Genomic DNA, 56505 nt, shown 5'->3' with positions numbered 1-56505 from the left:
CACGATAATCACTTCCATGAAAGACCTCTTCGTGTCAGCAGGATTCGAGCAGTATATATATATATAATACTCATTTTTTTATCATCAACCTTATACAATATGTCCACTAACATGTTTTTATTATCATTTAAAAAACTCCAAACAGTTTATTTTTAGGTGGACTCCTTTTACGTGAAATGTTCCATTTCAGTCCTCTCCGGGTCCCTCAGTTCTTGACGCGCCGTTACTCACTCGCGTTAGATATAGAATACAATAGATTTACGATAAGAATTTTCAGGCGGTCGTAGCACCTAAAATGGTAAACTTTGGCCTGGAAAAAGGTCAACAAGCGTTTCTTCTCGGTTCAAAACCCTGGAAACATATCACTGATCTCAATGTTTCTTCTCGATTCGCTTCCCTTACCTTAACATGGTTGCACCCCACTGCTCTTCTTACCTAAGCGATAGCATCAAATTTCCTTAGCATTGCTAAATATTTCGCATACCTGCATCTTATATTTCATACGGCTTATACGGCTGCACTGAGAAAAAAGTTTAATTACAATTATCCAACCTGAATGATAATTACTAAATTGTTAGGTGACATAGTATTAATGAAATGTTCAGTTAATGAAAATGAATGTAACAAAGAAAAAGGTCACTGTTACGCCCGGTATTGACGATCCGGCACATGAACGTATCGATACTAGATGACTGTCGGCTATCGTTGTCTGTCTTCGTTTCTGGTTCTGTAAACAACAAATTTTCACGTTGGAGTTAAAGACCGTAATTTCACAAACTTGTTTATTTATTTCTCGAGCGTGTGAGTGCTTTCGTTGGGCGCGAGTGATCGAGTGTGAGAACTTACCTGTCCAGTCGTAACATTTTGGGGGCTTGTCCGACCGTTCTCAAATCACTGTCGAAAACGAATCAGCGAGCCATAAATTTGATAAATTCTCAGAGAACGGAAGTTTATACTCGAGCGTTAATTTAATACGATTGTGTTATTTGAACATTTTATTTGAAATTAATATTCAATACTTCTCAGTATTTAAATAACATAAATTATAAATGTATTAACAAAACATAAAAATAATGTAACTTTAAAACGTAAATGTCAAGATAAATAAAATGTATGTAATTTAACATAAATATGCCTCTATACCTTTATTTGTTTCCAAACTACATTATATACATCATACGTTACATTTTTTCTATTAATGTTTTACATAATATCTTTAAGCTACTTTATTTATCTTGCGTTGAATTAAAAATATCAACATTTAAAAATTTAAATTACATTTAATAAGAACTGCTGATGTGAAAACTGCTGATTTTTTCCGGTCATAACACAGCATGTCGAATAAGAATTAGTAATATCACGCAGCAACGTGATAGCATCAATTATTATATTAAATTAATTAATTAAATAAAAATCGTGATATTACTAATTCTTATTCGACATGCTGTGTTATGACCGGAAAAAATTCGGCGCACATTCTGGTTGAATTCGGAAAAGTATATAAAATCACACGAATAAATATAGGCACTTAAGATCTAGCTGCGACAGAAGAAGGCTTCCTTATTATCATTGTGTTGTTACATTATCGGTCCAAAACATATTTGTAATTTTATTTATTTAATTTATAAATAAGAATACAAAGTTATTTGAACTTTATTAATCTGATTTTAATAATATTATAATCACTACAAATTATCAAAAGTTAGATTATTTATTTAACCTTTTTTGCAATTGAGCTACAAAATGAGTCGAAAAATAGCAGCTATTTTTCTATAAATATTAATAAGAAAATTTCTATTGTTCTTAACATGTTAAATTCAATGAAAGATGAGTGGCTAGTTTGAAAATAAATCTTGCAAAATGATTATGAGAGTTTTTTGCTGAAAAAAATATCACAATTCAATTAAAACTTAGAGCGAAAGATTAAAGACTATCACTACATCTATTGCAGATTAAGGTTTAATCTTCTACTAAGATTCTACTGAGCTTTATTAATTCAAAATTAAGATAGTAAAGAGAAATATTTTGACCGTTGCTGTATCAATACAAATTAAACAAGAATGTCTTCTACGGTCACAGCTAGGTCTTCGTTCTTGTATTATTCGTGTGATTTTATATACCTTCCTCAAAATTTTATTCGTTATTCATTATCCTTTATTCAAAAAATTGTCCATCTCTCCCTATGGATGGTTTTGAAAACATCATGTCTTGGTTCTCAGGTAGGTGTAAGAAGAAGGTGACTACTTTCTATGGTCGATAGTGCGGCTTGTCTTATTGTATTGCGCCTTTACTTGGACCCACCATCCAAAAGATCTTAGAAATTCTGTGCAGAATCTGTTATATAATGACAAAATTTTTATTACACGACAGAATTAATTGATTTGCAGCATTTAACAAATTGGCAGCAGAATCAGAATAGCACTAGTTTCCGATACAAATTTTTTAAGTAGTAGAATAAAACAGACGCGCCCCACGCGCGCGTTACAAAGCTTTTAATATTTCATATATTATATTATTATTATATATTGGGTCATTAAGTATGAAACTTTACACATATACGAAGGAGGATTGCTATAAATAATTTTCAAAATATGTAGTAATAGCAAGTTTTAAACAATTTACAGCAATATACTCATGACAGATTGATTTCAATAATCTTTCTACATTTGCGACAATAATATTCAGCATATACTGAAGCATGATACTGAACTAAAACATTTTCGTCGCATTAAATAAAAGGCAACTTAATAGCAATTAATAAGCATTTTAATCTGTGCAATGATTTACTTTAGATTGAGTTATCACATTTTGCTATCTGGGTATTTATAAAATTATTTCACTTTATATTTTATACACATTTTTCTATGTTTTACCTGTTTTTTGTATAGATCCAATAATTTTTATTTTGTCATCTTTTTTAAGATCAAGATAATCGTAATTTTCATCATTAAAATTTAAAAAATGTATTTCTAATTTATACTTTCCGTCAGTAATAGACCCACAACCAATTTTTTTATTTAATTTATTATTATAGAACGATGCAAAATTTGTTTTGATGTAAGCTTTTAATGCTGTAATAGATATTTATTGTTAAAGAATTTTATTTTATATTAAATTTGTTTTATATTAATTTTTTAAAAATATATATTTATAAAAGATAAATAAAATAAAAGTAAATAAATAAAGAATATAGGATATTCATAAATAAGTTTCATATTTAATAACACTTCTCCCTCTAACAGAGAAGTTATAAAATAAATTGATACAAATAAAATAATAAACTATTTTAGCATTTTAAACAAAAATTTTTAAAATTTAAACGTTAATATTGAACATTTAAACAATGAAAACAATTTAAGAATTAAAAATTGTAAAATAAACAATTTTTTTAAAAATAAATAATTTATACGAAATAAAATACACAAGAGAAATTTTAAAGAAGAAGAGTGTAATATGATACCCATTTGTATTTTACAGAATAATTTTGTTTATAATTCATATTTTATATTTAATCTTGAACGATTATATTCATCAAAATATTATTTAAATGATTTTATATTCAAAATAATTAAATATTTATTTCTTAACTTGTTATTTATAAAAATGTGACGCATTGTATAAATTAGTTTTTATATAACAAAGAAGAAGAAAGTATTATGGCTATTGTCGACAATATAGCTACTCTTATTAGGTGACGTAATCCGATAATTGCTTATAGAGTTATTCACTTAGTATCCCGCCATTTTTTAGTGATGCTAATATACCAATACGTAATAAGTGACAATTGTTATAAGGCATTTTTACTCTTGAACACTTCTAAATTTTTTCAAGGTACACTTTTAACGTTTAATTACACATACTTTCTCATTATTCCTAAACTTAAGTGTATTATCATACAAAAGTACATACACTCAAATGTTTTTTTGTTATTTAACTGTTTATTTAGCTGTACACACTTCGAGCTGTACAAAGTTAAAACGAGAACATGGAATATTATTTTTAATATGGTTTTTTTAAGCAAAATTTTTATATTGAAATATTTCTTTAATAAATCGATAATCATTCTAGAGGACGTTGTTTAAATACATTAAAAACATCATTTTATGCTGGTTGTTTAATGTTAAACAGGAATAAAATAATATTTCTAATGAAACTTCTAGTAGTATTTCTAAACACAGAAAAAGTTTCTAAACACAGAAAAATTCTATATTAGGACAATTCTAAACAATGGAAAATTAAAAATATAAAATTCTATAACAAGGAACTGTTTTTTTAAACTAAACTAATTTTTAAAAATTATTTCTATATATAGCCATATTACAACCACTTTTTTTCTTCCACCCATTGTACAGTGTATTAGATTTTTATAAATTATGTCCTAATTAATAAATATTTCATTATTTTGATTCTAGAATCTGTCAAGCAACACTTTGACGAATGTAATCGTTCAAGTTTCAATAGAAAATATTAATTATAAACAAAGTTATTCAATAAAATGGCAATAAGTGCCATATTACTCTCTGCCACTTCTCCTCAATAAATTAATAATTCTGCGAAACTTACTGACTCTTGTTGTCGTATTTAAAACTTCTGAAAAATTTATTTTTTCTGATTCTGGCTGGTTTGTTATATTTTCAAATTTAAATTTTCCCAAACATGAAATTTTTGTATTTGATTGAATTTGTAATTTGTAAGGCATATTACCATTATTAAATTGCACTAATTTTGCTGGTTGTGCTAGTGCACCGTCTAAATGAATGAAAAATAATTTTAAAAAATTAGTTTAGTTCAAAAGAAATTTCTGTTTAACATTAAACAACAAGCATAAAATGATGTCTCTAATGTTTCTAAACACCGCTTTTTAGAATGACTATCGATTTATCGAAGAAATATTCTGTTATAAAAATTTTGCTTAAAAAATCGTATTAACGAAATTCTATATTATTATTTTAATTTTGTCAATTGTGAGACACATATAATATATGTAAGTCGTATTCGTATACATATGTATATAAAAATTATGTGAAATGTGTTATGGAAACACCTACACAATTGAATTTTATATGAGATTCTATTCTATCAATTTTATCGTTCCAAGTTATTACTTGGACTCGTTTTCCTGATCCATTGTTTAAAAACAATTTTAAGACTTTGTACTGACGTTTGTCTCCTACATATCGTGGAGCATCTATGCCATCAACATATCCGATTATTTCGCTATAAAAATAATGGAATTATTAAGACGATTTAATGATTAATTCTTTTAATACAAATTAGAGTTAAAACTTAAGTAGCTTTCCAATCAATAGACAATTTTTTTTTATTCTTTGCATTAATAAGAAATGTACATTGATTATTATTCGAAATTAATTCACAGATGTAGCATAAGTTAAGTAATATTTGATGCGGTTATAACTTGAAGAACTACTTTAAAATTTTATTTAAAAATTCTATATTAAAGAAAAAAAAATCTATTATATATTAAAAAATAAATTTTTTTATACTTTTTAAAGAAGGGTATGATTCTAATAATTTTAACGTTTTCAAAAAATTTTTAAAAATATTTTATATCATTTAAAAACATCTTTTTATCGTTAAAATAAGCATTTTTTTAATGGAAAAAAGGACATTTAACCCATTATTTTCAACGTTTTTTTTAAATGTTTTTAAAAATATTAACTATTGATTGGGTTGATGCATTAGACGTATTATTAAATAATATATTATTATTATTTTTGTAACAATAAATTTATGAATTAATGTAATTAAAAATGTAAAATTTTATGAAATATTAATTATTTTATTAATAATAATTTATTAAATATGTCAATCAAATGTTTATTTATTAGAGGAGAAGAGGGTATTATGGCTATTGTCGACAATATGGCTATTCCTATTATTTTCGTTGGTAGGTGACGTATTCTAACAATTGCCTATGGAGTTATTCGTTTAGTAGCCCGTCGTTTTTTGTGATGCTAATATACGTAATGACTGACAATTGTTATAAGACATTTCTACTTTTGAGCACTATTAAGCTTTTTCAAGGAACACATTTAACCTTTAATTACGTACACTTCCTCATTATTCTTAAACTTGAGTGTATTATCATACGAAGGTACATACACTCGAGTGTTTTTTTTGTTATTTAACTTTTTTTTGACCTTATACATTTCAAGTTATACAAAATTAAAGTAATAACATGAAATTTCGTTAATATGATTTTTTAAACGTAATTTTTATAACGAAATATTTCTTCGATAAATCGATAGTTATTCTAAAAAGCGGTGTTTAGAAACATTAGAGACATTATTTTATGTTTGTTGTTTAATGTTAAATAGAAATAACATGATATTTTTAATGAAACTTCTAATAGTATTTCTAGGAAAATTCTAAATCGGAAAAATTCTAAACAATGGAAAATTAAAAATATATAATTTTGTAACAAGATACTGTGAAAGTACTGTCAAATTTCTTTTGAACTAAACTAATTTTTTTAAATTAGTTTTTATGGATAGCCATATCACAACTACTTTTTTTCTTTCACCGATTGCAATGTATTTTATTTTTATAAATCACGTCCTAAATGAAAAATATTTCATTATTTTGAGTCTAGAATCTGTCAAACAAAACTCTGATGAATGTAATCGTTCAAGTTTCATTAGAAAATATTAATAATAAACAAAGTTATTCAATAAAACAGAAATAAATGCTTTATTTTGCCATACTACCTCTTCTCCTGTAATACATGATTGTAGATTGTTAAAACTGAAAAATGTTTTAAACCATACTTACACGGTTGAATCATAAGGTTCTATTCGATCCAAATCATCACTGGATGTTAATAAATCCATTCCGTCTAATTTTTTGAATTCAGACAATGGATTATTGTCATTATTATATTTATTTCTAAAAAATATATTACTTTTGAGAGTAGTTAAGATTATATTTTATAAGTAATAACAAAAGCTTACATGCAAGAAATCAAAAGAATAGAAAAAGTGAAAGAATAAAAAAAGGAGCATATGAAAAAATGAAAAAAGAGACAGGGAAGAAAACCAAAAAAAGAAAAAATAAACAAATAAAAAAGGGAAAGGTTTAAAATAAAAACAAAAATCAAAGATAAAGAAGGAAGGAAAAAAAGAAAGACGGTAGGAAGAAAATTAAATTAAAATGTAAAATGTGATGAAAAGGAAAGAGATCAAAGAGAGAATATTATAAAAATAAATTTTTTACAAAAATTGCAATCTTACATGGCGTGTAACGTGTAAAATCGTATAGAAATCCAGTTTACTGCATTTGAAAGCGTAAATCTTTAATTTGCGTACTTGTTAAGCGTTGTACAATTTTTATGCACCGAGTTATTTAACAATGAAGCAAAAAAGACCATGTTTGCTTCAGTGTTTAATAACTTGTCAAAAAAAAAAAAAAAAAAAATGCACAACGTTCAACAAGTACGCAAATTAAAGATAAAGATTCACGTTTTCAAATACTGTAAATCTTATTAGTACGAAAGTTTTATTTGCTTTACACGTAATGGAGCTTGGCAAAGTTTGTAAAAAATTTTGAGACCTCTTCATTTAAATCCGTGTAGCTTCGTAAATAATCAGTAAATTGTTTATTAAATTACCAATTTCAAAACTAAAAATTTTAAGCTGTATAATTTTTTTTTGAAAATTTTGTTGCGATCATTTTTTTATAAAATTATATTCTCTTGAATTTCGCCTATTTTTGAGAATCAGATTAGGTAATACTTTAATTTTGACGCCGAGTATATTTTTGTTGTTCCAAAATAAATTTAACTATATTTGATGAGCGATTAAATCCCGCTACAATAGATAGTAAGTCTATATTGTAAAAAATTGATCAATTATAGTCGAATATTCTTTTGACATTTGATTATGATTGGTTAAGTTCTTACAGTTTAAAGCTTACTATATCTATCGTTGACTGGAACAAATGATGGTATTATTATTAGAGCCATTATTATTTGGATTTCTTGGAGATTAAATATAGAGGGTTCTATACCAAAAGAGCATTAATAGAAATTTTTTTTAAACTGATAACAAGATTGAAACACCGTTTAAACTCATCAATCTCAGTTTCGAAGAAAGTTAAGAACAGATAATGAAACTACCATCTTTCAAAACAACTTTCCATTTTTTAATATCAGTATCATTTTTTTTATAAAAGATCAAATATAGCTTTCCTTGATCTGGCTTTATTAATTGAATTACTTTCAGATTGAATTTCGACATATTTGATTAATTATTAAATAAATGAGAAAAATAAGAAATAAACATAAATAAATATATATATATATATATATATATATATATATATATGTATATACAGGGTGTCCCATTTTAAGTGACCACCCCAAATATTTCCGTCCCCTTAATTTAACAATCAATAATATTAATTTTTCAATATCTACTACATCAAGTGCTTCAATGATTAAACTGGTTAAAACACTCGCACGGAATGATGGAGGATTTAGGTTAAAATCCTGGCCAATATTTCTCGCGATAAATTCTTTCATTTTTCCGGATAAGAGATAGTAAAATTGCTTGTAAGCATCAACATTATTAAATTAATTAGCAATTTAATTTCTATGATATTACATTTCTTAATTCTTCTTAAAAAGTTATATTTTAAATCCGGCAAGTATGCAGCGCATAATTTGGAGAATCTTATAAATGTTCGTAAATTCACTTAGAAAGTTATTGACCATGAAAGTCTGTTTTTAATAGGTGTAGCCGGTCTTGTCATTTTTTAAAATTATTTTTTAATACATTTTCATTAGAACACATTTCTACTTCTTTTTTAAATAATTTGGATAAAGCCGGAAAATTTGATATAAAAAAATCTGTAATTTTTTTATTACTTTAAAAATAAATGTAATACATTTTTAAATTAATTACAATAATTCTAAATTTGTATGAAAAACAAACAAAAAAAGATCTCTTAGCAGTAAAATTTTTAAGCAAAAAACTAAATACCATACATAAATGACTTTTTTACATACATGAATTTACAGTTGTTGAATATAGTTTGTTTTTCATACAACTGTAGACTTTTTGTAATTAATTTAAGAATGTATTATACATTTGTTTTTAAAATAATAAAAAAGTTAAAAGTTTTTCTGTATTGAATTTAAGAATACAAAAATTTTGCGACAATTTTCTGCTTCTATCAAAACAATGTAGTACAAGTGTTATTTTTAAGGGAAAAACTAAGCAAAAACAAATTAATAAGACATTTTTTACACACTTGGATTTGCAGCATACCTTTATGTTACCAAGATTTGCATTTATATTGTCAAACAATTAAAATTTATTTAAAACAAAAATTTATATGGTTTTTATGTCGGCAATTCAAGAAAACAAGATTCTGATTTTCGCAAAATATTAACATAACATTAATAAACGATAGGAGAAAGATGTAAAGCACGAGGGAAAAAACTGAAGTCAATAATCTATGACATGGCCATTTGACTCTAAATATTCTTGACGATTGCTACCTCTGCCCCCTACGTAGATATTGTTTAACTTTCTTCTGAAACTAATTAGAAGAATTTAATTTTTGTCTTATTCTGAGAGAAAATAAGATTTTACAATATTGCGGAACATGCATACATTTTCTGAAACTGTCAAAGAAGGAATTATCTTTGCTTCAGTTCACAAGGGTCAGAGATAGCATGAAATATCACACACGGATAAGAGCGTAATTTACGTACGTTCAATTTCCATTTTTTTTTGTCATTCACATTTAGTACCAATTTAGATAGTTATAACTTCTGTTCCGTTCATTATAAATTCTGTCAAGAAATAAGGTCACGTTGTTAATATGGAAGCAAGATGGAGAGGAAATGAAAAATATCTTGATCTTAAAATTCTTCTAAAGTAATGCTTTAAATAACATACAGAATGATAATCACGTTTCATTGTGTTTAAAAAAGTTTTTTCAAGTAGAAACTTTAAAATTTCAAATTTTCAAATAGCTTCAATTTTTAGATCTTAAAAAATGTGTTCTATAATATTATGTCATCTATAAAATTAACAAAATGTTAAATATTTGATTGGAGATCAAATAAGCCGAGAGACAATTGCTTGTTGCAATTAAAAAAGCCAAAATCGATACAAGTAAAAATTAAAACAATCTTTTTTAGCATAAAAATGTCTATATTCAATAATTGATTAAATATTTGATAAAATTTATTAAAACATTGAGAATACCCTGTACAAAACTAATGTGGTTTTTTTCAAAACCGCATTTTCTAAATTGCTACTTAGACGCTACTGAAAAAGATTGCTTCACATTTCGTCATTTATACTATTATGTTTTGGATATTAATACTCGGGTATTAACAAAAAAATTTTAGAAAACGTTGCTCACAAAATAAACATAATAAATTATAAAGACAATCTTGTGTTCGTAAACACAACATGCAAACAGTATGCAAAAGTTGTTCATTTCTTACTGTTTCAAAATGAGAAAAATTCCCTTAATCTGCATATATCATATATAAGTCTATATTATACATGTTTGGAGGATTTTATCTTTCATTGTGAAGAGTTGTTTTTTATTCATAAATAAAAAAAATATTACACTGAAAGAAACAGTCCGTGACCGGGAAAGATAAAGTTGTTAACGTACGAGAGAATAAACTTAAGACCGTGAAAAGTTTTTAACATGTTACTAACGTAATTATTATATCATCTTTATTATCCAAATTTTCAATTGATTTACTAAGATTTATCTTTTCCATATTTATTTCGTTATTGGAAAGCAACAGATCTGCTTCAGAATTTTCACTTTTTCTTGCCATTTCTGATCTGTCCAATTTCTTGCCGTCCGATTACATACACGTTTTAAAACAATTTAATAAAAAAATAATTTCGACTTATTATTCATTCATTCATATGTTTATTTCTATCATAACAATCATGATGTAAGAAGGTATGAAGAATATGATCAACGAAAAAATAATTACAACATATTTTTTTTATGAATTTCAAAATACAGTCTGATCAATGAGCGATTAATTTTTACCTTCTTACTTGTGAATCTAATTCGTTATGCTTATCCACGTGGTAAGATTAAATTCTAAAACTCATCAAAATTAAAAGTGTAGCGGGAACTGTTATTATGAAAAGTGATAGGTAGATGGAGAGTTAGGAGGGAGGGGGAGGACAAGAAGAACGGTTACGACAGAGAGAGTTGATGTCGAGGGATAGGATAATCGAATAATCGTTGCATCGTAGCAGGGCCGGTTCCAATATATTCGGCGCCCTATGCAAGATTTTAAAAAGCGCCCCCCCTCTTTTCATATTCCTTTCCATTCATGTAATATATAACAACAAAATTTTAAATATAATTAATTCACATAAAATATAAATGTATATATTTATTTGCAAAGTATTTCGGCTGGTAAGATTAAAGGGATATGTAAACCGAGACGGAAGTCACCAATCTTCCTCGTGGAAAAGGCACATAAAGAAAATATGATATATTGTACACATCTTATACACACATATATAAATATAAATTGAATAATACAATTTTAAACAAAATAAATTACTTAAATACTAAAAAAAAATACATTTTTAAAAATAAACAGTATTGTATTTATAAATTACTTTACGAGCTTTTAAACTGGCAAATTCAGAAATGAGATCGTCTAGATTTAACTCCGTACATATATCATGTTCAATTGCTATCATTGCTAGGCCCACCAGTCTTTCTTGCGATATACTTGATCTTAAATAATTTTTAATTAGCTCTAATCTAGAAAAACTTCTTTCAACACACGCTACAGATATAGGCATTGTATTCAAAATTCGAAGAGATATGCAAATATTTGGAAAGGATGGTTCAAGATTATTGGAATACGTGTAAGTCAATATATCCAACGGATTTTTCAAATCTTTAATTTCTGAAAAGAAATTGTCTTTCAAAATTTTTAATTCATTAAATAAATCAACCGAATCGATATCTTTGTCGTCACCGTGTGTAAAAAAAAAACTTCAAGCTAACACTGCACGCTTTCAATGAATCTGTTTCCATATCTTTTAAATTATGTAAAATATATGAAGAGGTAAGAATTTTAACGTACACGTGTCGCCTGCGCCTCGCTGGTAAACAACTATTGAGAAACAGAGAAAGAAGAAAAACAATTTCATATCAGCGCGCAGCAGGAGTAGGTGCGCGCTATAAAAATTACAAGAAAAGTATAATAGTGAACTTGTAAACATTATTTCCTTTTATTTAGTATAATATTACCATTAAATGCATTTAAGGAATGGATAGATATGTGTAATCTTTTGACAAGGCGTGAAAATTTGTTTTGCATTAATTTATTATATAATAAAATCAACTTTTATGTAGTTACTATCTGCCATAAAAAATGCCATCGTCAAACATTATAATATTAAACATACACACAAGTGAGTATTCAAAATATATAGACAAGAAGAAATTCCATTTGATTGAGGAATTTTAAAATAAATTCATCAAAAAGATTTTAGTTTCTACAAATATAAGGTTCGAATTCTTATGCCGATAATGCTACATCTTCAGTAGAAGCTCTTACAGCGTCGTACGTAATTTTGAATTTAATTGTTAAAATTTTAAGCCGTTCACTAAAGGGAAATTTGTAAAGAAATGCCTTATCATAGCAATAGAATCGTTCAAAAATTTTTTAACTATTGAAAAAGTGAGCAACATTTCATTAAGTGACAAAATTGTAAAATCAAGAATCGATGAGAGTTTTTTCTTTAGAAAAAAAATTAAAATTTTTATTAGCATCGTATTCTTTTCCCGCGTTAAAGATGATGCATGTCCTAGAAACGACTTAGAAGATCAAATTAATTTTTTAAAAAATTAGTTAATTCTCCTGTTCTCGTGTTTAATTAAATGTTTTACATTAAAATATTTTATTCTTGAACCGTATATTTAATAATCTTCTTAGATATTTTTGTCAAATAGACATACGAGAAAAACGACTTTAAAAAACGCATCTGCAATAGTACTTCAAAGGTGATGCGAAAAACTTATCTTAATTCTAATTATCGTATATTATTGTCATTTATATTTTTGCAAAAATATATAACAGAAAATGTAAATAACAGATTTTTATAAATAAAATTTTCTCTAAATAACAGAAAATTTTATTTATAAAAATTATGTAAAAAGAAAAATTTTTTACGACAAATTTCTCGAATGGTACGCAACTAGCGTATTTTTCATTCAGAGACGCTCCTGATGCAGAGCGCCAGGGGCCGTATTCTGTAACTCTTAACGACAGCTAGGGATATCGTTACGTGTCGTCGCGCAGCTTTTCTACCATGTATAATTTACGTATAATTTATGCAGATTTACGTACCAAAAAAGTTTTTTCAATTTTTGTCTCTCTTCAAGACATGTGTTTGTGCAAGGCATCGTGTCTAAACAAGACAATTAGCGCTGGATACAGAAACAAGTTTGTAAAAAAACGCAATATGATAACACATGTTCAATTATTTTTTTATATTATTTTATAGTGGAATAGGCCTATGAGGAAAACCACTTTAAAAAAACGCATCTTCAATAGTACCTCATGGGTGATGTGGAAAACTATTGTATTGTAAATATATATATATATATATATATATATATATATATATTTTTTTTTTTTTACATTTATTTATATCCTTTTATACGTAAGATGTATTTTTCTATATTATTATGTGTTCTTGCATAAACAATTTTTTACCTAGTCTATTTTATTTTATTTATTTTATATCATAATATGTTTACTTATTAAACTTATATTTAATATTAAAAATGATATTTATTTAATATATTAGCTTTATTAATATATTTAATTAATTGATATGTTTAATATATTTGCTTCCTATATTTATTTTATTTTATGGATATTAAATTTGTTGTGTCGATAGGTGAGTGAGTAACCGCATTTTACTACATTAAAATATTTCTCATATGAAATATTTTAATGTAGTAAAATGCGGTTACCCGCCTATCGACAGCGAGACTCGCTGAGCGAGTCGATTAATCGAGACTAGCCGGAACGCCGAGCGCGAACGGCGTGAGCCATGGCTTTCATCCCCACCACCTGACTGCCGCCTGACTACCGTCTCGGACTTGGAAATTGAGACTATTGAAAGAAAGTTTATCCTCCAACATGGTTGTAGCTGGTTGTAGTAAAAATTTATTAATCTTGCATATAATTTTTATGCATTTATTCTGACTTCAAATCATCATTTGATACTTTCTCTCTCGTTTGATTTTTGGAGACACCACTCTTAGAGGAAGTCCGCAGCCACATGACTAAAGAAAACGAGGAATTTAATAAGCAAAGCGCTGTGACATAATAGAGAATAAAATGACAAATACGTGTGTTGTGTGCAAAAAACAATTTATTCCGTTTGATACATCTCGAAGTTTTCACAAGTAAGTTTAACAAATATTGATAAATTTATTCTCTGCTTAAAAAATACAAAAAAAAACGGATAAGAAATAATAGAAACGTATAAAAATTTAATAGAAATCTTATGTAATTTTATCTGAACCTATAAGTTTATATCAAATTTCTATATATTTTTATCATTTCTTATTCGACTTTTTAAGCAGGGTTGTTATTCGAAGTGTGTATTACCAAAATACCTTAACCTAAAATTCATATGAAAATGCCAAATATTGTTCTATATTTGATATTTATTCAAATTAGCTCCATCATCTTCGATTTTGACTATATTTAATTCTGAATTACAGATTTCCTGTTAATGTTGAAATGAAAAAGAAATGGATGGAAGCTATTGGTGTGACAACGGTTTGTAAGACAGCCAGCATATGTAGCGACCACTTCTATGAAGATTCATTTCATCAGACTGATGGATATACAATTTTGAGACGTTTAGTATCAACTGCTGTCCCTTTTAATCGAAACGGTCAATTATCTTCACCAATCAACAACGTACCTACTCAAATACTTGATGACATAACAAATCATCAAGATACGACAATAAGTGTCGAAAATACATTTTCAACAAATACGAATACTAGTGGCTTTGAGACACATAATCATTTAAGTTCCAGAAATAGTATTAAAAGGTACATTAGAATTTTTGTAAAATTTTTTTACTGCTGAATATTTTAAACTTAATATTTTATAAAATAACTATATTATTAATTGTATTATTGATATTTAGAAAATCATCTGTCGTCAACATTCACCCAACAAAATTTTGTTTTATGGTCGGAAGTCAGTCAGAGTTTTTTCCAAAAGAGCACTTTGCTTCAGATGAAGCTTGGGAGCGATTTGTAAGAGTTATGGCTGCTGAAAAATCTAAAAAATCTGCTATCCATATGAAGTTAACTAAAAAAGAAAAAATAAATACTAATATAAGAGAACTAATCAAAATCATGAAAGAGAAACAGTTTTCTAAAGCTGCTGAATGTTTACAGGTAAATTTGTAATTATATGTAGCAGTACAGTTTCAATATACATTTCAATCATATATTATGTAATGGAAAAATTCATATAATTTTTTCCTGTAATATTATTTAATATTAATAACTATAATTAATTTTAATTAAATAATTACAGTTAAATATAAGTATAAATATAATTAATATACATAAATAAATATAAATTGTAATTATATTTCAATCAATTGTATTTTTATGTTTAATTGTTTTTATATAAAATGTACTTTGTACTATAATTGAACCATAAAGTGTGTAATTATGAGAGAAATTTAAATATACAATCATTAGCATCATATATTACAGTCCATTGAATTATGTTAATATGCATTGTTTATTTTCACACAGGATGCAGAAATGACTGATAAACCAATTTTTATTTCACAGGGCTTATTTTGTTTGAAAATAGTCATTTTAATAATTGCCAATAGTCATTTAGTCAATAAATGTTATTTTTTAAACAGATTTAATAAATTAAATTGTTTGAAAACTTAAACTTTCCCCATTCAAATATATAATCTTAATGTCTTTATTTTTAAGTTTAATTTATTATTTTATAAGTAACGGTACAGTTATAAAAACTGTACATTTTATAAGAAATATTTTAAAAATTTTAATTTTAATCATTTTTTTATATTATGAAACGGTTGTGGTTAACTTAAAATATTCAAAAATTTTTATAACTACTTTTTTCTCTTAATTAGGAATTACCTGAACATTTACAAGAATTGATAATTCGAATAAAAGAAAAACAAACTACGACTGCGTTTCCTGCTCAATTAAAAAATTTGGCCAGATCCTTACATTTTTACTCTCCAGCTGCTTATGAGTTTGTGAGACAAAGCTATCTCAAGTGTTCCCGTCAAATCTCTTAGTAATTGGTTGTCTTCAAAAAATTATAAACCAGGTATTTCTGAAGAATTAATAAGACACGTGTCAAACATGGTGAAGCAAGGATTTTAGAAAGGCAAAAAGCTTATTTTTAATGTTACGAGTTGTTTTAGCTTATTTTTAATGTTACGATTTTTAATGTTTATTTGACGAGATGAACATCCATAAATGGAAACATTGAGATAAAAATGCTCACAAATGGAAAGGTGTCGTCGATTTAGGTGGACAGTTGGATGAAATTGATAATAATAATGAACTTAAGATAGCTACGAAAGCATTAGTTTTTATGCTAGTCTGCATTAATGGGTCGTTTAAAACACTCATTGCACATTACTTAATTAATTCTTTAACAGATAAAGAAAAAGCAATACTTTTAAAAGATTTATTGATAAAACTTAGCCAAAGTGACATTGAAGTAGTTAGCACTACTTTTGATGGTGATAAAACACATGTAAGAGCATGTGAAGTATTAGGCACTAATTTTAATTACAAAGATAAGAACAATTTTAAACCGTACTTTAAACACCCAAATACTTTAAAACCTGTCTACGTGTTTTTTGATCCGTGTCATATGCTCAAGTTAGTAAGAAATTATTTTGCATTAGAAGGACCTATAATATATGATAAAAAAGAAAGTATTAGTTGGGAATACATAAAAAGGTTACACAATAAGCAAATTAGTGAGGGCTTGCACAGTGCAAGCAAAATATAAGATAGACATGTTTATTTTCAAAACGAAAAAATGAAAGTTTCACTGGCGGCGCAAGTATTAAGTTCAAGCGTATCAAATGCATTACATTTCCTTGAATTTGAAATTAAAGATAAAAACTTTGAAAAAGCTTCATTTACAGCAAAATTTTGTAAAACAATAAATGATATTTTTGATGTTTTAAATGTAAAGAACAAATTTTGTAAGACGCCAGAACGAAAAGCTGTTACCAAAGATTTTTTTTATCCCAATTCAAAACAAAAATTGATGGATTCATTGATTAAATTGAAAAATTAAAAATTGATGTACCTGTTGCGAGAAAAAACAATAACATAACGACAACAGACAAAGAAAATTCTATAATTAATAATAATCAAGTAATACAAAAAATTGTAATTCAGTCCTTGAAAGCAAATCTGTTAAAACGGGGTTTCTTCGCTTTATTATTTGTCTAAAACACTTATTTAGTCTTTGTACAGATTTGATACAAAATAATATTGTTCAATTTGTTTTAAGTTATAAACTATCTCAGGATCACGTTGAAATGTTTTTTGGTTTAATAAGAAGAATGAATAGTTATAATAATAATCCAACAACAGTACAATATCAATCTGCTTACACTAAATTATTAGTTAATAATATGAATGTTTTAGTATCTACTTCAGCGAGCTGTACTCCGCAAGACAATACATTATTAATTTCAGACGTAACTAACATTACTGAAATAAAACAAACAATAGCAGATAATGGAAAATACATCAATTTCAAAAACTAATACGGAAATTCATAATAAAAAAGAAAGAAAAAAAGTCCCACAACAAAAGCAAATTAGTAATTTTCCAGTTTATAATTATTTGAAAAGTAATCATAGTATACTATTTGATTACAATTATTGCGGAAACGCAGGTTGGTATGTTTCTGATTATTTTGAGGAAATCGTGAAGCATATAGCTGGTTCAATAGTACATTCACTGAAAAAAAAATTAATTTGTGAAATTTGTAAAGATATGTTAGAAGGTGATAGTGATAAATCAAAATTAACAATTTTTAAAAATTGTGGTGGCTTGCATTTTCCTTCGAAAGATGTCATTTTGATTTGTATGAGTGCTGAGAAAATAATACGTCAACATACTTATTTATTGTTAAAAGATATAAATAACAAGCTTATAACAAAAACACTACAACTACTTCCTAATGCAATTTTAGATAACAATAATCATATTTTAGATCAAGAGCCTTTGTATGATCATCGACACCAATTGATTATTCTTATTATACAAAAATATATCGATATTCGTTTGACACACAAAAGTAAATGCTCCAAAAATGATTCTAAAAGAATTAGAATGCATTATAATAAGCTAACGATTTTCAGTGGCCAATAATAATATATTAACTGATAAAAACATAGATAAAAGTTGTATACTTTCTATATGTTTGATGTTAAGTTTATAATAAATAAGAGTTCAAGTTTGAATATATATTAAAAATACGTAAAATGTTTTATTAGAATATTTTATTATTATAACATTACAAATTTTTGTTATGTATAAGCGTTTATGTAAATAAAAAACTTCATGTGGAATGTATTGTTATTATTAATATAAACATTTTCCTCCTTTTCTCCTTTCCTCTGTTTCATGCATTATGTATCTTTATTTAACATTCAATGTTCAACAAAACTAAATGATGCATTGCACGCATGCGTGAAACGGAAAACGCACTCCGATATATTGCTCTCCTCATCCTCCCCACTTGACTGCGAAAATCAACAGCGCATGCGCGATTAAACAAGGATGCTGAAACCCTCTCGTTCTCTGTCTCTTTCTATTAGCTCACGCATTCGTGGCTGGCTATTCCCTTCTATCTATACAACCTCTTTGGTTTACAAACGTTTCTTGTCAGTGACTTGTTCGCTCGCTGCGCCGCGCCGCGCCGCGCCGCGCCGATGCGATTGAAACTTACCGATCTGATTATGGTGATCGCCCTGGGGAGCGGAATCTCGCCGATTAATAAGCCCAATCTGAGTTTGGAAGTACACGTAATCATCGTACAATCTTAACTTATTATTATTTCAATATTATGATTTTTATTAGAATTAAAGGTGGAAAGGCGATTTACAATTTTAAATTTAATTCTACTTTATTAAATTTTAGAATCAAATGGAGAAAAGAAGGAAAAATTTTATCCGCTAGTTTATTATCATTTGGCAATAGGAATAAATGTTACACGCCTCAGAGTAATAGGGTGTAACAACATATCAACTTCCAATTGCGTTTTTTCCAATAAATCTACCGGTTTTAGGTAGAAATTATGAATTAATGTTGATATTACTGCCTTCATTTCCCGCAAGGCAAAATTTTGACCTGTAATTTAATATATATTAAATTAATATATATTAATCCATTTACACACATAAAATGATATAAAAAAATATTTTACCCAAACAATTTCGTTTACCAGCACTAAAAGGTATGTATGAATATAAATGTTTTTGGTTATTTTTATTTGTAAATCTATCCGGATTAAATAATTCCGGATTTGGCCAAAAATTTGGGTCGTGATGTACTGCGTAGATAGATAAAAATATTACCGTTCCAGGCGGTATTAAATATGATTCTGAAAAATACTTTATTAAAATATAATGTTCAAATAATGAAACTTTATAAAAATTTAGAAAATAAATAACTATATAATTCATAAAATATGTGTGTGTGTGTGTGTGTGTGGGGGTGGGGAGGTGGTGTGGGTGTGAATGTGGGTGTGGGTGTGTGTGTGTGTATGTGTGTGTGTAATTAGCATTATAAGAAAATTAATTAGTTTTATTTATTAGAATAAAATAATTTAACTTAATTTAAAAATAAAAGAACATATATTTTATCATATAACTGTATAACCTTCGTTGATATGTTTATATATAACAAATTTTATACATATATTACGTGTAAAAATATATATAACTGTTACGTACTTAATTGTGCCTTTTCTGAAGTAACTCGTGCTATGAGAGGAGCAGGCGGATATAAACGCATCGACTCTTGAATGCATCCTTCTAAATATTTAAGATTTTGTAAAGAAGATTCTGTAAGTTTTCCTTCAGTGTCCTTCATACTAGCATCAATTTCATTTCTGACACGATCCTGTTTCATTAATGTTAATTAGAGAGATTATTTTTTACTATTTGACATTTATGTAGAGTGACCAACATCAAAATTGAAAAAGGAGAGAATTTTTTGTCAAAAATGAGGAAAATAGAAGAAAATAGAGGAACATCAATTTTACTAGGTGATAACCGAAGGAAGACATAAAATCATTTTTTTACACGTTTTTTACAATTATATTTAACAATTTAACTAAAAATAATATTTAATCACATATTTAATGTACTTTTTTGCAGTCTTTTAAATAAAAAATTAACTAAAAAAATAACTCTATTTTAAAATATCTTTTAAAATAAAAATTGTTTTTTCAATATTCATTTTTTTATTGTTTTTATATTTAGCTCTAATTGTTAGATAGGCTGCGTTTGTGAGGATTTTTACAACGATGTTGTAAATAATATAAAAAATTGTTAGAATTTTGCAAGACAAAAGCTAAATATAAAAACAATAAAAAAATGAATATTGAAAAAACAATTTTTATTTTAAAAGATATTTTAAAATAGAGTTATTTTTTTAGTTAATTTTTTATTTAAAAGACTGCAAAAAAGTACATTAAATATGTGATTAAATATTATTTTTAGTTAAATTATTAAATATAATTGTAAAAAACGTGTAAAAAAATGATTTTATGTCTTCCTTCGGTTATCACCTAGTAAAATTGATGTTCCTCTATTTTCTTCTATTTTCCTCATTTTTGACAAAAAATTCTCTCCTTTTTCAATTTTGGTGTTGGTCACTCTACATAAATGTCAAATAGTAAAAAATAATCTCTATAATTAACATTAATGAAACAGGATCGTGTCAGAAATGAAATTGATGCTAGTATGAAGAACACTGAAGGAAAACTTACAGAATCTTCTTTACAAAATCTTAAATATTTAGAAGGATGCATTCAAGAGTCGATGCGTTTATATCCGCCTGCTCCTCTCATAGCACGAGTTACTTCAGAAAAGGCACAATTAAGTACGTAACTGTTATATATATTTTTACACGTAATATATGTATAAAATTTGTTATATATAAACATATCAATGAAGGTTATACAGTTATATGATAAAATATATGTTCTTTTATTTTTAAATTAAGTTCTTAAATTATTTTATTCTAATAAATAAAACTAATTAATTTTCTTATAATGCTAATTACACACACACATACACACACACACACCCACACCCACATTCACACCCACACCCACCTCCCCACCCCCACACACACACACACACACACATATTTTATGAATTATATAGTTATTTATTTTCTAAATTTTTATAAAGTTTCATTATTTGAACATTATATTTTAATAAAGTATTTTTCAGAGTCATATTTAATACCGCCTGGAACGGTAATATTTTTATCTATCTACGCAGTACATCACGACCCAAATTTTTGGCCAAATCCGGAATTATTTAATCCGGATAGATTTACAAATAAAAATAACCAAAAACATTTATATTCATACATACCTTTTAGTGCTGGTAAACGAAACTGTTTGGGTAAAATATTTTTTTATATCATTTTATGTGTGTAAATGGATTAATATATATTAATTTAATATACCTATATTAAATTACAGGTCAAAATTTTGCCTTGCGGGAAATGAAGGCAGTAATATCAACATTAATTCATAATTTCTACCTAAAACCGGCAGATTTATTAGAGAGAAACGCAATTGGAAGTTGATATGTTGTTACACCCTATTACTCCGAGGCGTGTAACATTTATTCCTATTGCCAAATGATAATAAACTAGCGGATAAAATTTTTCCTTCTTTTCTCCATTTGATTCTAAAATTTAATAAAGTAGAATTAAATTTAAAATTGTAAATCGCCTTTCCACCTTTAATTCTAATAAAAATCATAATATTGAAATAATAATAAGTTAAGATTGTACGATGATTACGTGTACTTCCAAACTCAGATTGGGCTTATTAATCGGCGAGATTCCGCTCCCCAGGGCGATCACCATAATCAGATCGGTAAGTTTCAATCGCATCGGCGCGGCGCGGCGCGGCGCGGCGCAGCGAGCGAACAAGTCACTGACAAGAAACGTTTGTAAACCAAAGAGGTTGTATAGATAGAAGGGAATAGCCAGCCACGAATGCGTGAGCTAATAGAAAGAGACAGAGAACGAAAGGGTTTCACCATCCTTGTTTAATCGCGCATGCGCTGTTGATTTTCGCAGTCAAGTGGGGAGGATGAGGAGAGCAATATATCGGAGTGCGTTTTCCGTTTCACGCATGCGTGCAATGCATCATTTAGTTTTGTTGAACATTGAATGTTAAATAAAGATACATAATGCATGAAACAGAGGAAAGGAGAAAAGGAGGAAAATGTTTATATTAATAATAACAATACATTCCACATGAAGTTTTTTATTTACATAAACGCTTATACATAACAAAAATTTGTAATGTTATAATAATAAAATATTCTAATAAAACATTTTACGTATTTTTAATATATATTCAAACTTGAACTCTTATTTATTATAAACTTAACATCAAACATATAGAAAGTATACAACTTTTATCTATGTTTTTATCAGTTAATATATTATTATTGGCCACTGAAAATCGTTAGCTTATTATAATGCATTCTAATTCTTTTAGAATCATTTTTGGAGCATTTACTTCTGTGTGTCAAACGAATATCGATATATTTTTGTATAATAAGAATAATCAATTGGTGTCGATGATCATACAAAGGCTCTTGATCTAAAATATGATTATTGTTATCTAAAATTGCATTAGGAAGTAGTTGTAGTGTTTTTGTTATAAGCTTGTTATTTATATCTTTTAACAATAAATAAGTATGTTGACGTATTATTTTCTCAGCACTCATACAAATGAAAATGACATCTTTCGAAGGAAAATGCAAGCCACCACAATTTTTTAAAATTGTTAATTTTGATTTATCACTATCACCTTCTAACATATCTTTACAAATTTCACAAATTAATTTTTTTTTCAGTGAATGTACTATTGAACCAGCTATATGCTTCACGATTTCCTCAAAATAATCAGAAACATACCAGTCTGCGTTTCCGCAATAATTGTAATCAAATAGTATACTATGATTACTTTACAAATAATTATAAACTGGAAAATTACTAATTTGTTTTTGTTGTGGGACTTTTTTTCTTTCTTTTTTATTATGAATTTCCGTATTAGTTTTTGAAATTGATGTATTTTCCATTATCTGCTATTGTTTGTTTTATTTCAGTAATGTTAGTTACGTCTGAAATTAATAATGTATTGTCTTGCGGAGTACAGTTCGCTGAAGTAGATACTAAAACATTCATATTATTAACTAATAATTTAGTGTAAGCAGATTGATATTGTACTGTTGTTGGATTATTATTATAACCATTCATTCTTCTTATTAAACCAAAAAACATTTCAACGTGATCCTGAGATAGTTTATAACTTAAAACAAATTGAACAATATTATTTTGTATCAAATCTGTACAAAGACTAAATAAGTTTTTTAGACAAATAATAAAGCGAAGAAACCCCGTTTTAACAGATTTGCTTTCAAGGACTGAATTACAAATTTTTTGTATTACTTGATTATTATTAATTATAGAATTTTCTTTGTCTGTTGTCGTTATGTTATTGTTTTTTCTCGCAACAGGTACATCAATTTTTAATTTTTCAATTTAATCAATAAATCCATCAATTTTTGTTTTGAATTGGGATAAAAAAAATCTTTGGTAATAGCTTTTCGTTCTGGCGTCTTACAAAATTTGTTCTTTACATTTAAAACATCAAAAATATCATTTATTGTTTTACAAAATTTTGCTGTAAATGAAGCTTTTTCAAAGTTTTTATCTTTAATTTCAAATTCAAGGAAATGTAATGCATTTGATACGCTTGAACTTAATACTTGCGCCGCCAGTGAAACTTTCATTTTTTCGTTTTGAAAATAAACATGTCTATCTTGTATTTTGCTTGCACTGTGCAAGCCCTCACTAATTTGCTTATTGTGTAACCTTTTTATGTATTCCCAACTAATACTTTCTTTTTTATCATATATTATAGGCAGGGATGGGAAGTAACTCGTTACTTGTAACGAAGTTACAGTTAGAGTTACCTGTTTTTGGTAACTGTAACTTAACTTCGTTACTTTTTTTCAACTGTAACTATAAACTTAACTTAGTTACATTATTTGTGTAACTAGTAACTAAATTAATAGTTATTTTTATAGTTACTTTATATATTTCAAACTCATTTGCCAATTTAGATAGCATTTGCAAACATCACCCGAGTGGCGTCGTGTATCATTTTATCTTTATTTAACAATCGGTAAACAAGGATAAAATGATATATATGAGGGTACTCAACTGATGTTTTCGAACGCAGCTTTAATGTGATTGGTGATTGGTTAGACCTAAAAGAATACACTAATAGCAGTAAGCGCTCACTCAATCACTGAGTTTGCTGAACGCAGCCACTGTTGCTCGATGCAGTGACAATTCTATGTTCTATGCTTCTTATGTGATCCGAGAGAGATGATATGATGAGAGATGATGTGATCCGAGAAAAAGTTCTGTCTAGAAAGATACACGTGACAATGAACGGTTATATGTTATACATTTGGCAGCCCCGTACCAGTAGTCATAGGTTACAAGTTATTTACATGTAGATACACGATTGTATGTACATACAGTCGTGAGCTAAAAGATTGAAACACATTTTCTTCGATGGTTTTTAATATATATACTTGCTCATCGAACGGCGAACGTAATTGGTTCTTACTTGTGGATTCAACCAATTATGTTCGCCGATCGAGGAGCAAGTCTACATTCTAAAAACCATCCAAGAAAACGTGTTGCAACCTTTTAGCTCACGACTGTACTTGTAGGGCCCGGATATTCAAGTACGATTCCGGGATGCTCGCGAAGAATCACTGCGTGTTGTGTGATCGTCTGGCTGGTCTATCGTGTACATACGTGTGATAATCAGCCAGCAGAGAATTGGTTACTAAGAATGCCTTTGAGTCTAAATTCTATACTTAGTCTTAAAGTTAGTTTATAATAGCCGTTACCATAAGAAATTGATCAATCATAGTCAATTATTCTTTTATAAATCAACTATGATTGACCAATTTCTTACGATTACGGCTATTATAAACCAACCTTTATCCTCAAAAAATTTAGAACATAATTCACATAGTTTTCATATTCATTACCTGTACATATAGGTAATTAATATTTAATATATGTAAACATGTCACATGCATCTTATGCGTCGTCAATAAAGACTATAATAAAGACTTAAGCCTTTAGCCTTAAGAAATTGGCCAAACACAATCATATATTCTTCTATAAATCAATTATTATTGGTTAATTTCTTAAGGTTAAAGGCTTAAGTCTCTATTGTAGATAACGCTTTACACAATTAAAGATAGAAAAGACTTTACGTGGATGCTCTTCAGTAAAAGTCTCGTATTTAAATGATTAATGTTTTATAATATTACAAAAAAAAAAACAGAAAAGTAACTGAAAAGTAACTTTAAGTTACTTTTTCAATAACTGTAACTGTAACGAGTTATTTTTTAAAGTCAGTAACTTGTAACGGTAACTAGTTATTTTTTGGAAGACAGAAACTGTAACTGTAACTAGTTATTTTTACAAAGTAACTTTCCCAAGCCTGATTATAGGTCCTTTTAATGCAAAATAATTTCTTACTAACTTGAGCATATGACACGGATCAAAAAACACGTAGACAGGTTTTAAAGTATTTGGGTGTTTAAAGTACGGTTTAAAATTGTTCTTATCTTTGTAATTAAAATTAGCGCCTAATACTTCACATGCTCTTACATGTGTTTTATCACCATCAAAAGTAGTGCTAACTACTTCAATGTCACTTTGGCTAAGTTTTATCAATAAATCTTTTAAAAGTATTGCTTTTTCTTTATCTGTTAAAGAATTAATTAAGTAATGTGCAATGAGTGTTTTAAACGACCCATTAATGCAGACTAGCATAAAAACTAATGCTTTCGTAGCTATCTTAAGTTCATTATTATTATCAATTTCATCCAACTGTCCACCTAAATCGACGACACCTTTCCATTTGTGAGCATTTTTATCTCAATGTTTCCATTTATGGATGTTCATCTCGTCAAATAAACATTAAAAATCGTAACATTAAAAATAAGCTAAAACAACTCGTAACATTAAAAATAAGCTTTTTGCCTTTCTAAAATCCTTGCTTCACCATGTTTGACACGTGTCTTATTAATTCTTCAGAAATACCTGGTTTATAATTTTTTGAAGACAACCAATTACTAAGAGATTTGACGGGAACACTTGAGATAGCTTTGTCTCACAAACTCATAAGCAGCTGGAGAGTAAAAATGTAAGGATCTGGCAAAATTTTTTAATTGAGCAGGAAACGCAGTCGTAGTTTGTTTTTCTTTTATTCGAATTATCAATTCTTGTAAACGTTCAGGTAATTCCTAATTAAGAGAAAAAAGTAGTTATAAAAATTTTTGAATATTTTAAGTTAACCACAACCGTTTCATAATATAAAAAAATGATTAAAATTTAAATTTTTAAAATATTTCTTATAAAATGTACAGTTTTTATAACTGTACCGTTACTTATAAAATAATAAATTAAACTTAAAAATAAAGATATTAAGATTATATATTTGAATGGGGAAAGTTTAAGTTTTCAAACAATTTAATTTATTAAATCTGTTTAAAAAATAACATTTATTGACTAAATGACTATTGGCAATTATTAAAATGACTATTTTCAAACAAAATAAGCCCTGTGAAATAAAAATTGGTTTATCAGTCATTTCTGCATCCTATGTGAAAATAAACAATGCATATTAACATAGTTCAATGGACTGTAATATATGATGCTAATGATTGTATATTTAAATTTCTCTCATAATTACACACTTTATGGTTCAATTATAGTACAAAGTACATTTTATATAAAAACAATTAAACATAAAAATACAATTGATTGAAATATAATTACAATTTACATTTATTTATGTATATTAATTATATTTATACTTATATTTAACTGTAATTATTTAATTAAAATTAATTATAGTTATTAATATTAAATAATATTACAGGAAAAAATTATATGAATTTTTCCATTACATAATATATGATTGAAATGTATATTGAAACTGTACTGCTACATATAATTACAAATTTACCTGTAAACATTCAGCAGCTTTAGAAAACTGTTTCTCTTTCATGATTTTGATTAGTTCTCTTATATTAGTATTTATTTTTTCTTTTTTAGTTAACTTCATATGGATAGCAGATTTTTTAGATTTTTCAGCAGCCATAACTCTTACAAATCGCTCCCAAGCTTCATCTGAAGCAAAGTGCTCTTTTGGAAAAAACTCTGACTGACTTCCGACCATAAAACAAAATTTTGTTGGGTGAATGTTGACGACAGATGATTTTCTAAATATCAATAATACAATTAATAATACAGTTATTTTATAAAATATTAAGTTTAAAATATTCAGCAGTAAAAAAATTTTACAAAAATTCTAATGTACCTTTTAATACTATTTCTGGATCTTAAATGATTATGTGTCTCAAAGCCACTAGTATTCGTATTTGTTGAAAATGTATTTTCGACACTTATTGTCGTATCTTGATGATTTGTTATGTCATCAAGTATTTGAGTAGGTACGTTGTTGATTGGTGAAGATAATTGACCGTTTCGATTAAAAGGGACAGCAGTTGATACTAAACGTCTCAAAATTGTATATCCATCAGTCTGATGAAATGAATCTTCATAGAAGTGGTCGCTACATATGCTGGCTGTCTTACAAACCGTTGTCACACCAATAGCTTCCATCCATTTCTTTTTCATTTCAACATTAACAGGAAATCAGTAATTCAGAATTAAATATAGTCAAAATCGAAGATGATGGAGCTAATTTGAATAAATATCAAATATAGAACAATATTTGGCATTTTCATATGAATTTTAGGTTAAGGTATTTTGGTAATACACACTTCGAATAACAACCCTGCTTAAAAAGTCGAATAAGAAATGATAAAAATATATAGAAATTTGATATAAACTTATAGGTTCAGATAAAATTACATAAGATTTCTATTAAATTTTTATACGTTTCTATTATTTCTTATCCGTTTTTTTTTGTATTTTTTAAGCAGAGAATAAATTTATCAATATTTGTTAAACTTACTTGTGAAAACTTCGAGATGTATCAAACGGAATAAATTGTTTTTTGCACACAACACACGTATTTGTCATTTTATTCTCTATTATGTCACAGCGCTTTGCTTATTAAATTCCTCGTTTTCTTTAGTCATGTGGCTGCGGACTTCCTCTAAGAGTGGTGTCTCCAAAAATCAAACGAGAGAGAAAGTATCAAATGATGATTTGAAGTCAGAATAAATGCATAAAAATTATATGCAAGATTAATAAATTTATACTACAACCAGCTACAACCATGTTGGAGGATAAACTTTCTTTCAATAGTCTCAATTTCCAAGTCCGAGACGGTAGTCAGGCGGCAGTCAGGTGGTGGGGATGAAAGCCATGGCTCACGCCGTTCGCGCTCGGCGTTCCGGCTAGTCTCGATTAATCGACTCGCTCAGCGAGTCTCGCTGTCGATAGGCGGGTAACCGCATTTTACTACATTAAAATATTTCATATGAGAAATATTTTCATGTAATAAAATGCGGTTACTCACTCACCTATCGACACAACAAATTTAATATCCATAACATAAAATAAATATAGGAAGCAAATGTATTAAACATATCAATTAATTAAATATATTAATAAAGCTAATATATTAAATAAATATCATTTTTAATATTAAATATAAGTTTAATAAGTAAACATATTATGATATAAAATAAATAAATAAAATAAAATAGACTAGGTAAAAAATTGTTTATGCAAGAACACATAATAATATAGAAAAATACATCTTACGTATAAAAGGATATAAATAAATGTAAAAAAAAAAATATATATATATACAGGGTGTTCGTTAATGGTTGTCCAGCCTTTTACCATACGTAGATGCCGTACCGACTGAGCTTGCTAATTTGCTAAACGTTTCCTAGATGACAGCTGCTTCGGTTGAGCGCGCGAACGCGATCTCGCAGGACCGAATGACACGTACAGGCCCCTGGTGAAAATTTTTCTCATATTTTTTTCGTATAATTTTTCCGAACATTTGTATAATTTTTTATGAAACGTTATAAAATGTAAAAAAGTTAAAAGTATTTTTTTAAAAGTGTGAGATGAGAAATCTCAGAATACTTCAGAATGTACGTGTATGAAAAGTTCTAACAATAAGAGATGTAGACTTTCTAAGTATTATTTCTACGTATTTCTGAAAAATGTTCCTATTCGTATAAAAATTATGAGAAAAACTGTAACCAGGAATGTTAAATTCTATAAACGAGAAATTTTATAAAAAATTATTAGAATAGTTTTTACCGGGGAAAGCTGTGCATACTTTGTTATATTACATTTGTTACTAAGATTACTATTTCTATTTATTAATCAAATTAATAAATAAAGTAGTAAATAGAAACGTAGAATACTGAATACATTTAATAATATATCCACACAATTTTTATCACAAATTTTTAATACTTGTAATCTTTTGAATTTAAATATTATCTTTGAAGTACTTTTAATTTAAAGAACTTCAGAAATAATATTGTAATGTGATATCAAGTAATGAAAGCTAAATGGTAACGTGGACTTCCACACCACTTTTGAGGTTCCACGATTGGCGCGTTAGGTTTTTTGAAGTGGACCTTCGCCTAGAGCCATATTATACTACATTAAAGACCTATTTTTTTGGTACATAAAGCTTAAATAGATATTTTGAAGTCATATTGCGTAAGAACACACGTAGATGAAAAGTTACATCTACGTATGATCGTGCGTAATATGACAACAAATTATCATATTTTTAGAGCAAGTGCTCGAAGTGTCTCCCTTCTTCCTGCTCACAACGTAAAGCCCGACTCAAGATTGCTTGCTCAAGATGGAAGCGAGCCGATTTCAAAGCTTTATGTACCGTACTCAAACGAACTCCTAGATTCCGCGCTATGGTTCGTATACTGATGGTTGGATCATCAGTAACCATTTGTCGTATTTGCGCGGTATGTATGCGCTGTGGTCGCCCTGTACGGAGTATAAAAATAATGATAAAACAATAGAATATTTAAAATTGTATTATCAAAAAATTTTATAAATATGAACCTGCAGGCTTAATAGCTTTAAATTGACCGTATGTTCGCTGCCTCGACTCCAGCCTTGCAAACATATTTCGATATGGCTGTCGTCGCTACGGATATCTGCGCGTATAGAGCAACGTAGCTTCTCACGAATCTCTGTCGCACACTGCATAAATCATGATCATGTCACACATTTCATCAAACGTAAAATTGTGAGCCATGGTTGCACGCACGTTCGGAAAAGAAATATCTGTCGATTTTCAATTGTTGCTGTTTCTTCGTTGTTTCTTGCAACTGTTTTTGTCGTCTCGTCTCGATCCCGTGTGAGAGAACGTGCGTGCAACCATGGCTCACAATTTTACGTTTGATGAAATGTGTGACATGATCATGATTTATGCAGTGTGCGACAGAGATTCGTGAGAAGCTACGTTGCTCTATACGCGCAGATATCCGTAACGACGACAGCCATATCGAAATATGTTTGCAAGGCTGGAGTCGAGGCAGCGAACATACGGTCAATTTAAAGCTATTAAGCCTGCAGGTTCATATTTATAAAATTTTTTGATAATACAATTTTAAATATTCTATTGTTTTATCATTATTTTTATACTCCGTACAGGGCGACCACAGCGCATACATACCGCGCAAATACGACAAATGGTTACTGATGATCCAACCATCAGTATACGAACCATAGCGCGGAATCTAGGAGTTCGTTTGAGTACGGTACATAAAGCTTTGAAATCGGCTCGCTTCCATCTTGAGCAAGCAATCTTGAGTCGGGCTTTACGTTGTGAGCAGGAAGAAGGGAGACACTTCGAGCACTTGCTCTAAAAATATGATAATTTGTTGTCATATTACGCACGATCATACGTAGATGTAACTTTTCATCTACGTGTGTTCTTACGCAATATGACTTCAAAATATCTATTTAAGCTTTATGTACCAAAAAAATAGGTCTTTAATGTAGTATAATATGGCTCTAGGCGAAGGTCCACTTCAAAAAACCTAACGCGCCAATCGTGGAACCTCAAAAGTGGTGTGGAAGTCCACGTTACCATTTAGCTTTCATTACTTGATATCACATTACAATATTATTTCTGAAGTTCTTTAAATTAAAAGTACTTCAAAGATAATATTTAAATTCAAAAGATTACAAGTATTAAAAATTTGTGATAAAAATTGTGTGGATATATTATTAAATGTATTCAGTATTCTACGTTTCTATTTACTACTTTATTTATTAATTTGATTAATAAATAGAAATAGTAATCTTAGTAACAAATGTAATATAACAAAGTATGCACAGCTTTCCCCGGTAAAAACTATTCTAATAATTTTTTATAAAATTTCTCGTTTATAGAATTTAACATTCCTGGTTACAATTTTTCTCATAATTTTTATACGAATAGGAACATTTTTCAGAAATACGTAGAAATAATACTTAGAAAGTCTACATCTCTTATTGTTAGAACTTTTCATACACGTACATTCTGAAGTATTCTGAGATTTCTCATCTCACACTTTTAAAAAAATACTTTTAACTTTTTTACATTTTATAACGTTTCATAAAAAATTATACAAATGTTCGGAAAAATTATACGAAAAAAATATGAGAAAAATTTTCACCAGGGGCCTGTACGTGTCATTCGGTCCTGCGAGATCGCGTTCGCGCGCTCAACCGAAGCAGCTGTCATCTAGGAAACGTTTAGCAAATTAGCAAGCTCAGTCGGTACGGCATCTACGTATGGTAAAAGGCTGGACAACCATTAACGAACACCCTGTATATATATATTTTTTTTTTTTACATTTATTTATATCCTTTTATACGTAAGATGTATTTTTCTATATTATTATGTGTTCTTGCATAAACAATTTTTTACCTAGTCTATTTTATTTTATTTATTTATTTTATATCATAATATGTTTACTTATTAAACTTATATTTAATATTAAAAATGATATTTATTTAATATATTAGCTTTATTAATATATTTAATTAATTGATATGTTTAATACATTTGCTTCCTATATTTATTTTATGTTATGGATATTAAATTTGTTGTGTCGATAGGTGAGTGAGTAACCGCATTTTATTACATGAAAATATTTCTCATATGAAATATTTTAATGTAGTAAAATGCGGTTACCCGCCTATCGACAGCGAGACTCGCTGAGCGAGTCGATTAATCGAGACTAGCCGGAACGCCGAGCGCGAACGGCGTGAGCCATGGCTTTCATCCCCACCACCTGACTGCCGCCTGACTACCGTCTCGGACTTGGAAATTGAGACTATTGAAAGAAAGTTTATCCTCCAACATGGTTGTAGCTGGTTGTAGTATAAATTTATTAATCTTGCATATAATTTTTATGCATTTATTCTGACTTCAAATCATCATTTGATACTTTCTCTCTCGTTTGATTTTTGGAGACACCACTCTTAGAGGAAGTCCGCAGCCACATGACTAAAGAAAACGAGGAATTTAATAAGCAAAGCGCTGTGACATAATAGAGAATAAAATGACAAATACGTGTGTTGTGTGCAAAAAACAATTTATTCCGTTTGATACATCTCGAAGTTTTCACAAGTAAGTTTAACAAATATTGATAAATTTATTCTCTGCTTAAAAAATACAAAAAAAAACGGATAAGAAATAATAGAAACGTATAAAAATTTAATAGAAATCTTATGTAATTTTATCTGAACCTATAAGTTTATATCAAATTTCTATATATTTTTATCATTTCTTATTCGACTTTTTAAGCAGGGTTGTTATTCGAAGTGTGTATTACCAAAATACCTTAACCTAAAATTCATATGAAAATGCCAAATATTGTTCTATATTTGATATTTATTCAAATTAGCTCCATCATCTTCGATTTTGACTATATTTAATTCTGAATTACTGATTTCCTGTTAATGTTGAAATGAAAAAGAAATGGATGGAAGCTATTGGTGTGACAACGGTTTGTAAGACAGCCAGCATATGTAGCGACCACTTCTATGAAGATTCATTTCATCAGACTGATGGATATACAATTTTGAGACGTTTAGTATCAACTGCTGTCCCTTTTAATCGAAACGGTCAATTATCTTCACCAATCAACAACGTACCTACTCAAATACTTGATGACATAACAAATCATCAAGATACGACAATAAGTGTCGAAAATACATTTTCAACAAATACGAATACTAGTGGCTTTGAGACACATAATCATTTAAGATCCAGAAATAGTATTAAAAGGTACATTAGAATTTTTGTAAAATTTTTTTACTGCTGAATATTTTAAACTTAATATTTTATAAAATAACTGTATTATTAATTGTATTATTGATATTTAGAAAATCATCTGTCGTCAACATTCACCCAACAAAATTTTGTTTTATGGTCGGAAGTCAGTCAGAGTTTTTTCCAAAAGAGCACTTTGCTTCAGATGAAGCTTGGGAGCGATTTGTAAGAGTTATGGCTGCTGAAAAATCTAAAAAATCTGCTATCCATATGAAGTTAACTAAAAAAGAAAAAATAAATACTAATATAAGAGAACTAATCAAAATCATGAAAGAGAAACAGTTTTCTAAAGCTGCTGAATGTTTACAGGTAAATTTGTAATTATATGTAGCAGTACAGTTTCAATATACATTTCAATCATATATTATGTAATGGAAAAATTCATATAATTTTTTCCTGTAATATTATTTAATATTAATAACTATAATTAATTTTAATTAAATAATTACAGTTAAATATAAGTATAAATATAATTAATATACATAAATAAATGTAAATTGTAATTATATTTCAATCAATTGTATTTTTATGTTTAATTGTTTTTATATAAAATGTACTTTGTACTATAATTGAACCATAAAGTGTGTAATTATGAGAGAAATTTAAATATACAATCATTAGCATCATATATTACAGTCCATTGAACTATGTTAATATGCATTGTTTATTTTCACATAGGATGCAGAAATGACTGATAAACCAATTTTTATTTCACAGGGCTTATTTTGTTTGAAAATAGTCATTTTAATAATTGCCAATAGTCATTTAGTCAATAAATGTTATTTTTTAAACAGATTTAATAAATTAAATTGTTTGAAAACTTAAACTTTCCCCATTCAAATATATAATCTTAATATCTTTATTTTTAAGTTTAATTTATTATTTTATAAGTAACGGTACAGTTATAAAAACTGTACATTTTATAAGAAATATTTTAAAAATTTAAATTTTAATCATTTTTTTATATTATGAAACGGTTGTGGTTAACTTAAAATATTCAAAAATTTTTATAACTACTTTTTTCTCTTAATTAGGAATTACCTGAACGTTTACAAGAATTGATAATTCGAATAAAAGAAAAACAAACTACGACTGCGTTTCCTGCTCAATTAAAAAATTTTGCCAGATCCTTACATTTTTACTCTCCAGCTGCTTATGAGTTTGTGAGACAAAGCTATCTCAAGTGTTCCCGTCAAATCTCTTAGTAATTGGTTGTCTTCAAAAAATTATAAACCAGGTATTTCTGAAGAATTAATAAGACACGTGTCAAACATGGTGAAGCAAGGATTTTAGAAAGGCAAAAAGCTTATTTTTAATGTTACGAGTTGTTTTAGCTTATTTTTAATGTTACGATTTTTAATGTTTATTTGACGAGATGAACATCCATAAATGGAAACATTGAGATAAAAATGCTCACAAATGGAAAGGTGTCGTCGATTTAGGTGGACAGTTGGATGAAATTGATAATAATAATGAACTTAAGATAGCTACGAAAGCATTAGTTTTTATGCTAGTCTGCATTAATGGGTCGTTTAAAACACTCATTGCACATTACTTAATTAATTCTTTAACAGATAAAGAAAAAGCAATACTTTTAAAAGATTTATTGATAAAACTTAGCCAAAGTGACATTGAAGTAGTTAGCACTACTTTTGATGGTGATAAAACACATGTAAGAGCATGTGAAGTATTAGGCGCTAATTTTAATTACAAAGATAAGAACAATTTTAAACCGTACTTTAAACACCCAAATACTTTAAAACCTGTCTACGTGTTTTTTGATCCGTGTCATATGCTCAAGTTAGTAAGAAATTATTTTGCATTAAAAGGACCTATAATCAGGCTTGGGAAAGTTACTTTGTAAAAATAACTAGTTACAGTTACAGTTTCTGTCTTCCAAAAAATAACTAGTTACCGTTACAAGTTACTGACTTTAAAAAATAACTCGTTACAGTTACAGTTATTGAAAAAGTAACTTAAAGTTACTTTTCAGTTACTTTTCTGTTTTTTTTTTTTGTAATATTATAAAACATTAATCATTTAAATACGAGACTTTTACTGAAGAGCATCCACGTAAAGTCTTTTCTATCTTTAATTGTGTAAAGCGTTATCTACAATAGAGACTTAAGCCTTTAACCTTAAGAAATTAACCAATAATAATTGATTTATAGAAGAATATATGATTGTGTTTGGCCAATTTCTTAAGGCTAAAGGCTTAAGTCTTTATTATAGTCTTTATTGACGACGCATAAGATGCATGTGACATGTTTACATATATTAAATATTAATTACCTATATGTACAGGTAATGAATATGAAAACTATGTGAATTATGTTCTAAATTTTTTGAGGATAAAGGTTGGTTTATAATAGCCGTAATCGTAAGAAATTGGTCAATCATAGTTGATTTATAAAAGAATAATTGACTATGATTGATCAATTTCTTATGGTAACGGCTATTATAAACTAACTTTAAGACTAAGTATAGAATTTAGACTCAAAGGCATTCTTAGTAACCAATTCTCTGCTGGCTGATTATCACACGTATGTACACGATAGACCAGCCAGACGATCACACAACACGCAGTGATTCTTCGCGAGCATCCCGGAATCGTACTTGAATATCCGGGCCCTACAAGTACAGTCGTGAGCTAAAAGGTTGCAACACGTTTTCTTGGATGGTTTTTAGAATGTAGACTTGCTCCTCGATCGGCGAACATAATTGGTTGAATCCACAAGTAAGAACCAATTACGTTCGCCGTTCGATGAGCAAGTATATATATTAAAAACCATCGAAGAAAATGTGTTTCAATCTTTTAGCTCACGACTGTATGTACATACAATCGTGTATCTACATGTAAATAACTTGTAACCTATGACTACTGGTACGGGGCTGCCAAATGTATAACATATAACCGTTCATTGTCACGTGTATCTTTCTAGACAGAACTTTTTCTCGGATCACATCATCTCTCATCATATCATCTCTCTCGGATCACATAAGAAGCATAGAACATAGAATTGTCACTGCATCGAGCAACAGTGGCTGCGTTCAGCAAACTCAGTGATTGAGTGAGCGCTTACTGCTATTAGTGTATTCTTTTAGGTCTAACCAATCACCAATCACATTAAAGCTGCGTTCGAAAACATCAGTTGAGTACCCTCATATATATCATTTTATCCTTGTTTACCGATTGTTAAATAAAGATAAAATGATACACGACGCCACTCGGGTGATGTTTGCAAATGCTATCTAAATTGGCAAATGAGTTTGAAATATATAAAGTAACTATAAAAATAACTATTAATTTAGTTACTAGTTACACAAATAATGTAACTAAGTTAAGTTTATAGTTACAGTTGAAAAAAAGTAACGAAGTTAAGTTACAGTTACCAAAAACAGGTAACTCTAACTGTAACTTCGTTACAAGTAACGAGTTACTTCCCATCCCTGCCTATAATATATGATAAAAAAGAAAGTATTAGTTGGGAATACATAAAAAGGTTACACAATAAGCAAATTAGTGAGGGCTTGCACAGTGCAAGCAAAATACAAGATAGACATGTTTATTTTCAAAACGAAAAAATGAAAGTTTCACTGGCGGCGCAAGTATTAAGTTCAAGCGTATCAAATGCATTACATTTCCTTGAATTTGAAATTAAAGATAAAAACTTTGAAAAAGCTTCATTTACAGCAAAATTTTGTAAAACAATAAATGATATTTTTGATGTTTTAAATGTAAAGAACAAATTTTGTAAGACGCCAGAACGAAAAGCTATTACCAAAGATTTTTTTTATCCCAATTCAAAACAAAAATTGATGGATTTATTGATTAAATTGAAAAATTAAAAATTGATGTACCTGTTGCGAGAAAAAACAATAACATAACGACAACAGACAAAGAAAATTCTATAATTAATAATAATCAAGTAATACAAAAAATTTGTAATTCAGTCCTTGAAAGCAAATCTGTTAAAACGGGGTTTCTTCGCTTTATTATTTGTCTAAAAAACTTATTTAGTCTTTGTACAGATTTGATACAAAATAATATTGTTCAATTTGTTTTAAGTTATAAACTATCTCAGGATCACGTTGAAATGTTTTTTGGTTTAATAAGAAGAATGAATGGTTATAATAATAATCCAACAACAGTACAATATCAATCTGCTTACACTAAATTATTAGTTAATAATATGAATGTTTTAGTATCTACTTCAGGGAACTGTACTCCGCAAGACAATACATTATTAATTTCAGACGTAACTAACATTACTGAAATAAAACAAACAATAGCAGATAATGGAAAATACATCAATTTCAAAAACTAATACGGAAATTCATAATAAAAAAGAAAGAAAAAAAGTCCCACAACAAAAACAAATTAGTAATTTTCCAGTTTATAATTATTTGTAAAGTAATCATAGTATACTATTTGATTACAATTATTGCGGAAACGCAGACTGGTATGTTTCTGATTATTTTGAGGAAATCGTGAAGCATATAGCTGGTTCAATAGTACATTCACTGAAAAAAAAATTAATTTGTGAAATTTGTAAAGATATGTTAGAAGGTGATAGTGATAAATCAAAATTAACAATTTTAAAAAATTGTGGTGGCTTGCATTTTCCTTCGAAAGATGTCATTTTCATTTGTATGAGTGCTGAGAAAATAATACGTCAACATACTTATTTATTGTTAAAAGATATAAATAACAAGCTTATAACAAAAACACTACAACTACTTCCTAATGCAATTTTAGATAACAATAATCATATTTTAGATCAAGAGCCTTTGTATGATCATCGACACCAATTGATTATTCTTATTATACAAAAATATATCGATATTCGTTTGACACACAGAAGTAAATGCTCCAAAAATGATTCTAAAAGAATTAGAATGCATTATAATAAGCTAACGATTTTCAGTGGCCAATAATAATATATTAACTGATAAAAACATAGATAAAAGTTGTATACTTTCTATATGTTTGATGTTAAGTTTATAATAAATAAGAGTTCAAGTTTGAATATATATTAAAAATACGTAAAATGTTTTATTAGAATATTTTATTATTATAACATTACAAATTTTTGTTATGTATAAGCGTTTATGTAAATAAAAAACTTCATGTGGAATGTATTGTTATTATTAATATAAACATTTTCCTCCTTTTCTCCTTTCCTCTGTTTCATGCATTATGTATCTTTATTTAACATTCAATGTTCAACAAAACTAAATGATGCATTGCACGCATGCGTGAAACGGAAAACGCACTCCGATATATTGCTCTCCTCATCCTCCCCACTTGACTGCGAAAATCAACAGCGCATGCGCGATTAAACAAGGATGGTGAAACCCTTTCGTTCTCTGTCTCTTTCTATTAGCTCACGCATTCGTGGCTGGCTATTCCCTTCTATCTATACAACCTCTTTGGTTTACAAACGTTTCTTGTCAGTGACTTGTTCGCTCAATGAGTCGCTGGTTGGCCGTGTACCAGTAAGCGTGTTTGTAATAGAGTGAAAAAGCGCGGTCAGGATTGCTGATGCAATCCTCTTTATTTCTTGTGCAAGCATATCCTGTATTCCTATTTAAGTCTTTTTGTTTCCCATATAACTATTGAAAGCAAGATAAAAATACCTTGGTTACTATGGTCAAATCGTCCCCGCCACGTTGTTACACTGGGGACGGGTACCATTAACGTTGAGAAGAAGAAGAAGACTTGTTCGCTCGCTGCGCCGCGCCGCGCCGCGCCGCGCCGATGCGATTGAAACTTACCGATCTGATTATGGTGATCGCCCTGGGGAGCGGAATCTCGCCGATTAATAAGCCCAATCTGAGTTTGGAAGTACACGTAATCATCGTACAATCTTAACTTATTATTATTTCAATATTATGATTTTTATTAGAATTAAAGGTGGAAAGGCGATTTACAATTTTAAATTTAATTCTACTTTATTAAATTTTAGAATCAAATGGAGAAAAGAAGGAAAAATTTTATCCGCTAGTTTATTATCATTTGGCAATAGGAATAAATGTTACACGCCTCGGAGTAATAGGGTGTAACAACATATCAACTTCCAATTGCGTTTTCTCTAATAAATCTGCCGGTTTTAGGTAGAAATTATGAATTAATGTTGATATTACTGCCTCCATTTCCCGCAAGGCAAAATTTTGACCTGTAATTTAATATAGGTATATTAAATTAATATATATTAATCCATTTACACACATAAAATGATATAAAAAAATATTTTACCCAAACAGTTCCGTTTACCAGCACTAAAAGGTATGTATGAATATAAATGTTTTTGGTTATTTTTATTTGTAAATCTATCCGGATTAAATAATTCCGGATTTGGCCAAAAATTTGGGTCGTGATGTACTGCGTAGATAGATAAAAATATTACCGTTCCAGGCGGTATTAAATATGATTCTGAAAAATACTTTATTAAAATATAATGTTCAAATAATGAAACTTTATAAAAATTTAGAAAATAAATAACTATATAATTCATAAAATATGTGTGTGTGTGTGTGTGTGTGTGTGTGTGGGGGGGGGGGAGGAGGTGGGTGTGGGTGTGTGTGTGTGTATGTGTGTGTGTAATTAGCATTATAAGAAAATTAATTAGTTTTATTTATTAGAATAAAATAATTTAAGAACTTAATTTAAAAATAAAAGAACATATATTTTATCATATAACTGTATAACCTTCATTGATATGTTTACATATAACAAATTTTATACATATATTACGTGTAAAAATATATATAACAGTTACGTACTTAATTGTGCCTTTTCTGAAGTAACTCGTGCTATGAGAGGAGCAGGCGGATATAAACGCATCGACTCTTGAATGCATCCTTCTAAATATTTAAGATTTTGTAAAGAAGATTCTGTAAGTTTTCCTTCAGTGTTCTTCATACTAGCATCAATTTCATTTCTGACACGATCCTGTTTCATTAATGTTAATTAGAGAGATTATTTTTTACTATTTGACATTTATGTAGAGTGACCAACATCAAAATTGAAAAAGGAGAGAATTTTTTGTCAAAAATGAGGAAAATAGAAGAAAATAGAGGAACATCAATTTTACTAGGTGATAACCGAAGGAAGACATAAAATCATTTTTTTACACGTTTTTTACAATTATATTTAACAATTTAACTAAAAATAATATTTAATCACATATTTAATGTACTTTTTTGCAGTCTTTTAAATAAAAAATTAACTAAAAAAATAACTCTATTTTAAAATATCTTTTAAAATAAAAATTGTTTTTTCAATATTCATTTTTTTATTGTTTTTATATTTAGCTTTTGTCTTGCAAAATTCTAACAATTTTTTTATTATTTACAACATCGTTGTAAAAATCCTGACATTGCACATTCTAAAAATTGTATTGCACCATCAACAGCCTTTACATTATCAAGAAATTTTAATATTTCTTCTAATTGGTCCTAATTGGTCACTCAAAGTAACTCTACTCGACGGGTACAATTTTCGAACGCAGCCTATCTAAGTAAAAAAAAAAGCTATAGTAAGACATCTATCTTATTTGTCACAATGTTTTTGATTGATTAGCAATGATTTGTATTACAAAGCTAAACTAAAAAGATTTTCTTTATTATCTGTTCTCAATTCATTGTTTTCATTTAACAATTTTGAAAAGGGAGGAATTTCTACGACTTTTATGGCAAAAGGGAGGAAGAGAGGAATATGATTGAAAGAGAGAAATTTCCTCCCTTTTTCCCTTAGTTGATTATATTTATGTATAAAGAAATGGGATTGTAGAATCTCTACACTTATTTTAAAAACGTTTCGTGCAATTAATTTTTTAAGTATTAAATATAAATTATATGTTTAACCCTCAACTGACACATTATATCGGATTTGATATTTGGCCACACATGAGTGTACGTTATCTGACTATTTTCAATTGCGAATATCTTTGTATGTAACGTATAGTATAGGAACATTTTTTTTTAAATCGATACGCCAGAATGTCAAAAAAAAAGATAAGTATAAAAATCGAGAAATTGAATATATTTGAAATATTCAAGAGAGAAGAAAATGTACTCGCGAAATAAACAGTTTTTTTTTTAAATTCATAATTTTGAGAGGAAAACCGTTAGACCGTAATTTTAAACCGTAAATTTTTCCAACAGATTTTGAAAAGTAAATGAATATATTTTAAGAAAAAAATATTGTTATTTAGATTATTTTCAAGAAATACATTTATTCTAGAAGGTAAAGCTAATTGATTGAAGATAATTTTTTCAGCGTAAAAAAAGATGAATTGATAGAATAAATTAATTATTTTTAATTAAGAAACTTAAAAAAAACATAAAATACAATATAATGTACTTTATTAATGTTTATTTAAAAGGAATATTTGCAGCAAATTTTCTATTTGTAGTATATTGCTTACACATCGTGTAACGACGCGAAACTCGTATCGCGTATACACATGCGGATGCAATACATGCATCATAAAGAATAGGCGACAATCGAACGGCGCGGCACAACAAACACTAAAAAGAGGTAACGAAAAACGAGAAAGGGAAATCTTGGACGATAGGAAAGGCCGCGAGCATTTCCTGTTGACACGCAATTATTAGCCAAAAACAAACATCGTTCGGACGATGCGGCGTCAATATTACAATTGCAAACACATTTGTAAACAACCGTTTTAAGATAATATTGGCGTCACTAGTCGTGGGACCGTCGCGTCGGCAATCGTTTTCGGCCGATCGTCTTTTATTCACCGCGCTTAGAAACCGAAAATCTAGATTGCCCAATCGGGGCAAAGATTTCGAAAATCAAAACCAAGAGAAGTGAAAACATGGCAATTCGTAAGTTGATAAATAAAGAGTCCGAAAGGCTCTTCGGCACTCCTTAGTCCGTTTTTTAATCGAAGTCGATATCATACAAGTTTCTCTCTCCGCCGTGTATCAGCGAGATATAACACACGAGTTTGCCTATTTGAAACAATCATATCTCCAATTCGAACATAGGCCCAGAGCGAGATACGCTCCTGAGACAATACAAACCGCAATCGCTCCAGGGCAAAAAAAAATACAATCACTTGTCCTACACAAATAACATTACGTGAAAAAATTATAATAGTGACAGTTGTCTGAATAAACTGGTAAATGAAACTACAGTGGTAAATAATTAAGTATCTTTTTAGTTAACACATCGATTTGTCACATTTCAAACCCTTATACGATGTTTTACGATGAAGGGTTGACGGACATAATAAGTAACTTTTTGGTTTTGTTATTTTATTTTCTTTCAACAAATCGCAAGGATCTTGAACTTCGGAAATGTTTATATAATCTAGGAAACATTCATTTTGTACACGTTTGCGACGTTAAAGAAGTAAGACTATGTGTCAGAAATGGCTTGATGAGAGTTACAAATAAATTTTATATGTAATCTCTATGACATTTTTCCGTTTTATCTTTCAGTAAATTATAAATAATAAACAAATTAACGCTGATCTAACACCCCATAAAAGTATTGCAAAGTCATCTACGCGTTTTTCTTGCAGTGATGAAATCGTGACATTTTTTTATCAACGCAGAAACGAACTAGTCTCTTATTGGTCAGAGTATAAAAATAATGTAAAAAATTATACAATACTAATCAACTTATTTTTGCTTATCAAAGATAAATCTAATTTTCTTTTTATTGACGATATGTACATTTCAGATACAGTGGGTGTAGTGCACCCGTAACTTGAAACAACTCGACTGTGTAAAATGTTGATTATCGGAGACTGCTGTCATGGGGAATCAGTAGTGGGAATATTGATAGAAATATTCCCGGACTCCTGTCTCCCAACCAAGGTGTTTAATAAGCATAGGGCTTTTGTAAGTGAAAGCATTTAGCTAATAGTAAGAGAAAAAAAATGAGATGATCTCCACTGTCCTTGTCTAATGTTGTGCGCGCGCATCGAGCTGGGTGGTGCTGAGTAGGGAGGTATAGTGTACTTTGTTTCAAATTCTCCCCACTTGACTGCGAAAATCAACAGCGCATGCACGATTGAACAAGAATGGTGAGGATCATCTCGTTTCCTATCTCTTTTTATTAGTTTACGCATTCGTGGCTGGCTCTTCCCCTCTATAGTATAATCTCTTTGCTCCCAACTCCTACAATTTATAAATGCCAAGCATTTTTGTAAATAGCGCGAGTGTACGAGATTCAGTGTGTCAGCTGAAGATTAAAATAAATATAATATATAAAAAATGTGTAATATATTTATATAAGTAAGGATGACCGAGGCAATTCGGGAGACAAGGCAACTCGAAAAATGGAAATATCTTTGTATGGGTACATATTAAAAATTTACTTCAAATACTGTAAACGCGTCCTAATGTAACGATGCTGCTAACAAAGTTTTGTTGGTGACGGCGTCATATTAACGTCGTAATAGTCAAAAATGTGTTTTGCGACAGTCGGAGTAATTTCTAATAATTTCTAATAATTTCTCAGCATTTTTTCAAAACTTAAATAAGATAAATAAGATTCTTTTTGAAAACTTTGAATGTATAACCGTGCCCAGTTGAATGTATTTGACACATTTTGTGTTTACTTTTTGCTGCATGATGTCTACTTTTTGTCGATCATACGCAATAAAGCGCACAGTTGATGTCTGGGCTAATTGAAATACCAAACGTCGAATTGTCGTGTGGACAATTTCTTTCTTTCATATTTGCGTTCTACAAGGTCATCGAAAAGTATCGGACATCCCAAATATTTCCGTTTCCTTGCATTTTACAAGAAAATGTTTTAGACAAAAGTTGTATGGTTTCAAAGTGGTCATAAGATGGTGTTATTAATTTGACCTTGAATAGTTGCTTAAAGATCACGTGAAGGACACCTTCAATTTTTTAAATAGGATTGCCTACTTTATATTGCTTATTCTTGTAGATTATTTCGAGACCTTTCCAAAACACTTCCATAAAAAAGTTTATTTTTGTTAAGTACGTTCCAAATTATGACGCTTGAAAGTGACATTACCCCTACTAGCACAAAATATTGGTGCAATATTGGGAAATAATGTAAACCCAATATTCTCTATTGGGTGTAAATTGATTTTCAATACTGGTCCAATATTGCAGAGTATGATATCGACTCTTATTTAACCAATATTGAAATTGCAATATTAGTCCAATATTAAAAAATCATGTAAACCCAATATTATCTATTGGGTGTGAATTGATTTTCAATATTGGTCCAATAGCGCAAAGTATGATATCGACCCTTATTTAACCAATATTGAAGTTGCAATATTGATCCAATATTGAAAAATAACCTAAACCCAATATTTTATATCGGGTGTGAATTGATTTTCAATATTGGTCCAATATCGCAAAGTATGATATCGACCCTTATTTAACCAATATTGAAGTTGCAATATTGATCCAATATTGAAAAATAACCTAAACCCAATATTTTATATTGGGTGTGAACTGATTTTCAATATTGATCCAATATTAAAAGGTGGATGTCGACTCTGATATAACCAATATTGAAGTTGCAATATTAGTCTAATGTCAAGCAATAATTTATAATAATTTTTTTATCTCATTGCAAAACAATATTATATATTGTAACTTTAATATTGGCTAAATAAGAGTAAGTGTCCCACTTTTTATTATTTTACAATAATTAACATATCCTCTCATGGTAAAAAAATACTATAAGTTATAGATTTTTTAAAATTTTATTTAAGAAAGAAATTTTACTTAAAAAAGAAATGTTACATTTTTTTGTGTTAATTTTCTACAGAATACTTATGTTACTTTTTTACATATATTCAATTAACATGAAAATTTGGATTAACCTTTTAAGACATGTGCTCTGGTTGTAAGAGAAAAGTGGTATTTATGACAATATTGCTTTAATTTTAAAGTTACTATTACTACAATATTAGTAATAATAACTTATAATTGTATTAACTATAAAAAAGTTTTATTATAAATTGTAATTTTTAATATTAATATAGTAAAATATCAAAGTTTTAATAATAAAAATAAAATAAACATTTTTATATAAAAATGCAAACAATTTTAGTGAATATAACTTTAACATTTGCTTATTATTTAGGTAGTAATAATAACTAATAGCTATACTTTGTATGGTTTTAACAAGTAAATATATACATTTGGCACAAAAAATAACTATAAATTATAATCAAATGTGTATCTGTATTGTAAAAACAAAACACTTTTCTTAAACAAAAAAAAACCAAATGTGTACATTTTTAAAAATTTTATGATTTCTAGAAATTTTAAACGGCTGACGAGCTCATGGTTAATTGCATAAATTATTATTATCTCTATCAAGAGATATTCATAAATCAGAAATAATCCCCTACCCATTTAGGAACTGTATTACATTATAAACTTCCATAGATTTTTCACGTTTTTGCGATTCAGCCTCGTTATAAAAAGTTAAAAAACAAATTGCATGTAATAATTGGTGAACATTTACTTCATCAACGCGTACAACTGACGCTTCAAATAGCATTATGTAAAAGTCTTCGATATTTTTGGAAACATTACCAACGACGCCTAAATAACTTCTACTGTTCAAATAACTGTACAATATTATATAAGGAATTTTCTCTTCGTCATTCGCAGCTGTTAATTTGATGACTAGAATCTCGTTTGAACCGCTCCTCTTCATTTTCGAGATGTAGTTCCAAACAGTTTCGTGACTGATTCTACCGACAACATCAACGGTATCCGGCAGATCGTCCATGAGATCTTTGGCGTTGGCGCTTACTTCTTGCGCAGTTATGAAGAACTTAGCGACGTCAACTATATTGACAAACCCGCACCAGACAGTGTGCCAACTGCCCTTCGTCGACATTTCCTTATCTGTCACCTGTTCTTTGTCTCTCTTGGATTTCTTGTTTATATCGGACGTTTTGATCGTGACGGTGGAACAAGGTTCTCAATGAGATATCAGAATCATTCCCATCAATCGTGTTCGTTGTTGCCTCGTCTTCTACGTGCTGCCAGAGACGATCCTCTATCGGTTTTTCCACAATCATTACTATCATTACGCTTATGTCTGTCCTTTTCTCTCTGTCGGTCTCTTCTTTATACTCGTCTTGTCTCAATCTCTGTTTCGAACTCAATCCTTCTCTCATTCTTTTATCCTTGTCGCGTCTGCTCTCTTTGTTTCTATTCGACTTTCGCTCTTTACTCTTATCCCGCGTCTTACTACGATCTCGGTCCCGACTACGACGATGCTGACTGCAACTTCTCTCCTGTCGAACCTTGGCTTTGAATTTTGTGGCGTCGTGCTCTCTCCCTTTCTTCTTATCCTTCCTCTTTCGTTCGTCCGTATTCTTGGATTTCTTTGTTTCTATTTGCGCTTTTAATCTATCTTCCTTACTTTTATCTTTCTCCAGATCATCAAATGTAAAATTTATGCTGTCGCCGCTATTTAATGCGAAAACAATATCTTATACGGGCGTTTTAGGATCAACGTGATCGATTCCACCATTAATCTTGATTGTCTGTTTACGTTGATGAAGTAAACGTTCACCAATTATCAATTATTATCGCTTTACAGAGATAGAAATGCGATTAATCAACGTCACATGCGACGCTCTGCAAAAATAACAGTTTGCTACCGTGTCACTAATCTACATCACAGTTTTGTATATGCGCATCGCACGTTATTGCAATGATGTAACTTTATAATGTAAATATGAGGCGTGCTTGAAAGCATATACTAATCATAAAATTATATAACAATATTACGCGTAACATTTACTCTTTCTTTTCGTCCTCCTTCCCTGTCTCCGCTTTCAGCAAGAAACTTTGAGATTCGTTTGAAGATATCACTTCTACTTGCTTGTGGCAATTTTCTTGATACGACTTCTATAAATAGAAAGAACATTTATATAAGTAATGTTTTTGTTGGTAAAGTATAAAACAATTTCACACCCGTAAAATGTATTTAATGCAATAATTTTTGTTGAAAAGTACAACTTTAATCTTGAAATGTGTATTTTAAATAATGTAATAAAGAGAAAGTACAGCAAAGCTCACCAAATACAGCAGCAGAAACTTTGGTGGTAGAAAAATTACGTTTGTTTTGTTTTCCGCATCCACTGAACTGGATTGAAACGGCTTTTTTTACAAGAAGTTTCATTACCGATGGCACTAATTGATTCACCGTTTCTCCTGATGCAAATGTGAGATATTTGACCTATAAATTAAAATATGGGTTAATATAAATATTTAAATATAAGTTGCTTGGAAAAAAATACGGATTACATTACAATAATTTTATATATATACTTACCAAAGATGAAAAGTCCTCTTCCGAGTTTGTCAACCAGTCCTCAATTTCATTGAAAGATTCCATTGAAGTAATCGGAAGTAGCCGACTAAATTTATTTATAGTTATGTCGTTATTTGTCGCCAGTAAAGCGTCCATTCCTGCTTTCATATCTCTTTGATTTTTTTTGATTATGGCTATTTCATATTTAATTTCTTCTATTTGTGTATAAATCTTAATTAATATTTCTGCGAAAAAAAAATAGTTGTAACGCTTGTATTAGAGGAAGGACGACGGTCATGGAATATACCAAGGGTGGTGGAATATCATGATATCTCATATAATTCGCGTTGAATTCAAAGAGCAACCATTAGAATTATTACGTTCATTATTACAATTATTTTTACGTTACAGTCAACAATTATTACAATCATTATTACGTTACAGTCTACTTTTAGATATAAGATGGTTACTTATCATTAGCATTTATGTTCTTATAAAAATTGAATTTTAGTTTAACAGGTTGCAGAACTTTTTACAGATGTATACCCTCTATATAATTTTGAGAAGTATGTTACATATTAATTTTTTAATTTTAGTTAAACTTGAAGGCCTTGAATGTAAATTAAAAATATCACTAAATTTAATGTGTATCGTAACGTGTATAAATCAAGTCATGTTGTATGTAGGCTGTGGTTATGACTTGTGGAATATAGCCGCCATGTGCCTCTTTTTTACAACTTTATAATTGCAATTATTGTAGACGTTGTAATGTTTATTAGAAAAAAGAAATTTATTTTAAAGTTGTAAGCTTTATTTTTAACAAAATTTTAAGCCAAAAAAATTTAACAAAAAATTTTTTTTAGTAAAAGATATTTCATAAAATGTTCATAAAATCTTGTTTTATAATACTTATTTGTGTAAAATCTATGGAAGATCATTAATGTGTTTTTTTATAAATAAAAGTGCTATTCATAACATTAATTGTTAGCATTCTACGATGCCCATGTTATTCCACAAACACATTCTTTTTCCCTCTTCAGTTAATTGTAAATTATGTTCGTTTTCTATATACTCGATGAACTTGTGCCTCTAAGGTATTTGGTAGAACTGTATGATTAATAAATTGGCGTTGGTTACAATTGTGTCACATTATTATTTTCTGAGTTATTGTTAAAAACTGAAATGGTATTCCACAACCCCTTTCTTTTCGCAAATCTAATGAAAAATGTATTTCTTTTTATTTAAAAATAGATATAAACAGCAACCGATTCTTACCCTCTGTAAAACGTTTTAAATCGATTGGTTTTGTAACTGTTATTTCTGTGTTCGTTTGTACAACTCTTTCATTATGCACAATAGGACTGTTTGTAACTTGACAGTCTGTTTGTACATTTTCCTGGCATTCAACTGGTGTTACTGTAGAATCTTTAATGATAAAATGTATTAAATTTTAGGAAGTTTGTGAAATATAATCTTGAATATTAATACATATATTAAATAATGTCTTTTATGATATAAAAATTGAGGAAGAAATTACAAATTAATTAATACGTTTTATTTAACAAATATTAAATTATTGTAGTATATAATTTAATGTTGTTAATAATTAAATATTAGAATATATTATAAATATATTGTTATTAAATAATGTTATTAAAAGTTACATATAAACTACTTCAATTATTAAAAATTTAAAATTATTTTAAGTACAGAAGATCATCAAAACAACATTTTTATATTCTGTACACTCAGCGGCATCAATTCTGTCCCACAGAAAATTTTCCAAACTGACAAGGTACCATCTTTCTACATACTCGCAGTTAATGATAAATGTAACGACTACAGCTTATTGGTTGTTACGTTATTCATAAACTGTAAGTATAGAAGCTACAAAGATAGCGACTTTTCAGTTTGGACAATTTTCCGAAGGACAGAATCGATGATGCTGGGTGAACAGTAGCAATCATAAATGGTCATAAATACTTTTCAGGTGAACATCCATATGCACTTACGTACATATGTATATACGTGTATCTTACCTTGAAAATTAGGAAAAGATGGAACGGCGGGACGTGTAGAACAATTTTCAGAATTCATCTTTTTCTTCTGGATTTGTTTACTTGGTTGTACGCATGACTCTTCTTCTAGTGAGCTTTCTTCATCAGAAGAACAAAATCGAGAAGGCTTCTTTTTTGTTCGTTTTAATTGAGAAGAGTCCGAATCCGTGTCACTGCTCAAATGAGACGTATTTTCTGCTTTTTGAGCTTTTCTTTCAGCATTACTGAGAGAGTCTATAAAAAAATGTACAATTTTTGGTAATAATATCACATTACTGGCACTGTGATTTCTATTTAAAATTAGATGTTACATATTTTTTTGTATTTATTCTAATGTTACACAGTTCTAATAAGTAATAAGCCATTCAACAATAATAAATAAGAAAAAAAAATATACCTGCTTGTCCCAAAACTCTTATTTGGACGGCAGACCAATCAGCATTAGGTTTAGTACATTTCTTTAAGTATTTCTTCAAAATTGATGGGTTTATGCCTTTAGGCCACAAAGCCGTTTTGTTACCAGGTAAAAGCCAAGAAGAGGGAATAATTTCGACTGTGCTCTCTTCGATAAACTCAACTATTGAGTACATCATCTATATATAAAAAGTTATTTTATATTTACTATCTGTATATTTTAATAATACCTTTACAAAAAAAATTGCAGAAATGTATTACTTATTAATAAAAATTTAGACATATAAATGTTACAAGCAAATAATTTATACATAAACATATTAAGAATAAAATAATATATTTTAAGAATATTTATACTGATTTATACTAGTGTTAATTTATTTTGGTTTCAGTAATTGTATGTAAAAGAGGATATGCAATGTATGATACATGGTCCTGAAATACAATGCATTTGGCTTTTATTTGTGACAAATCAACTATTTTAAGTGATTCTTGTAATTTACTAATTCTAAATATTTGTAATTTTTGAGATTCACAAGGATAAGTAAAATAATTATCGTATTTCATAAATTGCTTACAAATTAAAATAGAATAATATATCTGTTGAGAATTTTTACTAATAATATTACAAATCTGTACAATAGTCCCATCATTTAATAATGCATAACAATCAGATTTAGATTTAGAACAAATTTTAAAGTGATATTTATTAAAAATTACCTGTTCATACTGAGTTGCAGAGTTGTTCATATCAGCAGGAAGCGGTCCACACTTGTGCTCACGTTTTAATTCCGACTTAGAGTTATATTTAAAAGAATTGAACTTGCTTTCTGAAAGTCGTCGTGACAATTGCGACAATGGTTTATTTCCAGAACGAAGAGATCGTTTTATTTTTCCAAGTAAATTTTCAAAATCAAAAGCACTTATGTCATCTAATGGTTTTTCAAAGTTTCTTACATCATCTGGAAGATGAATAAGATTATGAATGTTGTAAATTTTAGAACCTGATCCAAAGAAGTCATCAAAATATTTAACAAATTGTATTAACAAAGACTGTGCGTAATTACATAACTCAACTGCTAAGTTGGGAGATGAAAGAATAAATATAGCGACATGAAGAATTTTTAAATGTTCATAATGATTTTTAGAAATAATTCCGTTAAAAACAAACATTCCAGTATATAATAGAAACAGGCGTAATTCTGTAGCTTTCCAACTTTTAATTTTGTTAAAACTTTGTGGTTTTCTTGCAAAATCTACGGGAATATGTTTACGCAATGACTGTAATCTTTCTGACAAGAGACTAACTCTTCTTGCATCCAACTTACAAAAATAATTATTTCCCTGCACAAATACAAAGATTAATCTTCTCACGACTCCTAAATAAACTAAGTGCATTGGATCCAAAATAAATCCTGTAACCATAGGAAAACTGATTTCTTTTAAAGGTGAAACATTGTTGTGATGTTCGATTTGCGTTTGTAGTAAAAAGCTTTCATTAGTTCTTAAATCACTATCAATTTCGTTAAATATCGTCGTTCCAAATTTATGTTCTCCTTTTTGTATGCATCTTTCGCAACTATAATAACCAGTATGGCCTTTTACTTGTTTAATAAAGGCTCTAGCAGGTGTATCACAAATAAAACCCAAAAATGAAACTGAAAATAATTTTGTATCAATAGTTATTCCAATATCACATAAAATTTTATACTCCTGTATGAAATCTTTCAAAAATTCATATATATTTGGGGGTTTTGATTGGCCACAGTAAACAGCGACAATAAAAGGTTCTAATTTATATAAAGACTGATTTATTTTACATAGTATTGGCCAAAATTGTATTGAAGAACTATTGGCTAATGGTATTCCATCAATATTTATAAATAATTCTATTCTTTGTAATGATTTTAGTACAGGTATTTTCGAAAATATTATTTTCAAGTTACTAGCAATTCCAAAATAACAGTATTTACCATTATACATATCAAGAACAGAAGTGTTTCTTTGTGTTTTTAAAATAGTTCTAGCATCGCTAGGCAGATTAAGGTTATATTTTTTTTAATAATTTTGTAAGAGAATTTAAAGCTGAGTGAGAAATTTTAAATTCAATAGCCCACTGAGCAAGATCATTTACTAAATTAGAATTTGAGAAATCTTTAAAATCATTACTATTATTAAAAAATTCTTTGTTATTACTTTGACAACTTTCTTTAGTTACATCATTTTTAATAAAATTATTTTCTATTGAAGAATAAGATACATTATTAGTTGCATTACATACATATTCACAAATATTATTATGAACATTTTGTACTGAAGTACAAAATTCGTTATTAGACACATTACTTACATTTTCAACAACATTATTATCTACATTTTCTACTGTAAAATTTTCATAAAATTTATCTTGTTGGTAATGCTCTGAAACATCAGAATTAATATGATATTATGTGGGTTTCAACTTTGTTCCTTTAACTTCAATTTCTTTTTTTTTCAGAAAATTATTTTTAGTTTCATTATGTTGTATTTCAAGTATTGCCAAATGTTTTTTTACTCTGTTGTTTATTACTTTCCATTTGGTATTTGCACGTCTTATTGAAGACATAGTAATAAATATAAATATTAAAAAACTCTATACATGTATATTTACGTATGAATAGGAATAATTATTTTTCAACAATTAAAAAAGCGGAAGAGAGCACAAAATTTATTAGAAACCCTGTAAAATAAAATATTTAAAATATATACATGTAATAATTTTTCTTTGCAGTTTTCCTATGTTTTATAAAGCATTTATCAGCTTCTTAACCGCAATTTTGCGTATTAAATGCTCGGTGTTAATTAGTTACAAGATTGATTAGAGTCTTTTCGTATTGTGAGTCGTCTTAACGATGGATTTTTTATAATTCCAGGATTAGTTGTTTCTTAAGAAAAAATTTTCAAGCCTATAAATCGCCGAGAAGAAATTATTAGAGAAGACAAAGACTATATGTTGATGATCAAAATAAAAACGCTTTTTAAAAACAATTTTGTCTTTTTTGAATAAAATACAAAAACCTTCTAATCAACCTGATAAAATAATCTTTAGTAACATTATTCTTGGAGAGAAAATAACCTTCCGGAACATAACCTTTTAATAGATTTCTAAACTGATTTATATAGATATCATTTGAAACTCACTTTTATCACATTTATAATGTATCCTTGTCGGAAGAAAAACATTCACAATCAGTACCAGCAAAGAGGCAATATATATTATTTGTCTCATACAAACAAATCACGTAGGCAGCCATTCGATCAATTCGCATCAAGTCATGCGTGTGGTGCGTGCAAAATGGGATTGTGTAAGATCGCGTGATCACGATTGTCATTTCACCATTCTTTTCGGCGGGGCTTTTTGAATTCTTGTTGTCTTTTACATAATCAATTCAAATCGATTCAAATTTTCTTAATTTCTTCCTTAAATTTTTATATCATAAAAGAAAGCATTTAATATATTTTTATTCAAAATGATATTTCACAAACCTTTTAAAATTTAATACCCTTTCTCATTAAAGATTCTACAGTAAAACAAACAGTTGAATGCCAGGAAAATGTACAAACAGACTGTCAAGTTACAAACAGTCCTATTGTACAAAATGAAAGGGTTGTAGAAACAAGCACAGAAATTACAATTACAGAATCAACAAATTTCATGCATATTAAAAAGGTTAAGAATCGGTAGCTGTTTATGTCTAGATGTTTTTAAATAAAAAAGAATACATTTAATTCACTTTTAGTTAGATTCGCAAAAAGAAAGGGGTTGTGGAATACCATTTCGTTTTTTGACAAATATAAATGCTATTATTTTGGAATTGCTAATAACTTGAGAATAATATTTTCGAAAATACCTGTACTAGAATCATTACAAAAAATAGAACTATTAAGAAACATTGATGGAATATGTTATCATTAGCCATAGTTCTTCAATTCAATTTTAACCGATACTGTGTAAAATAAATCATCCTTTGTATTGGGTCATTAAGTATAAAATTTTATACATATATATATATATGTGTGTGTGTGTGTGTGTGTGTGTGTGTGTGTGTGTGTGTGTATTTATATTTATATATGTATATGTGTAAAGTTTCATCTTTTATGACCCAATATAAATTAGAACCTTTTATTATTGCTGTTTACTATGGTCAATCAAAACCCTCAAATATACATGACTTTTTGAAAGATTTTATAGAGGAATATAAAATTCTTTATAATATTGGAATAACTATAATTGATACAAAATTATTTTCAATTTTATTTTTGGGTTTTATTTATGATACCACCTGCTAGAGCATTTATTAAACAAGTGAAAGGACATACTGATTATTATAGTTGCAAAAGATGCGTACAAAACTTAGAACATCAATTTGGAACAACATTTAACGAAATTGATAGTGAATTAAGGACTAATAAAAGCTTTTTACTACAAACGCAAATCGAACAGCATAATAATATATGTTTTATCTTTAACAGAAATCAGTTTTTCTATTAAAATATTAACTATATGGCCGGCTCAATAAAGATATTTTACGTCTATGTTCATACTATACACTCATATTTGAGAGTGTAGTACTATATGAACATAAACGAGGAATATCCTTATTGAGGCGAACATAGTTAAAATCCCAATGGTTACAGGATTTATTTTGGATCCAATGCATTTTGTTTATTTAGGAGTTATGAAAAGAATAATCTTCTCAGCAAACACCACGTTACATGTAACGCAAATGTTAGTTGTAATTTCCCACTCAACAATGTTACATATAATAATATCTAATAATATATAACAATAACTGTTATATATTATTAGAAGACCTGTAAAATAAAATAGTTGAAATACTTATATTATACATTTAGTAATTTTTCTTTTCAGTTGTTTCATGTTTTATATAGCAATCATATTTATTAGCTTTGTAACCTCAATCTCGTATCAAATGCTTGGTGTAAATTAGCTATTAGATTGGCCAGAAAGTCTTTCAAGTCACTTTACGATTGATTTTTCTTTAATTCGAGGATTAGTGTTTTCTTTGAAGAACGAAATTTTCAAGCTTATATAAATCAATAAGAAATTATTAGACAAGATGGAGACTATATGTTCATGATCAAAATAAACACGTTTTTTAAAAATAATTGTTCTTTTTTGCATAAAATACAAATTTCTGTTTAACCTGATAAAATATATAATCTTTAATAACATTTTACTTGGAAAGAAAATAACTTTCCAAAATATAACCTTAATAGATTTCTGAACTGATTTATATAAATATTTAAAACTTACCTTTATTACATTTATGTTGTATCCTTGTCGGCAGAAAAATACTCACAATCAGTACCAGCAAAGAGGCTATATATATATACACTACTCAAAAGAAAATAGGGAACACTTTCCAGACACCAAAAATTAGGCTATTTTCAAATGACTGTAACTCGGTGAAAAATCATCGTAGATAAAAAATAAAAAAAGCATTTTGAAGCTTGAAGATCCAACTTTAACGCTCTATCAGCAGATTTTCAAAATTCTTTTAACTTCCTTGTCTTATGCAGTAAAAAAGCACACCCTGTTTTGTTCCTTAAAATTTCGTATTTTTGACACTTTGCAGCTCGACCAACAAATGTTTTTCGAACAATTCAAGTAAAGCTTCATAAACTACAACATTTTGCCTACAAAATGCTTTTTTTAAAATTTCTCTACGATTTTTTTTGACCGAGTTACGCTACTTTGAAGCTAAACCTGCATTTTTTACAAATGATATCCGTACTCCGTGAAAAATCATCGTAGACAAAAAATCAAAAAACCATTTTAAAGCTCGAAGTTCCAGCTATAACATGCTGTTAATGGTTTTCAAAAATTTTCTCAATTTCTTAGTACTATGCCCCAAAAAAGATACACTGTTTTTTCCTTAAAATAACGTATT

At 28.4% G+C, this 56505-nt stretch overlaps 6 protein-coding genes across 6 annotated transcripts; 2 read left to right on the top strand and 4 right to left on the bottom strand.

Annotated features, from left to right (window-relative positions):
- The first annotated feature begins 13975 nt into the window (after positions 1-13975).
- On the top strand, positions 13976-18670 carry LOC105207068. The gene is made up of 4 exons (XM_039447022.1): positions 13976-14454; positions 14776-15114; positions 15213-15468; positions 16194-18670. The coding sequence occupies exons 1-4, from the start codon at positions 14387-14389 to the stop codon at positions 16362-16364; spliced, it is 834 nt and encodes a 277-aa protein (XP_039302956.1). The 5' UTR covers positions 13976-14386; the 3' UTR covers positions 16365-18670.
- Positions 18671-19212: 542 nt separating this feature from the next.
- On the bottom strand, positions 19213-20449 carry LOC120357180 (cytochrome P450 4C1-like). The gene is made up of 3 exons (XM_039447026.1): positions 20061-20449; positions 19532-19708; positions 19213-19455 (listed from the first exon to the last, which is right to left on the bottom strand). The coding sequence occupies exons 1-3, from the start codon at positions 20236-20238 to the stop codon at positions 19292-19294; spliced, it is 519 nt and encodes a 172-aa protein (XP_039302960.1). The 5' UTR covers positions 20239-20449; the 3' UTR covers positions 19213-19291.
- Positions 20450-27117: 6668 nt separating this feature from the next.
- On the bottom strand, positions 27118-28931 carry LOC113003019. The gene is made up of 3 exons (XM_039447023.1): positions 28451-28931; positions 27791-28129; positions 27118-27692 (listed from the first exon to the last, which is right to left on the bottom strand). Exons 1-3 carry the CDS (start codon positions 28516-28518, stop codon positions 27425-27427), a joined length of 675 nt encoding a protein of 224 aa, XP_039302957.1. The 5' UTR covers positions 28519-28931; the 3' UTR covers positions 27118-27424.
- Positions 28932-32580: 3649 nt separating this feature from the next.
- Positions 32581-34394, top strand: LOC120357178. The gene is made up of 3 exons (XM_039447024.1): positions 32581-33061; positions 33383-33721; positions 33820-34394. The coding sequence occupies exons 1-3, from the start codon at positions 32994-32996 to the stop codon at positions 34085-34087; spliced, it is 675 nt and encodes a 224-aa protein (XP_039302958.1). The 5' UTR covers positions 32581-32993; the 3' UTR covers positions 34088-34394.
- Positions 34395-39492: 5098 nt separating this feature from the next.
- LOC120357181 (cytochrome P450 4C1-like) lies at positions 39493-40953 on the bottom strand. Its single transcript, XM_039447027.1, has 3 exons — positions 40553-40953; positions 40026-40202; positions 39493-39945 (listed from the first exon to the last, which is right to left on the bottom strand). The coding sequence occupies exons 1-3, from the start codon at positions 40728-40730 to the stop codon at positions 39782-39784; spliced, it is 519 nt and encodes a 172-aa protein (XP_039302961.1). The 5' UTR covers positions 40731-40953; the 3' UTR covers positions 39493-39781.
- A 4898-nt stretch (positions 40954-45851) lies between these two features.
- LOC105203690 lies at positions 45852-54244 on the bottom strand. The gene is made up of 8 exons (XM_011172567.3): positions 53732-54244; positions 51272-51513; positions 50535-50730; positions 50120-50371; positions 49356-49505; positions 48102-48325; positions 47846-48005; positions 45852-47674 (listed from the first exon to the last, which is right to left on the bottom strand). The coding sequence occupies exons 1-8, from the start codon at positions 53817-53819 to the stop codon at positions 47538-47540; spliced, it is 1449 nt and encodes a 482-aa protein (XP_011170869.2). The 5' UTR covers positions 53820-54244; the 3' UTR covers positions 45852-47537.
- Between the last annotated feature and the right edge of the window lie 2261 nt (positions 54245-56505).

This window comes from Solenopsis invicta, chromosome 3 (assembly GCF_016802725.1).
Source record: "Solenopsis invicta isolate M01_SB chromosome 3, UNIL_Sinv_3.0, whole genome shotgun sequence".
NCBI lineage: Eukaryota > Metazoa > Arthropoda > Insecta > Hymenoptera > Formicidae > Solenopsis > Solenopsis invicta.
This window is presented reverse-complemented; position numbering and strand designations above follow the sequence as displayed.

What these genes read in the sequence shown, in the direction of transcription:
- LOC105203690 (XM_011172567.3), bottom strand. Translation starts at nt 53,819, where the DNA reads ATGAGACAAATAATATATATTGCCTCTTTGCTGGTACTGATTGTGAAT. An exon ending in TTTAAAACGTTTTACAGAGG is followed by an intron (nt 48,326 to 49,355) that starts GTAAGAATCGGT and finishes TTTTTTTCGCAG; the next exon opens with AAATATTAATTAAGATTTAT. An exon ending in AGTTTCTGCTGCTGTATTTG is followed by an intron (nt 47,675 to 47,845) that starts GTGAGCTTTGCT and finishes TTCTATTTATAG; the next exon opens with AAGTCGTATCAAGAAAATTG.
- LOC120357178 (XM_039447024.1), top strand. Translation starts at nt 32,994, where the DNA reads ATGACAAATACGTGTGTTGTGTGCAAAAAACAATTTATTCCGTTTGAT. An exon ending in ACATCTCGAAGTTTTCACAA is followed by an intron (nt 33,062 to 33,382) that starts GTAAGTTTAACA and finishes TCTGAATTACTG; the next exon opens with ATTTCCTGTTAATGTTGAAA. An exon ending in TCCAGAAATAGTATTAAAAG is followed by an intron (nt 33,722 to 33,819) that starts GTACATTAGAAT and finishes ATTGATATTTAG; the next exon opens with AAAATCATCTGTCGTCAACA.
- LOC120357180 (XM_039447026.1), bottom strand. Translation starts at nt 20,238, where the DNA reads ATGAAACAGGATCGTGTCAGAAATGAAATTGATGCTAGTATGAAGGAC. An exon ending in TTCAGAAAAGGCACAATTAA is followed by an intron (nt 19,709 to 20,060) that starts GTACGTAACAGT and finishes AGTATTTTTCAG; the next exon opens with AATCATATTTAATACCGCCT. An exon ending in TGGTAAACGAAATTGTTTGG is followed by an intron (nt 19,456 to 19,531) that starts GTAAAATATTTT and finishes ATTAAATTACAG; the next exon opens with GTCAAAATTTTGCCTTGCGG.
- LOC113003019 (XM_039447023.1), bottom strand. Translation starts at nt 28,518, where the DNA reads ATGACAAATACGTGTGTTGTGTGCAAAAAACAATTTATTCCGTTTGAT. An exon ending in ACATCTCGAAGTTTTCACAA is followed by an intron (nt 28,130 to 28,450) that starts GTAAGTTTAACA and finishes TCTGAATTACTG; the next exon opens with ATTTCCTGTTAATGTTGAAA. An exon ending in TCCAGAAATAGTATTAAAAG is followed by an intron (nt 27,693 to 27,790) that starts GTACATTAGAAT and finishes ATTGATATTTAG; the next exon opens with AAAATCATCTGTCGTCAACA.
- LOC120357181 (XM_039447027.1), bottom strand. Translation starts at nt 40,730, where the DNA reads ATGAAACAGGATCGTGTCAGAAATGAAATTGATGCTAGTATGAAGAAC. An exon ending in TTCAGAAAAGGCACAATTAA is followed by an intron (nt 40,203 to 40,552) that starts GTACGTAACTGT and finishes AGTATTTTTCAG; the next exon opens with AATCATATTTAATACCGCCT. An exon ending in TGGTAAACGGAACTGTTTGG is followed by an intron (nt 39,946 to 40,025) that starts GTAAAATATTTT and finishes ATTAAATTACAG; the next exon opens with GTCAAAATTTTGCCTTGCGG.
- LOC105207068 (XM_039447022.1), top strand. Translation starts at nt 14,387, where the DNA reads ATGACAAATACGTGTGTTGTGTGCAAAAAACAATTTATTCCGTTTGAT. An exon ending in ACATCTCGAAGTTTTCACAA is followed by an intron (nt 14,455 to 14,775) that starts GTAAGTTTAACA and finishes TCTGAATTACAG; the next exon opens with ATTTCCTGTTAATGTTGAAA. An exon ending in TCCAGAAATAGTATTAAAAG is followed by an intron (nt 15,115 to 15,212) that starts GTACATTAGAAT and finishes ATTGATATTTAG; the next exon opens with AAAATCATCTGTCGTCAACA.